Below are 71,677 nucleotides of genomic sequence, written 5' to 3'. Positions count from 1 at the left end.
AGAAACACTTCTCTTTCTCTCCACATAGGGACTAATTGCACTGTCAACATCTGGAAGTTCTGGATAAACTTGTCCACTTCAGAATGAATCTGAGTCCACTTACTCTCTTATAAATCAGAAGAGGTCAATTATAGTGTGTTTAATATCCATGCCAACAGTGTGATATGAGAACTAGGCTCTAGAGGTCATCAATCCCTTTGTTGCCTTGGGCACAGTAAAGTGAAAGCAAAGAGGAAATGTTAACATTGCTTCAAAGTTATGCAGGATGTGCATCCTGGTATCACTGGGACTAATCACCCTGATGAGCCACACCCTGCCCCGTGCATCATACGTGCACACAGCAGACAAGAGCAGAAGTCTCAAACTTCTGAAATCATGTTTTATGGGATACAAATTCAGACCAATTTGCCTTTTGGCAAGCGGCATCCACACAACAAAAAGAAGGGCAGCAAATTACATTTATACTTGGTTTAGAGCACTGTGCCTCTCCTATTTTATTTCACCTAATAAAACATTGAAAAAAAAAAGATCAAGCCTTAATACAATTGTCCTTCTTGGAGGAGCCATTTCAATGTGCTCTGTCAGCTGTCAGGGCAAAGCAAAGCTCTGAGGTCCCACCACAGGTGTCTGCCCAGCCCTCGGTGCAGGAGCTGCAGGGAGCTTTGTCCTTGGGAAATGGGAAAATTATTAAGCAGGTAACATCTGGGACCTGCTTCTCTGAGGTAACATCAGGGAGAGATAACTCTGTTAGTGTAAGTGATGGTCGAGGGTCTCCAGGGCTGGCCACTAGTCTGTACTCAATTTGATTGATTGGCAGGTGCTGGGACAAGGTTAAACTGCTCATTTCTCCCAACCAGAAGCAGTCTCTGCCTTTATCCAGAGCTCCCCATACCAGCCCCTTCCCAGCAGTGGGTCTCTGGTCTTCCACTGGAGCACAGGTGAGCAGGAGACACCCAAGTGACCCTGGGGATCCGCCTGCCCCAGGGCTGAGGCAAGGGCGCAGCGAAGGGCACGGTGTGAGCCAGCTGCTGGGCTGTGGTGAGCTCTGTGCCAGAGCTCTGTGCCAGAAATGAGAGCTATGAAAAAAACACAAGAGTGAAAAGGCTGAGAAATTTTTCACTGGAATCAGTTTACTCAGGAAACACACTACAGCAGCCATTTCTTCTGAGCTTGAGTTTCTTTCCCAGGTCCTGCCTCAGCACCTCAGCACAAGCACCCCAGAAGAGCTCCCTGAACACTGGTTGTGGTGTGCAGATTTCCCAGGACAATGCAGGTCACACACATGTGGCTCAGATCTGGCTTTCAGGCATTACATTGGGTTTAGATGGTTTTATATTGGAAGCTGCAGCAAATTTGCCCTCCAAACCACATCCTTCTCTGCAACCTGGCAGTTTGCAAGTAACTGTTATTTTCCAATTTGCAGAAATACCCATTGGTTTTTTCTGAATTTGCAGGACCTATTTCTACTTTAAGAAAGGTCCCTGATAGTACTGCTGTCTCTGATTTTGTACAGTCAGGCTATCACTCTAAAAGGTGCCAATATATCTATGAATAAGAGGTTTAGTGCATCAGTGAAAAATTACATTCTTAAACACAGGTTATTAAAGATTATGTCACCAATCTGCATGCATGCACATACATATCCATATACTAAAAAAAAAATGCCAGTAATCAATTTAGAATAGCTTATTATTTCTTGTAGAAACAATGATGGTTGTTTAAACAAATTTTTCTGTGTCTGATTCTGATAATGAATTACCAGGCTCACATTTATATACTACTTTTCATTAGAGATGCACTAAAGACTCTGTAATGATTTTTTTCTTAATCAAACCACTGTGCAGAAGAGGTCTACTTAGGCTTTTCTTAAAGCAGCCTGACATCAAAAGATTTCAAAAGGACAAAGGCTGCTTTTAAAAGCTAACATACTATTTATGATTTCAAATGGCAGAGGTATGATTTAGCCTGCTTTATTACAGATGTTATAAGTGATGTTTCACATAAGAATATTATTCTCTTATTGCTTTCCAGGTAGAGTTTCCACTGGGTTCATTAAAGGTCTGAATGTAAAACAGCTGCAGAACCATGAATTGGGTCCTGGCAAGTGAAATTATCCCTATTTTGTTTTTTTTTTTTTTAATCATTTGACGTGGCAACATGGCAGATATTTAATTACACTCATGCAAGAACAATAATTAAAAGTCCTATGACCTTTTGTTTCAATAAAATAAAATCTACTTATTCTTTTTAACTAAAATGTCATTTCCCATTTGTTTTCCCCCAATGTGGTTGCCAGTGTCCAATTTTTAGGCTCAGTGCACAACAGTGATAAGGTCAAAACCTGAGACAGGGTGATGTGATTAGCCCTGTCCTAGGCTACCTCGTAAAAATGTCTGCCACACAGCACATGCTCTGTCATGCAAGAAAAATTGTTTACAAAAGGGTTCAACCAAACAGAGTTGTGTGAACCTGCAGAGGACTTTTTATAGTCTCCTCTCAACTGATTTTTACAAGTGAGATCAGGGAGAGGGGGAGGGGAATTTTAAAATGGGTAAACAGAAGATAAAACTGGACACTGGAAAATCAAAAATTGAGGTGGGTGGTCTGGCAGCTCGAATAACTGTTGCAGATGACCTTATGAAGCCAAGGTGTGATTCATCAATCCCAGAAGTCTTGCAATATGCTATATTTTCCCTGCTTTGGAATAGGCAGTAACCCAAACAAAACCTGACCTGATGAGGTTTGGTTCACAGAGGTCTCATCTCTCCATGAGAATAGGTGGAATTACAAGCATAAGTACCAAGCATTAATATGGCACCATAGACAGAGACTTTATTTATCATGCAGAGAGTGAAAACAAAGCTTTCTTCCAGATTTATTAGTAAAAGGGAACAGAAGAATCTGGTATGGACAAACTGCATGTTCCCCACATCTCAGCTGCCAGGACTTCCTGCCCTCAAGCTTAGATATATTTATCTGGCTATAATTCAGTAAAGTTGTGTGATTTCAAGCCATCCCAAACAAACAAAATATCTAGGATATCATTCAAGGAGTCCTGACAATGCAATATTTCCCCTTTCAGATTAAAATAAAAAATAGAGATGTTAATTAAATGCTCTCACAAAGATGAGTTCTTCTCAGAAATTGGTTTTATTAATTTTATTTTTTAAACAGCTTAAGGACTGTAAAAATTAAAATTATTACAGTTTTATCTGGATGAAATTATTATAACATGTATATCACTAGGAGAGAGAGAAAAGCATATGGAATATATATATATATTCAGAGCTTGATTGTGCTGTTTCTTTGTATTCAAAGGCCTCTTTGACTTCAGTGGAAATTTTACATATGTGACAGTTGCAGAAATGAGTCCTCAAATTGTAGAGAAATCAAATTTCCATGTTAAAGAGACCCTGTTTCTAATTTCACTTGGAAAAATCACAGTTTTTCATATGAACCCCACCTCGTTATTTTTCCAGCCTTTCTAAACATTGATGCTTTTTATAAGTGAGGGGCATTGAGGAATAAAAAAAGAGATAGAAAGAAAAAGAAGACTTTATGTGTACCAGGGGATAAATATGTTACTGGAAAAAGTTTTTGTGGTGAGTGTACTGTCAGGAGTAAAGAGAAACATGGGTAATACTATTAGCGCCCCAGCGCTCAAAATAAAATATTAATGGCAGCATTTCCTGAGAAATTAAATTACTAGAGAAAAAAAGTCTTAAAAATATGCATTCCACTGCCTTGTTGAAAACCCTCACACAAATTATGGTCAAATTAATATCCTTTTTCCTTTAGCACATATACTTTATGACCTTGAGAGATGTTTTCATGTAAATGTCTGAGGTTTTCTTATTCAGAAATGGTCATATTTTGCACATACTCACTGGCCAAGGGAAAGAGCATAACCATTAGCTATGTTTGAATGGATGAAATTGAATTGTTTATTTGCAGGAGTCATAAGACCATCTCGAGTCTGTTTAGCCTCCACTTAAACCTCCAAAATGATTAAACTTTAGTCACTCTTGACTTAAGTTCATTGATGCTGAAGGGTTAAGTCTGACCAGCCCAGTTTGTGCCAGCTATACTGATGGACAGTCAGACTCAGCACATGAAAAGAGTGCTCTTTTTGTTGCAACACTTCACAACTTCTTTAAGGTTCTTATTCAACCATTAGCAGTGACTCACTGGTTGTTAGATAACTGCAGTTCTCACTAAACTGAAAAAAAAAAAATCGAGATCCATTCTCACAGAGGTCCTCCATATGTGATAAATACTGGCTGCTATGCTTCTAAGACTATAATTATCTAAAATATAATTCATTATGTCAAGTCTCCAATGCACACTATATTATCAACATGAGTAAAAAAAATTATTTCTAGATCATGACTATTTCAAAAAGACTATTTCTTGAAGTGAAGGGAAACATTATGACTCATGCCTATCAATTTTCTATTGCCTATATTCATTTTTATTAAAAAAAAAAAAAAAAGAAGAAGAAAAAATTCAATGTCCTGCCAATAAGTTGAAATTTTTAGCATGTTTTATACACATTAAAATCATGTTTCAAGTAGGTTAATAATACCCCACCAGCCTCAGAAGCAGTGAAGAACACAACCTTCCTTTGCCCTGATTGTGATACAGGAAAAGGCTTGCTCCTGCTGAGACTATGAGGGGGCTGAAACTTTCCTTTCTCTAATAAGGTCACCAAGAAACATAGATATTTGGGGCATAAACCTGCATTTAGTTGAATACTGTCAAATGAGAAATATCTGTGTACCTCACACGGTGCTTAGCGTCGTGTCCAACACTGGGGTACTGACTTCAGGTCAGGCCAAGTGTGTGTCTCCTACCCCAGTCTTTGCAAGAAGACTATCCCTAACACTGTTCTTATTAACCTTTTATAATTATTTTCCACAGTCATAAATAATTTTTGCAGCAAGATTTTTCACACTTCTCCCCCATTTTCTGATATAATTCATTCTGCTAAGTTTTTAAGAAGAGTTTTGAAAAATTGAGGCAAACGTGGTTAAACCTAAGATCCCACAGCAGTATAATAAATATTCATCAGTACTACATTTGCCTTTATGTACTTCCCAAGCTTCAAAATATCTAAATGACACAAATTTGTTACAGTGGTAAAAGCAACACAATTATGGTTAGTGGCCTGTCGCTGCTACCATCCAAACTTCAGCTTACAATAATATAAAACTCTTGACAGGCTATTCATGGATCAAACTTAAAATATAAGGAAAAAAGAAATGGTTTTAACAACTGAGAGTTTATGGAACTGCCAGATGACAAGCTCGTATATGGAAGAGAAAATTAGATGTACGGAGGAAAAAACAAAACAAAGACCATGCACATTGCAGATAGGTTTTATACATGCACAAAATATTTACCTTGACGCTTTTTAAAATCAGTACTTTTCTTAAATGAATTGCAAGAAATTAAGACCCTGAGGGGATGTTCTTCTCCACATCAGAGGCCCAGACTAGCTCAGGAGAAACAGAAGTTCATCCTGCAGACAGGAAAGGAGTTATTTCTGCCCAGTTGGGCAGCAGGCAGCAACTGGTGCTGGAGGTGGACATCTCAGAGAGGAACCCAGGAATAAATCCTCCTTGAAGGCTACAGACACCTAGTAGAGAAGCTTCCACTCCCTGATCCATCACTAGATATTACACCAGAAACAAGGGGTAAAACATACAATTTGGTGCTCTTCATGATCTGGGCTTGATGTAAAGAGCAGGAAAGAAAGAGGAAAGAGTGGAATGAAGGAGCAGAAGAGAGAGATTTGCTCCAATGAGTGGCCAAAGGCACTCAAGTCAGGCTCCTGTTCTACCCTGCCCAGTATGAGCTTCTTTATCAGCTCTTTGAAAGCCAAAAGAGGCAAGCAACAAGCCTAGCTGCAGCGACCTTCCCAAGGTGACAGCCAGTCCTCCCCAGAATCTTCACCAGGATGGATCAGGCTGGCCCTGAGGACTCAGGGCCTTCTTGGGGACTATCTCTAAAAAAAGGCTCCCCACTCAAGGAAGAGGTGCTCACCCATCTTCTCACAAAGGATTTTATATCAGAGTGCTATAACTGGGGCTTTGGATACTAAAACATTATTTTTAGAAGAATCACATTCTATAGCTCCATGTTCTAACATCCAGTGAATTGCTAACACAAATAATTAAAACTAATATATGGTTGTAAAAATAAATGAATAAAGTATATTTCATTATGCAGTATCCTTGATTTTTATGGTGTTTGATTACTCAGTAATTTGTAAAATATGGTAATCTGCAGTATGCATCCCAGTCATTAGTGAAATCATACTGTACTTTAGTCAACAGGCTGATGATCTGACATGTCCCAACAGCAGCCCTGTACAGAAGGGTAAAATGAATTAAAGGCCCTGATTCTTGTTTTTATAAAAGCCAGTTCAGAACACTCAGGCAATGAAGAGTAACCATCAAGTTTCTACAGACAGGCTTATGGTGATATAAATGAACACTAAAGTAAGTAATAATGTGGCCAAAGGCACTTATGCCTTTTGGGGTTTCTTTTCACATATTTTGTCTTTTACTATCTATGATTAAATTTGGTGAGAATATGTAGGTGACACCTAGAAGACAAATATAACTTGGTATGGATCAACAGCATTAATTCCAACACCCAATTTTGAGAAACATATGTTCTCTCGAACATATATATGGGTGTTATCATTGGCACAACTATAAATAAATATTAAATCCTCATCAGTCAAAATAAGGAGTACTCTGAGGTTTCACTTTCATCAGATAACAATAACACCTCTGGAAAAACATTAAGTCTAAATGATAGCATATTTATTATTTGACAAAAACTATCCTACAAAATATTTTGGTTTAAATCCCAGATGATTTACATAATAGATTATAGCAGCTGCTATAACAATTCCAAACTTGTTTTTTTTCTCAGTAGTCTTTGAATCCTCTAACACTACAAGTGTTTTTCCAGATCTTATTTTTTAAATTAGCATGCCTTGAGAAAATACCTACATGTATTTTCCTAGAACCACGCTAGCTATTGATCTCAGCTTGACAAAAGTGGAAGAATTCATAGGTCATTTCAAAGTCACCTGTTGAACCAACAGAGAAGAAATATTTCTCCTTCGCCAGCCTAGAATCTTTAAAGAGCAGTGGACAGTGCAAAGGCTTCGCAGGGCATGTCCAGTTGCGGTGCACAGCCGGAGAAGAGTGTCCTGGCAGATTATCAGAGTATTTCAGCATTTTCATTTGAGTCCTGAAACAACTGGCTCTGTCCTGAGTTTTTTCTCAGGCAAAACTCCTGAAGCAGTGGTGGGCCTTTTGTTTAATTCTAGCCACGTGCAAACTTATTTTGGGATGAGCAAATAATTAATCTATTAAAAGGTTCCATGAGACATTCCAAAAGTCGCCATGAAAAATTATTGTCAGTGCACAGCTGAGATTCTGCTTTATAGAATTAGCTCATAAAGTAGTATCGTGTGTAATTGCATTTGTGTTGTCACTGTCTCTTTGTAAATCTCCAGAGATTTACAGCACCACACACTGGAGCAAGACCATCTAATATTTATAATGCTTCATTATTTTCATCTCCTTGGAACAAAACCTGTAGACTTATAGAAAATCCAACAAGATGTGTCAGAAATAGCAGTGTCCACTTGCAGTATCAATAGCAGTACACAGAACACAGGCAGACACAATACCACAGGAATTGCAAGTGACCAAACAGCTGCATGACATTTACTCAAAATACTTTCTGCATTTAACATACTTATTGAGTGGAACTTGAAAATAGGGTCATTGTTTATTTGGGCACGGCAGAGGGGAAACTTTGGGTTTTTACTAGACCTACACAGTATAAACAGATCTGGATTGTAAAGCCCTTTCATTGTACTTCTACAGGTAAAAATAATATTTTAACTAATGACAGCTTTGGCCGGGAAAAAGTTAAAAGGCTGCAGAACTTTTCCTGTAGTTTAGCTCAAAGTCCTGCTTGGGAGAGGATGGACAGGTTGTTCATGTACAGATTCATATCAGAAGTAGTTGTTTACAGCTTTTTGAAACATTTAGGATTTCAACTTAACACTTCCTAGTTTATGACAAGAAAAACTAGGAGCATGCAGCTTTCTGATTGCTGTCATCAGCCAGCAGGAAAATGCTTAAGCAAGAGTAAAACAATTTCTTTATTACTGGTGGGATCTTAAAATATATGTCCAAGCCTCATAAAGGCCATAACACCAGTGGGGAAATTTGCCAGAATAAGAAAACAGGAATTTGGCCCTTTCTCTGCAACTACTGACAACACTCCACAATTTTATGCTGTTAGGATTTTTTAATTAAATGAGCTATTCTTCAGTACACAATAGAACTAAAAAGGAGAGAGTATCTAAGTATGAAGTTAAGTTTGTAAAGGAGTCTCTAAGTCCTTTCCAAATGTGCCCAGAAATTTTAAAATTCCATTGATACTGAGATTTTCTAGATAAGCAAGACCACGTATTTTTAAGGGGTTTTTTAAATAGCTGTGCTTTTTGCTACAGTCAGTAAGTATCACGAGAAACATGATATTAAGCAGGATCTGATCCTAAACTTATGGCTCCAGTGGGAACTGACTAAACACCATTTATAGCATATCCCAACAGAAATACTCCATTTGCTCTAGCAGTGTTTACTGCAACTGAATTCTCCTAGCAGAAAACAGCTTTTTCACAGTCAAGTTCCAATATTAGCAGTGAATTAATTATTATGTTATATTTGTAGGACCATGTTAAGGCTGAGAGAGCAGCGGGGGAGAGGGGGGTCCCACGTTGCTTTTACTCCTTGGCAAAGAAGAATAGAGATATGGTAATCTGGGCAATTTTCAACTTTTAGTCATGTGGCTGGAAAAAATGATTTACTGGAAAGGACCTGACCAAATCTCTTGGATAGTTGCTTCATTCCTACAAAAACACACCTTTGTCTAAAAGAACAATATTTTAAGAAATATCCTGAAAGCAATCATTGCTTGAATAAGGTGACTCGCATGTCATTTCCATCAGCTCTGCAATACCAGTCCAGGTTTCCTATCAGCACTTCTATCCAAACACAGACATTTTTATGCCAGACATGAATCAAAAAAATTTAATCCAGAATGTTACCTGTAAATAATTTTAATCTAGAATGTTACTTGTAAACAACATACTATAAACCAAACCAAAACTGGAAAGAGACGAAAAGTGCCGTACCTGTACAGTGATTTACACTGTGCCTGAAGCCTGTTCCCACTCAGTAAGAGTCTCCCATTGATTCCAGTGTGGTTTGGTTCAGTCCCTTATTTCAGCCCTCATGTGTTTCGCCAGTTTAATGCAGCCACCCTTCCTGGTAGCCTTTGTCCACTACTCCTTATAGGAACATTCAACAATTTGCTGTATGATTAAAAATGTTGGTGGAAGTATGAACCATGTTGTATACTGACCAAGCACACATAGAGGCTACACAACTCCTACAAATATCACAACAGAAAACTAACAGAGCATTAAAAGTATATTTTCATTTTAGTTTCAAAAAAATATCCTGAGTATTTCAAACAAACTATCCAGACAATTATAAATGCTCATATTAGGTATATTTGTCTCAGTGAAAGTCCTGCAGCAAGAAGTAGTGGTAAATAAAAATAAAACAAAATCTAAATGAATCAAAAAACATGACTGACACAAAAATTGCTGTAAGCATATATAACCTGCTTCACTCACCTATGTGAAAGATAATGATTTTGATTCAAACATAGATACTTACATTAGGTATGTAACTGCCTGTATTATAACCCCACTTCCTAAACCTAACATGCCAATGAAACATAAAGATACAACAAGGAAAATCCAAACTTGAATAATTAAACATTTATTTTTTTATAAATAGGAAAGAATATCTTGAGTGCTGTGATGCTGGCACTGTGTTTACAAATTCTTGATTTTTCAATCATACATATTAACAATGTTTATTTGTATTGCAGAGCTAGTGGAAATACATTTCTATTCAGCACTCACATTATCTAGCAGATGAGCACTTTCAGGGTGTTTCCTAGATGGTAATTCTTTTAGATATCAAGCAGAAACTACAGTTGCTCTGTTAGGATTTTTTTTATGCACAATATCCTAAAATCTAAAATTCCACCGCAAACCACCCTTTGTTACAGTGCTTCATGCTGACCTGGGTGTAAACTTTCACCATTCAGAAAAGTCAAAGAGGGGTGACATTTTAAGATTATATTATGCAAAGATATATCTATTTGCATTGGGGGGAAGAAAGGAGGGGAAGAAGGGGGAAGGGGGATGTTTTTTCAGAAATATTACACCTAGCCCAACTTTATGTCTAATGTGAGCTGTTTGAGTGTGCTTGGCCTGTAACCTGCAGAAGTATCCTGTCGGGTTGGCTGTCCATTTTCTTTTCATATGAATTGTTAGTAAAATCTACTTGAAACAAAATGGAGCAAAAGATATACCATAACATCTACAGGAGTTTTTTATCAACTTCTGAGGTGACCATTTTACATTCAGACTGTAAAATGCGCACAGAAAATAGGCCTGAGAAAGAATTCTGAACCTCACAGCATTTGGTTTATATTTTTTTGACTAGAAGTGAAGTGTCTGGCACATCATTCATTTCTTCCTGGAAGGTGCAGATTTGAGGACATGTTCAACCCTGCTCTAAGTTTAGACAGTTTCAGAATAAAAGGGAACTATTCCCAAAGTCCCTGCCCTCTAGGTCTGCCTTTTAGATAATGAAGTTTCTGAAGGCATTGCTCAACACAAACCGACTAAAAAGGAAAGGAAAGAAAAAGGGGGGGGGGGGGGGGGGGGCGGCAGGGGATATGACAGAAAAGCACATGTTTTTGCATTTCTTTTTATTCAGAATTATATCCATCTGGGTGAAACAGCTAGCTCCCCAGCAAATTAATGGTCTGATGATTCAGGGAAATGTAGAGGTAGGTTCTTAGTAGTAAAATGCATGTAGATGAAGAAAGGGGTGCACAGAGTGAATCTAGTTTGGTAGGATAGACTTTTTTGTAGATTAAGGATTAATTTGGAAACAATAGGCTCCTAATAAAATGCCAACGTTACAGCAGTTTTATTAAAACACGTCTTGGAATAAAGGATCAAATTCTCTCGGACTCAGCTGCAGCCCGCTGAGGAACCTGAGTAGAGGCAACATTTATTAGCAGAGGCGACTCATTAGAGAGGGGGAAATTGCTGTCGGCTGGGAACTCGGTCCCGCTTGAGCTGGAAGTTTTGCCTGAGGAGTTCAGGATCGGCCCCTTGCCGTGCCCGGGTCCCTACCGCCCGCTGCAGTGCGGGAGCGGCGCTCACCTCTTCCCGCGGGGAAAGGACATCAGTCTGCGCCACGAGAACGCTCCGCTGTCTCTAAAACAGTGATCCCCTGGCCAGCCAGTCTGAGCAGAGCAGCAATACCCGCAGATACTCAACAAATGATCGCCTAAAATACCAAACGCTGATTCCTTCTCTTTTTACAGGGTTGGGGGTTTTTTGTTGGTTTTTTTTTTTGGTTGGTTGTTTTTTTTTTTTTTTTTTTGTGACAGCAACTTCTGGAGATTAATCCCTCTCTAGAGTTTGCCCGTGCCTTGTCATGTCAGCAACGTCCTGCACAACTTAACGAGATAAACCCTGACAAGCTAATCAGGCCGGGCGGGGGCTGGCACCGCGTCCTGGGGCCGGCGGCCGCTCCGCACCCCCGCCGCCGCCTGCGAGCCCGGCCCGCCGCGGATCGCTGCCCGCGCCGGCGGAGCGGCCGCTGCGCGCCCCCGGCCCCTCACCCGCCGCCACCGGGCCGGCCCCGAGGGCAGCGGCGCGGCCGGGCGGAGCCCGCGGGCGCGGAGCGGGACGGCGGCAGCGCTGAGCCGCAGGGCCCGGGCGCCACCGCGCCACTCGTGCGCTCACGCGGCCTCTGCGCGGCTGCGGAGCGGGGACCCGAGGGAGGGAGCCATTAGCAGGCGGCTACCGGGCTCGTTTCTCAGCGGCGCGCAGGGGACGAGCCCTGAACTTGGCGGTGCCCGCGGCTCCCCGGGCCTCTCCGCCGGGACCGCGCTCCGCCGCCGCCCTGGGGCTCCCGGGCCGCGGGGCAGCCCCTGCCCCGGCTCCTTGAGCTGGAAGCCGGGCGCTGAGTATCGTTTTAGCTGGAGAATTAGAGCGTCTAATTTATCCAGTCCTCATTTGCGACCGGTCTCCTGCTAAATTATGTCAGCCAAAGGTCAGCCGGACTCAGCGGTTCTCTTCATTTTCTTAATTTTTAAAACAAACAAACAAAACTAAACTAAACTAAACAAAAAAAAAAAAAAAAAAAAAAAAAAAGAGGAGGGGGAGTGTGATGGGGGAGGGCGGGGGAGAGAAACCAGCAAGTTATTCAAATTCAACCTCATCTGAATAATCGTGAATTTGATCCAGTCAGAGCTGCAGACTGTACATTAAAAATAAACGTCCAGGAGGCATTTACTGAAGTTGATTTATTAAAAAAAAAAAAAAAAAAAAAAACAGAAGTTTTAAAAATGCAACGTCTGTCCAGCCCTTTTCCCAAAGATGGAGTGAGTTTTCAGGTACTGCACGAATCTTGCAGAGTGGTATCAGTGTGTCTACAACACTTAAGTTGAATGCTTGAACCCCCCAATCATAATTGTATGTTCACAAAGCACATATGGCAGCTGCATTCTTTGTATAGTTTGTTATGATCTGGTGTGTAATGTAAATATATAAGTTCCGACAGAAAACACAGGCTCGCTTTCCCAATAACAACCAAAAAAAAAAAAAAGTTGCTTTGCAAACTTAAAAAGAATGACATTAGTGCCGTGCTACTGTCGGAGCCAGCAGTGATTATTTGGTCTGTTTGCTCCCATTCAGAGTTAATACACGACAATAGTTTTACTCTGTGCTGCTTGACGTGAAACCACTGGGGTTGGGCAATTCTGTTCCAAACAAATACAACTTCTACACCCATCCCTGGGACAGCTAGCCGAGAGCTGAGCGAGTTTTGCAATGGAGAAAAGCATCACTTACCACGACGGGGATCTAGATCTCGGCAAATGCTGCCAGTAGGTCTGAGAAGTGAAAAAACTGGAAGAGAAGCGCAAAAAGCAGAAAGTTGGAAAGGGGGATTTGTGTGTGTGTGTGTGTGTGTGTGTGTGTGCGCGTGTGTAAAAGCCAGAGGGAAATGCGAGCACAGCGCTCCCTGCTCTCCCTGGTCGCCACCAAAACAAAGATCCAGGAGTTAAGGGAGCAAAGCTGTGCCAGATCTACACACACAGCTCCTCACAGCTCCTCAGGGCCAAACCTCAGCTTCTCACTCACTCCAGCTAGCGACAAGGGTTAATGCTCCGGAGGGACAGGCTAGCCGGCCCCTGACACTATTGGCTAGGGAAAAAAAAGCAGGTTTAAGGTAAATTTACAGGCGCTTTGCAAGTTGCAAAAGGATAATTTAAAAATTAATATAATAGTAACAACAAAAACAACAATAACAATAATATTACTAACAGCAACAGCAACAATAACAATAATAATAGAGCCCATTCTTGTCCGAAAAAGCGAGGGCACGTCCCCCTCCTCTGCCCCCGCAGCGAGCGCTGCGCGGTCCCGTCCCGGTGCAGACGCCCGCGCCCTGCTCCTGCCCCAGCCCACCGGGGGGACCTGGTTATCTCTGGAAGCACAACAGAGGGACGAACCCGGAGGGGAGAGGGCTGGGGGGAGGGAGGAAGCGAAGCGGCCATTAGCACCAAATGCAAAGGTTCAGGCTCACACTTAGAGATCAACAGTTTTCTTGGGAACTAAATGATGGGAGCGGATTCCCACGCGAAGGCGTGGGCATGTGACTCAGGTGTGTGGTCGGGTTCCACTGTCCGCTTGAACGACATTCTCGCGCCCCTGCAATTACCGGGGAGCTTTCCCCTTCTGCTAAAGGGGAAAATGGAAGAAAGAAAAAAGGCTGGATGGAAAGCAGGGAAAAAATATGTATGAATACACATCTGTTTAAATGTTGGAGCAAATGGTGACAACAGTGCGTGCCCAAGACAAGCTTCCACTTGGGGAACCGAGGTCAGGATCTGCCCTTTCTGAACTGAACAGGCGACATGATGGACATCGGCTTTATTGCCGCCCCTTGTAGTCGGCTGGGGCGTGCAGGGAGCCTCAGCCGTCCGGGGAGGGGGACACAGGCCCTCCAGGTGTTGGCCCGGAGAGGCTTCCACTACCCAGCCCAGGCGCACACACACCTATGGGCGCGCGTTCGTCTGCAGCGCCGAGCAAGGAGGGGAGAGCGGGCGGTGGAGAGAGGTGGGCTATGGCGGAGGGGGAGAGGGAGAGAGAGGCTACGGAGAGGGAATTGTCGCTGGGCGATTTCCAGCCAGTCTCGCTCCACCCGGAAGGGCCTTTCTGGGAACTTGGGGGGTGCTGGGCCGGGCCGTGTGGACGCGCCTGTGCCCGGGCCAGGGCGAGTGCCCAGGTGTGACCGGGAGCCCGCACGCGTTCCGAGGGCTCCAGCCTCCATCCTGCTCCCTTCCCTACGGGCTCAGGGGAAAGAAAAACCCACCTCACAACCAAGATACAGAAGCACATTTCTGATACCATGGGATGTTATTTTGTCACCGTACAAAAGGCTTTAAAATTACTTTGTGCCGCTGAACAATGAGTACTGGGAATTACTAGTATTTGAAAAAAAAAAAAAAAAACAACAAAAAACAACCTACAACCTACAAAGAAACAAATGCCAAGAGCCTGCATTTCTTCCTCGGATCTATCATGCGATGTCGATATACCAGCAATAAAATATGATGGGCCCTACAATATGATGAGGTTTTCTTAAGAGGAGCGAGACAGAAAGGAATCCATTACAAGAACCTTTCTCCCTTCCCCAGAGACGGTACTCTTCTGGTGACTGTACCCGTCGCGTTTTGACACATAAGCCCACGAAAAGCCTCTCGGCCGGCGACCCCCGGCGCTGAGAACAGCTGTGAGGAGGGGGCCGGGGGTTCCCTAAAGAGCCCCTTAAAGGAGGGAGGTCGCGTTTGCCCAGCGTGCAGGGGGAGGCTGAAAGCCCTGCCCGGGCGCATCGCTGCGCGGCACGGGGACGGCGCGGCGGGGGCAGCCCCGGACGGGCCGGGCCGGGCCGGGCCGGGCGGCTGCGGAGCGCGGCGGGAGCGCGGCGGGAGCGGGGCGGGCGGGCAGCACGTGCGGCGGCGGCGCTGCCGGGCGCGGGCGCGGGGCGGGCGCGGGCACCTTCCGCGGGCGGCGGGGCCGCGGCATAAATATTCAACAGCACGTGGAGCCGCGCCGCGGGCGCGCATGCGCCGCCGGGGCTGCCGCCGGGGCGCACGGCGGGCGCTCACACAGAGACAGACAGACATACAGTCACATACAGACACAGACAGCGCACACACACAGAGCACTCACACACACGTCACACACACAGAACTCATACAGAGCACGTTCACGCATCACTCACACACACATCACACACATGCAGATGCACACACGCATCCACATCACTCACACACAGAACACTCGCGCACACACAGAGCTCACACACAGCATGCACACACAGAGTACTCACACAAATACACACACCGCTGACACTCACTGAATACTCACACACACACACAGAGCACTTACACAGCCCTTACACACAGAGTGCTCACACACAGAGCACTCACACAAATACACACACCCCACTGACACAGACGCACCGCCCCTACGCACAGCCGCGGTTTCTAGGAACCGTCCCCAGCTGGTCAGTCCCGAACCTCCCCGCTGCCCCCGGCTCCAGAAAGGGGCAACATCAAGCACAAAACGCATGGCCCGGCGGGGGGAAGCTTGCTAATGTAGGGGTATTTTCCCGGGCTTATTTTTCCTTCGCTCTTTGGCCATATTTCTTCACGGGATTTTTGGAAGTGAAAGTGTCCTAAAGGATCTTACAGTTCTGTCCCGTGCCAAAACACAACTTTCAATTTTTTGCTGAGCAAAGTCGTGCCCACGTCTCGACAAAGTGGCATACGGGGACTCGGACTTGAGTGTGCCCCACTGATCCTACACCCTGCCTCGTTGCAGTTACCCCAGACATTAAATTCTGTGTTTGGTTCCCCAGATGTAAACACATGCACAATCACAGATGCACACATCGAGTATTTTTTTAATAGCAGTTTCATAGAGAGGTAGTATGATCGTATATATCTAAAAGGTAATTAATTTGATTTATTATACTTGAAAAATCCTGTCTGCAGTACGGGCGTCATCTGGAAACTTCATGCTATTTTATACTATCGTTCTAAAGCTGAAATAAATGTTGCGAATTGATGACAGCTTCCAGCTGCATGATAAAAATAGCCCCTTCGCTTCACAAGATCGTGTTTCATGTTATCGAAGATGAACCAAATCTGACCCGTAGACGTTCACAGCAGGGAAAAAAAAATTGATACAGAATTAAAATCTTGGCCATTTTTAATAAACAATGCACCCTAAAACACAGCATCTTTGTGGTGAAATGGAACCCACCTTCACACGTTCAGCAGGTTCAGGAAATCAGACCTGCCCCTCACTCAAAATAGAATCTCAATTATTAATCTTTCTGGGTGAATTTGGAAATTACACCCATTCTGTTACAAATGTCACCCATTGTGCAGAAGCATTGCATTGAATAATAGAGGTTCTGTGAGCCTTCGAAAATATACTTCCATGTAAACACATGAATGTGTGTCTTTCTAGAAACACCGCTCTTTCTTTACCTACAAATGTAGATAGAGAGGTATATGTACAGATACGGACTTATTTGTAATACAACAGCAACGCGAACGGTGATTTCGGTGAGCTTGTGTGCATCTATGGCAGTGTCCGTGTGTCCCGTGAGTTGTAGCCACAGCACAGGCCATGTCCGTGCCCACCACGGGACCCCCCGCGCCCGCGGAGCCGCGCGGGATGGGGGCGGCGGAGCCGCTCCGCAGGCCGGGCTGCGCGGCCGCGCCGGGCCCCGACCGGGCCCCTCAGCGTTCCCCAGCCTCTCCAAAGCAGCAAAGCCCCGCTCAGCAGGGAATCGCCACCTTTTAAGGAAAATGTGCTGATTTCCCGCGGGAACACCGCGCTGAGCCGCGGGGATCGAGCCCTCATCTCGAGGTGGCCGGCGCGCACGTGTGCGTGGGGCGGCGGGCGCGTCCCAGCCACGGGCAGGCACAGCCGTGTGCGGCTGCGGGTACGAACGGGGTGCGTGTGTGTGCAAATGCAGATGTAAACTTTGCGATGGTGATGCACGGTGCGCCTGGTACCTGTACAGCCTCCTTCGTGGGCGTATCGCTCACGAATTCCTCTCCCTCTGAGCTCCAGCGACAAAACGCACACGGGTTCTTTTAGCGTCAGGTCACTTGAAATACTCTGCCCTTTTCAGAGGGGATCTCCTTCCCCGTTCTGCCTGCTGGAAGTGGGCTTTGCAGCGGGGCTCTGGCTCCGCGCCGGCCGCGCCGGGGCTCCTGCGGCCCCGAGTGTGCAGCGGGGCTCCTGCGCGCCCGCCGCCCGGGCCCGGCCCGCGGCCCGGCTCTCTGCTCGCTCCCTTTAAAAGTTGCTGCGAGAGGAGCAAGGGCTCTGGACACAGGAAAACTTACAAAGTCAGAGTCGTTTTCCAGCGTGGCCAGAAAAACAGTAAATTAAAGTGTCGATGCTCCGTACATCCGTCCAGGGACTGCTGCTTCCTCACGGCTAAAAGAAGGGCGATAACCAGACGAGGCCAGCGCCGAGCGGGTGTCCCCATTTCAGACAGTGTCTGCACTAAAGAAGCTAACTTTGGCTTATGAATGCCGGACTTGCCTTTTAATAAATTCAAGCGATCACTCACAAGCCATTAAAGCGACCTGAAAGGCGAGTCTTTCGCGGGGGAAGGGGAAGCGCCCGATTATTGTTTTGCATTTAACTTTCTGCGTGCAAACGGCTCAAGCACGGCCGGGGGTTGCCACCCGAGAGGGGCCAGCGCACACAGCTCCCCACACACCCACCCCAACAGCCTCCTGCACTCTTCCCTGCCGGCACTGCCTTCCTGCCGTGGGTATTTCAAACACTCTCCCGCGGCGGCGGGAGCCTCCGCGGACGCGGGAGACTGCGGACGGCAGATATCGGACCTAAGCGTTTTGTCTACCCCGGACCAGGCAGCGCGAAGAGGCGCGGGGCTGTCTGCACGGCCTGCCGTGGGCTACGAAATCTACTTTTCCCACACAGGAAAAGTACCGCGACAGCATCTCCAGAGCCAGACATCGGAAAGAAAATTATGGCCCCCGTTGAGGCTGAAGAGCTGGGGTCGGTGTTTCTCCTCGCGAGCCTTCGTGAGTAAATCCGCAAAGGGAGCCTTGCTAGAGGAAAGTTGACTTTAGAGACTAAACCAGCGCAGAAACCGCCGAGAGAAACCTCATAATCTCTCTGCCTGAAAAAGCACCCCTCTGTCTGCCGGGGATTTCAAAGCACTGCTCCCCTCTCCAGAGCCAAGCGAACAGCACAAGCACCAGCATGGCGTGGACTTGAATTCAGCATTAACAATTCCAGCCCCAGTGATCGTTGCTAATTCAGAACATACACGGGATGGAGATCAACCAGTACCGCGCCGTTCCCCTTCACCCCAGATAAAAAACCAACAGCAGCAGCAGCAACAACACTAGAATCATCCTTTCTGCTGTAGGACGCTCAAACAAACCTCAGACTGAAAGTTTAAAAGAATACACATTAACCAAGTGTTCCAATACACACAAGTAACAGATCTGTGTTAAGCGACCACTAGGGACTTTACACCAAGTTCAAAGAAACTTGCAATACGCATCTTTAAAATACCTCACCCTCGCCACGTTTCTCCGGGTTTACTTTACAGATGGGTGGCTCAGACTAGCTCAACGATTCTTTTTTTCTCAGATACGCTCAGGCTACATTTTTTTAAAACCGGTGCCCGGTAATGTCGCCGAGACAGTTACCCTGAAAGATTTGCAACAAGCAACATTTTCGGCGCATGAAACACTTTTCCCCCCGGCTCTTTTGCCCGGTGGCTTACATTTCCTCAAGTCCTAACACTTTCTGCCCAGGTCCCACCGGGCACCAACTTTTCTTATCTCTCCAAACCCTGCAAGGTGGCGCTCTTTTCATTGAAAACTGATATTGGCCTTATAATAATAACATTTTGTAGAAAGTAAAGTTAAAGCGGAGCCTTCCCACGGGTGCTGCAGGGAGCAGGCGGCGATGCCGAACTGGCAGGAGTGGGGCTTCGGATGAGCAAGACAAACTCTCTTTCTTTTTTCTTTTCCTTTTTTTTTTTTTTTTTTTTTTTTTTTTTTTTTTTTGAGGGGGGTGGGGTGTGAGGGGTGTGCTTTGGGGCAGTGAAAAGTCTCCCAGGGACATCATCCCCAAATGTTACGGACAAAGAAAAATACTTGCGAAGGGCTGATGAGAGCCAGCGGGCTGTGCTCTGGGCGGGTTACCGCCGGGTCTGCGGAGTGCCCGCACGAATGTGAGGGGAGAGCGGCTTCCCCCGCACCCCCGCCCCCCGAGCGGTTAATATGGCTATTGACTCGCTGTACACATAATATTTCTTTAAAGAAGCTGTTAAAGTGTCATCTTGGTCTACTGGAAGGTCAGTTTGTGCAATTCACTCTATGACATATCACAAGCCCTCGCAGCTTTAGCCAACCTCATGATTTGTGTTGTCTGTTGATATGTTGTCTGCTTAATGGGGCGATCATGCAAGCTACAACCAGGAACAAAGCCCAACAGTTCCAACAACCGTAGCTAAGTTAGTGGAAGCAGTACAGCTTGCAAATCTATCAAACTAAACTGCAAGGAAGACAATCTGATTTAGAGAAAAGGCGTTCTGCTACAGTCATTAAGCACAAGTAATTTAGATTTTTTATATTGTCTTCTCATTTACAAATTTACTGTATCAACGCCAGCCAATGGAACGAATTTCTTAAGTAAATGAGAAATAAATAAAAGAGATAGAAAGATAATCAAATTACATAAAATAATTCTTATGCCCTAGATTTATTTTTTTAGAAAGCTATTAACACTAGCAAAATTATAGTAATAATAATAACATAACATAAGAAGTAATTGATTTAAATTAACATCACGTTTTAAGGAATATCAGCAAAGAAAAAAAAGAAAATAAGAAAAAAAAGCAAATAAAAATACACACAACAACAACAACGGCCTTCGTGAAACAGTGCTGTACTTCTTGGAGTAAAAGGCCCAAGGAAAGTCATGAATCCACTGCCTAAGAATTAGTTATGGTCATAAATGCCTTAAATTAAAATAGCAACCGAAATCTCCACTGTTTTAAATCTCCTAATATATGTTATCCGAATTAATTTAATTTAGGGACCCCGTCTATGCAGATTCATGGACAGTGTTGGAGTGGAATGCAGCACTTCTCGTGTAACAATTCCCCACATTAATATTTATGTAGCATATGCAATCTATTTCTGTTATTTTTATGGTTGTTATTCTATGTCTGCAAAGGTCATTTAAATTATACTGCGGCCGAAAATTTGTTTCATAAATTTTGATATAAATACTAATTACACACTATAGTAATGCCAGCAGGGATCCTTTCATTTATCACATTTATATCACCTTCGCTGCTTTAGTGATGACATAATGGAAAGCAGTGAAAAACTGGGACAGTTTTATTCTAATATCCTAAACCTAGTAGGAGTTGCAGCAGGTTGACTTAGTGAATAAGAATTCCTACCACAATTCTTGGGATTTAAGAATCTTTAATAAGGTACGAAATGTTACCAAACAGTTCTGTAAACTAAATTTTACATACCAATTCTTCTAGCCATAAATATTGAATATCTTGTAACAGGTATAACCGGACCTTTACATGCGGATAAATATGGAAATTAGGTTTTATATACATTATGTTCTTGTATTTGCCAAAAGCAACGGACAGATATAGTTTATATCTTTTTTTTTTTTTTTTAATATCACTTTACATAAACAAATGTAACAGTTTGACACGCAGATCCAGGCTTTCACTATACGAATTTCTTGACAGGACGTGTAACAACATTTTACTGCACTACTTAGACTGGACTTTGGGACGAAATGTTGCACTTTATACAAAAAAGCACATTAATACCAATAATATTCTGTTAGATCGACGTTTAGACTGTAATAATACAAAGTAATTCACATTTTGGTACACATTTACTAGAACATTCTTGCCATTCAGTACAAATAGTTGAATTTCTACCTCTTCCCTCTGCCCCCCCACCACCTCCGCCCCCCCGCCGCCGCTCCCGCCCGCCCGCCCCTCCCCCCACATATATGCAAAGACCACAAATCCACATATCCCCTTATTCAACTTGCGATATAACTATTTACAAAATCAATCAGTACATTTTTTTGTTGTTTTGTTTTTGAAGCTAGTAATTCTGTATTTACAAGAGGGGATGGGGGGAAGGCCGCTGCCCGAGCAGACATGCAGTTGGCGATCTCTAATCAGTGGTTTCCAGTAAAGCCCTACACAGTTGGCATTTGCCCTGGTAACCTTGTCTTCTTATGCATTCTACTAACCCTTTTGCCTACCAAGCCTTGGAACAGAGTAGAACAGTCAAGAAAAAAAAAAAAAAAAAAAAAAAAAGAGAAAAAGAGAGAAATAATAGAGGACAAAAAAAAAAAAAGGAAAGAAGATTTAAAAAAAATTAAGTCTTCATTTTACTCAGTCCTGGGTCTACTGGCAGCATTTTACTTTTGTTTGCTCATTTAAATTTTGATTTCAGAGTGTTCATTATTTTGGAGTCTTTAAATAGGGTATTTGTTTGCTCGCTTGGGGCTTTTTTGTTTTGTTTCGGTTTGTGTTTTGTTGTTGTTGTTGTTTTGTTTTAGCGTTTTAGACGTACCATTCGTTAAAATTTGATGTAAGCGTGCTGTGGCTGGACGTGTGATGGACTGCAGAGGAGGAAGGGGATAAGGAGCTGGCAGTCTGGTTTTCTGTGGATGGAGACACGATGGTTGGAGGGGTGGAGGACTCGTAGCCTGAGCTGGCGGCGGGAGAAGGCTGGGACCCCTGCGAGGATGATTCATGGACCTGCAAGAGAAAACCCGGGCAGAGATAGAAAGCGGCGGCGGACGGAGGCCTTCGCCTGGGGATGCGCCAGACAACGGGACCCAGCACCGGGCCCCAGGCTCTGGCTCTCCTGCGGGGCTCCCCGGCGGCCCCAGCTCCAGCCCCGGCCCCTGCCCGCCGGGCAAGGCCGGACTGCGCCCCCCGGCTGCGTCCTGGCGCTGCCCCCCTGCCCCTCCCCGGCTGAACCGCACCGACCGAAGGCCCCGCGGTGAGGCCGGGCCCGGGGCTGAGCGCTGCGGGGCGGGGGCGGCGCGGCCCGGCGGGCCCGGAGCCGGAGCCCCGCCGCCGGCCGGCCCCGGGCCGCGCTCCGCCCGCAGGCACGGCCGCTCCGGCCCCGCCGCCCTCCGCCCGGGCAGGCCCGCACGCCAGGCGCCCTCCATTTACCTTCATGTGCTTTCGGAGGGAGCTGGGGTGCGTGTAGGACTTGTCGCACATTTTGCAGAGATAGGGCTTGTCGGAAGTGTGCACATGCATGTGCTTTTTGCGGTCGCTGCTGTTTGCAAAGCGCCTGTCACAGCCCTCGAACTCACACTTAAATGGTTTTTCACCTATTGCAGAGGGAAGGGGGGTGGGAGGGAAAGGGATCTGATTAAGCAGGGCCGGCTGGATCGCTCATTGTCACCGCACCGCCGGACGGAGCCCAGGGCTCCATTTCAAACACTTGCAACTTTCTAACTTCAGCAAGGCTCAAATCCCAAAACCTTTCTTCTACTCTCTTATCCTTTCCGGACCTCCGACTGCTGCCCAGCGCCCGTTTAGGAGAGCGGGGGAGCTAAAAACTTTTTTTTTCCCCTTCCCTTTGGAGAGGCGAGTTTCCTTTGCAACCCCAGTCCCGGGCACCTCTCCCTCCTCACAACGCTCCGAGCGAGAGAGCAGGCGTGGTGGGATATTACACACGATCCTCAGTGTCTGGTTCCCGATTTTATAGCTCATTCTCGTAATATTTTGCTCTTCCACCCACCTCAGCCACCTCCCCCATATTTTCTTGCAATATTGAAAATTATCCGGCCCGGGAAATCAACGAGAGGACAGCTCCACAAACCCTCGGCTAAAGCACTAGGGAAAGCGGCTCTGGCTTTCAGCGCTCGGGGGTGGGAGAGGGGAGAGATTGCTCTCCCGGCCAGAGGCTGCTGCATTCCCACCTCCCACGAAGGAAAAAGTTCTCAGGAAAACCGGCGCCTCCCCTCCGCACAACAATAACACAGTAACGCGCCGAGCTGGGTTTATTTAAAATCGCTCAACGGAATTAAATATTTACCGAGCCCTGAATTGCAGAGAGGAGACGAATGAGCTGCCTGCAACATTTAGCACAATTTCTCATCGTGCCACAGCCAAAACTGCCGAACAATAATTAATTAAAATCTATAAATTTAAACAGGACAGGTTGCTGCGATCCCCCACCCCACCCCCTCCGCCCTAACAATCCCAGCAGCAAACCCTGCCGTCCTCCCCCTCTGCCTCGGCAGGGATCATTTTCTTTTTGTTGCTGCTGCTGGCGTGGCTGTGACCGAGCTCGTTTTGCAGCGGAGCTCCGAGCCGGCCTCTCCCGGAAAAAAGCAGTGGTCCCTGGACCAAACCCCCTCCTCCCCGTGCGAGCCTCAGCCAAGCCGGCCCCCCGACCTCTCCGGCACGGCCCCGCGTCCCGCTGTGGCCCCGGCGCTCGGCGCTTCCACTCGCAGAGAGAAAAGCGACAGAGAATGTTACCGTACCTGTATGAGTTCTTTTGTGTATTTTGAGATTCTCTGATCTGGCAAACACTTTGCCACAGCCTGGGAAAGGGCAGGGGAAAGGTTTTTCACCTGTGTGGACTCTGATGTGATTTACAAGTTTATATTTGGCCTTGAAAGGTTTCCCTTCTCTTGGACACTCTTCCCAGAAACATATGTGATTGGACTGCTCGGGTCCTCCAACGTGCTCCACCGTGACATGAGTCACCAGCTCGTGCATCGTGCTGAAAGTTTTGTTGCAGGACTTTTTGGGGTTTGACAATTGCTCGGGCTCAATCCACTTACAGATGAGTTCCTGTTTGATGGGCTGCCTCATGTAACGAAAGAAGGCCCCTGCCCCGTGGTGGGCTGCCATGTTCATGTTCATGTGGCCGTAGCCGTGCAGCTGGGTCGAGGCGTAATGCTCGGAGCGGGGGCTGGTGACCTGGCCGTACTGGTCGGGTCTGCCGTACATGTCTCCGGAGAAGCCCAGGCGCATCTGCCCGTTCACCACGTTAGGCGAAGCGTGGCTGGTGGCTTGCTCGTGCAGCCCCGGGAAAAGTATATGTCCCGCGGCATCTGTGTGTCCGTGGGGTCCGGCGAAGCTGCCGGCAGCGGAGGCGAAGAGGCTGTGCTGGGCGCTGGCGGCCGCCGCCTCCCCGAAGCCGCGGTTGCGGAACAGAAAGTCCCGGGTGGAGTTGAAGGCGGCGCTGGAATAGGAGCTGACATGGGTCGGGTGGTGGTGGTGCCCCAGGGCCGCCGCCGCGTAGCCGGGCGCCTGCGAGGTGAAGGCGGTCTGGCCGGCCGAGGCCAGCTCGTGGGTGCTGGGGTTGATTTTGAAGGCGCCCATGCCGTCGGCGAAGGGGTTGATCCCCAGCCCCACTTCTCTGTCCGTGACATCGGCCGTGGAGTGGTGGCGAGAGGATCCGAAGGTAGTGACTCCTATGGCGGGATACTGCGGTCCAGCATCCAGAAGCATCTTCCCAGCGTCGATGCAGCAACCAAAAAAAAAGCACGCGCGCACACACACAACGCGGAGAGAAGCAGCAGCAGCAGCAGCGGCAGCGAAAACACCCTCTTTGGAAAGTCAGCGACGATCACCACCAAAGCAACCACATCAAAAACACCCCCTTCGGCATCAGCGCAGGGGGAAGGAAAAAAAAAAGGGGGGGGAAAAAAAAGGCTGGTGCGGAAGGGGGGAAGAGGTCTTCGCAGTTGCAAATAATAATAATAAAAATGTGCCCCAAAAATATTCACTGTCTCTCTGCTTTGACTTTTCAGGGAGGTATAAGTGGGGAGGGGGGGGTTGGGTGAGCTCAAAAATAAACTGCCTGCAAATAACAATAACGGCGAGAGTTCAACACGGTTAGCAAAAAAAAAAAAAAATTAAAAAAAAAAAACAAAAACAAAAAAGAAACTTCCTTCAGTGATTTTTTTGGCTATAGGAATGTAGCAAAGTGGCCGAGAGATTGTTTCTCTCTCCTCTTCGAGCTTCCCCACACTCACCCGATTTTTTTTTTTCGGGGGGCCTTTTTTTTTTTTTTTTCGCTCCGCAAAAAAAAAAGGCGCAAATCATGCACAATATTGTCTTTTGCGGTTTATCTTCCTGGGGAGAAACTTTCACCTCCTCAGCCGGGCGGTGAACGCGAGACTGATAGCGGCAATCATTCCTGCAGATAAATGAATTGAAAAGACGACACCGTCCCCCCCCTTGATGAATGGGAGCCGGGGGCGGAGCGCCGTGCGGGCGGACGTGGGCGCGCATTGGCCGGCGCCGGCTCCCCCTTCCCCGCGTCGCTGCCCCCGGCCCCGCCGGCTGCGGGCGCTGATTGGCCGCGCCGGCTCATCCATCGCAGGTATTGTGGCGCCCTGACACCGCTCTGACAAACGGGGCTGCGGCAGCCCCAACTTTTTTTTTTTTTTTTTTTTTTTAATATATATAAGGCTCTTTTTTTTTTTTTCTTTGCTTTTGCCTTTTTTTTTTTTTTTACCCCCATGAAAATATTTTCAGCGCGTCTTTTTGTGTGTGTGTGTATGCTAAGGGAAAAAAAAAAATCTATTATTATTACTAGGGTTATTTTGTCCCCCGCTCTCCTTCTCTCTGTCCCTCTGTCTCCAGCACTCTGATAATGATGGTTATGATGATTTCGTGGTGATCCTGAATTTTTAAGATCACTGAGCAACTTTTTAGGCTTTGGAAAGAGAAGCCCTATAGGGAGTCGCGTCTTTTGAAGGTGTTTTCTTCTTGTTTAAAACTGAAGGTCTCCGAGAGTAGGTGCTGGGTGCACTTGATTTTATTTTTAACACCAGGCGTGATTTCTCTTTATCCCTCCATCAGGTTTCTGAAATAAATCTTGTTTTCTGCACCCATCAAAACGCAGGTGGGTGAGAACTCTTAACTTTCTAATTTTGTTGTTGTTGTTTTGCCTCCTTTTTTTTTTTTTTTTTTTGTTATTTTCTTTCTCTTTTATCTCTCGCTCTCATTTTCTCTCGCTGTCTCTCACTCTCTCTTTTACGGAGCCTCTCTCATTCAGGTAAAACTGTAAATTTTCTAAACCTACATTATTTCTCCTCCTGCTGCATGTAACTCAAGGTTACTTTTCTCTCTCTGTCTTTTTTTTTTTTTTTTTTTTTGGTAAAAATTCATTTTAAATCCTCGATAGGAGCAATGTAAATTTTCTGACATTCAAACCTTTTCTAGTTCACAAATCAGTCACCCTTGTCACAGTTATTGAAATTCCTCAACTTGCCACACCAGGACGGTGGAAAAAGCAGGCGGTGTCTTTGTTGTTGACCAGGCTTTTGATCGCCAGAGAAAATTTACTTACCTTCAGATGAGTGAGCAGAAAAAGAAATAACACTCCCTTTGATTTAGTTAGAAAAATGCAGACATTTGGATTCAGTGCAAACATACAACACTTGGTTGTTTTCTAGATGCAACCCTCGATTAACCTGTCTTTCCCCAGCTCAAAGTCTATTGAAAAACTGTGGATAGTTCTTTTTTGTTCCCGCTACAAAGAACCATTGACTATATATTAAAATGATTGTTGAAAGGTATAAGTATGGTATTTAAAAGCAGAAAACCTTTGTGGCTTAATCAATTAAGCTAAGCAACATTTGTACAATATTTTAAACGATGCTTCGGCTCCCAAAAAAAAAAAAAAATCAAGAAACTTTAAAGTATAGACATCTTTGTGCGCGTATGTGTAGATACATTTACTTATGTACCCATGTGTGTACATATATAAAACTGGCAAATTATTAATTTACTCTGTCGCCTGCATATTCATTAGCTCTAATTATTTTCTAGTAACGAAAACGCCAAAAGCTCGCTAAGAGTCAGACTCCTCACATTTCGCCTTTGTTCAGCCCTTCACTTGCCTCCTTCGCAGCTCAATCCGAGCCCCTCCAATTCCTAGTACCAAACAAAGAAACTTTAAACTCATCCTCTCTAATTAAAGCCGCTGGTAAGCAATCCACAGCGCAGGTACTGGGGAGTCGGACCAGCAGCGCTGCTGCGCGAACCCTTGTCGGGTGATAACTGCCTCGTTTTAAGAGGTATAAAATGGCCATTGCGCCTAGAAAACAAACAAACAAACAAACATCAACGACAATAAATAAACTTTGATACGCCTTGATTGAATGTTTCGCTGCAGTTTATCTGCAGACGCAGTGTGCTTGTCCTCGGTGCATGGAGATAGCTTTCAAAGCAGATCTATTACGTAATTTTCCTTGGATCTTGGGAGGCTTTATAGGGTTTGGTGGGGTTTGGTGTTTTATTTAGAATAATGGTGAGCTGAATCTACACGTTTGCATTTATTCTACGAAATCTGTTTGATGGAATTGCAGTAGCTTATAGCAACAGGTATACCCGCTCTAGGGAGAGCCTGGATGTGGACACAGTCTTAGGGCGGGTATTGCACTACTTTCTGTATTTGGTGCTAAAATTAAGCGAAGGACAGTGTTGTCAGCGTTATTGTGAAGTGTGCTGGGTGATGGCATTTGGAGAGCTAGAAAGTTAGGTACCTCAGTGCTAGCCTGCCTCCCAGTGCAAGGGGAAACCAGTGATCATTCCAGGTCGGTGCGAAGTATACGAGAAGGCAGACGAGAAGGTATTTTTAGGAAGCGTATCTAAATATACAGTCTAAGAGTGAATGTAAAAAAAAAAAAAATGTTGTGGGTTGTAGAAGTTATCAAGTGGGATTTGCGGTGCGCTCTCTGCAGGAAACGAAAGCTGCTCCAGTTCAAAGCCACATGCACCAACGTGACATATAAGCCATTAAAATATCATCCTGACGGCTCATTTCTGCTTCATCATACATTCCCTAACTGCTTCCAGAAAGCAAGAAAAGAAGAAATGAAGGATGACCGCCTCGATGGAAGCGCCAAAGAGGTGGTGGGTTCCTGGGGGGGGTGGGGGGGGGGGTGGGGTATTGTTTTCTTCTTTCATTCTTTCTTTCTTTTCCATTTCCCTCCACCCCCACTTTTATTTTTGCCAGTTCAGAAATGAGGGGAAACCTTCAACAGGTCGCAGGGGTAAGTGTCTGGGAGTAGGGGGTGCCTGTGCAGTCCGGGCAGCTGGTTAGCCCCCACCGTCTGCCCCAAGGGCTTGAACGAGAGCTCCCTGTCGTCGGGGGGGTCGGCGGGAGGAGGCTTGGCCACCCCGGGAAGAAGGGCTGGAACCCTGCGGTGCGGGGGGGGTGGGGGGGGCGCGGCAGCGTACCCGCGGGACCTCGGCGGGCGGGGGCGGGTGGAGGGCCAAGAGCCCGGGAGCCGCCGAGGGGGGGTCCGGCACCCTCTGTCGGACGCCGGGAGCCGCGCCCGCCCCGCTAAATGAAAGGGAGGGCTTGCCTGGCGGTCCGCGCAATGTAGGGCGGCGGAGGTCCGCGGAACAGGGCAGCGGGGTGCGCAGAGCGGGGCGGAGGCGCTCCCGACCCCGACAGCGGCCGGGCTCGCTACGGGCGGGCAAGCACAGGGACCGGATGGGTCCTGCGGCCGCCCGTGCAGGGTGAGGGGCCCGGGGCGGCTTGCAGAGGGGGACGAGCTCTGACAATGGCGAGCCCCGTGGGGAGGCGTCCCGGGGGACGCGCTCCCCGCCCAGAACCTCGCCCACCGCCGCGCCCGGTGCCACGGGGGCGCTCCGGGGGACCCGGCGCTCCGGCACCGCACGCCCTTCTTTATAGTGCGGGAGGGACGGAGCCCGGGAGCTCGGCCGGCCCCCTCCGGCCTCTCCCCGCCCCCCCGCAGGCAGAGCCGGGGGGCTGCTCAGGGAATTGGGTGCTCCCGCCCCCCCCGCAGGCAGAGCCCGGGGAGGGGCTGCGACCCCGGTCCCGGCCCCGAGGGGCCGTCCCGTGTCTGGAGCCGGCTGGGGAAGGGGTAAAGCTCCCAAATCCCTGCCCTGGGCGATAGATCCGCAGGTGACCTCTGACCCGAGCCCAACTCAGTGGTGTGCCAGCCCCGGGCACCGGCACAGCGCCGACCTATGGGGACTGGCGTGGGCTTCTCGCCGACCTCTTTCCTGTCACTCCTTTGTCACGCACGATCCCTCAGCCCCGGGGAGCCCAGCCCGGTGGTCGGGCTTGTCTCGGGGCTCGCTCCACCCGGAGAAGAGGAACTTTATTTCTACACCGAGCCCTTCCCGGGGAACGCTCCCTCCGCCCCGCGCGGCCGCGGAAAGTACAGGTTGCGTGACCAGCCAGTGGCGGCGGGGCACACGCCGTCGCCGCTGCCGCCCACTCGGTCTGGCTCGCAATCCCGCCCGGGCCGCCGGGATCCCGCGGGGCGGCGGCTGCTCCGGCCCCGCTCGGCCGGCGCACCTTCGGCCCCGTGCGGGAGGGAGCGTTTAGGGAAGGGGGGCGGGGCGGGTCCCATCGCAGCCCCAGCGCGACACCGCGGGGGAACTGGTACCCCGCACTAGCGCCCGACAGCCCAACAGTTTGGGCAAGGAGACATCCTCACCCTCCTGCTCCGCCGACGGCACAGTGCAGACGAGAAAAGCGTACGAGGTCGAGGCAGAGTTTTAGCCAATATTTACTCTGAAATGCAGAACTGTTTTGCCTTCCTTTTTGTCATCTGGCAACCATTTGAAATATTAAATGCAGCGGGGTTTTTTTGTTGTTTTTTTTTTTTTTGTCCAGTTTCAGCAAGTTTTGGCGAATGCTTGGGAACTGAGCTCTCCTCCGGCTTCCCATCCTAACCAATAAAGCGCAGCTCCTGCAAGCCTCTCACTAGCGGGACAAGGTTGGCTGATCTGACTTGAGAAAAGTGTGAGGATGAATGGAAGCTGGCTAGGAATTTTAATTCCTAAAGGATTCCTAAAGTTTTGACAGTAATTTTCATCACAGCAGTGAAAATACTGAGGACATCAAATTATTTTGGAAAGATTATGACTGTGATACGATGATGAAGTCTCGTAATTAATATCATCAAGTGTTTGTCTTAGTACAGGTTTTTGTTTACTAGCTCTGGACTTCCTATAATAATAGTAGCAAGAGTAATAATAATAATAATAGTAATAATATAGTCATTTTAAGTAACTGACTGCAGACTCTAGTGTGCTTTTCTTTATTAAAAAACAAACAAACAAAACCCTGAGAGTTTCAAAGATATCTGCAAAAATTCAGACTCAAACACTGCATCCAGCCCCAGATCTGCTCTCAGAGCTATTGCTGCCGCTCAAAGCAAGCTGTGCAAAGTTCTGCCTGTAGCAGTGGCAGTGCTCTGCCTTACAGAGAGCAAAGAGCAAGCTGAAAATTATAGGCAAGGAGAAGTGCCAGGGTGGTACTATACTAATCCTTGCTGAGACAACAACTTGTGTTGGAGGCTCGCAGAGAGTCCGGAATTTAATTTCGGGACGGAAGGATCTGTAAACAATATAGTCGAGTGGGTAAAAACCTGCCTTACAATAGCCTGCCAGAAGGTGAATGTCAGATCAAAGGAGAACTGAAAAGATGTCCTTTCATTTTTTTTTTCCCCTAAATCAGCCATGGAAACTTCATGACTCCATAAAACATGTGCTTCTTTGCTGGGAAGTCAGCCTCCAGTTTCCCCTCGGAGAAAGCTTCTCTTCCCCTCTCATTGCCTAACTTGTGTTTTGGTTTGGTTTTATGTTTTGTGGTTCTTTTATTTTCTTTTCTTTTTGAATCGATGATGCCCAATACATAGAGCGCCTTACTCATTTCATATCACACACAAATGGTTTTGCTCTTAACTTTCCACCTCTCTCCCCAAACAGGAACAAAGTCAGGAAATGAGACACAAGACTCCCCTTGTAATGAGGAAAAGAAAACGACTTTACAGAAACATCCTGGAAAAGTCAAGTAAGTTAAAATATGTCCTTTTTACAGTTCAAAGGAGACAGTATTTTTTTTCAGCTTAGTGTTTAACGTACTTGCATAAACACAAATCAGCGACAGAACTCCCCACCAGCAGCTGCCTAATCCTGCTCAATGCCTATTCATTTGGAGGTTCTAGAATTAATATTTGACGACTCTCTCATTGAAACAACAACCCCTGACCCCATGTGATTGCACTGTCACATTATTCTATGACATATTCATCTTGAATTCATTTACGGACGATTTGATTGGAATGAGGTTTGACATGTATTGGATCCTATTAAAGAAGAAGACTTTGATCTTGTTGATGGGGTTTACATGATATGTATCATCTTTACCAGGGATACCAGGCTTCCACAATGTGGTGTCTAAGTAGTTAGTGACTGACAGCTTATCTGACAGGAATACCTTAATCTTGAGGTCCTGAATGAAATATTCTATTTAAAATAAGCATATGATTTACTTGTCCTAGGGTAGCTCTAGGTCACAAAATGTGAGAGGCGAACCTAGGCACAAACCGTTGCTTGTCTGGTAGCTGACTTCCTATTGTTCGGGAACCTTGAAATAAAGAAGTCCCCACAAGTGGAAATGGGGAGAGGGAATAAAAACAAAGGCAGAGTGTGCTCTCGAGCTACTCGGTACCCTCTCCTCCCTGAGGTGAAGCTAGAATTGCTGAAAGGCTTTCTTGAACCACCTCTTCCTAACCAGCAGTGCCTTCTGCCGGGGCAGGCAGGGATTCGGGCTCAGGTCCTGCATCTACTTCCCTCATCTCTCCCCACCAAAGCGATTTAAGGGACAAGGAACTGCACAGGGTGACTTTCTCGGTCCTCTCTCTTTCTACTCCTCGCGTTTTTTCCCTTTCTCACAGTAAAGAATAAGGCGTTTTCAGACTGATCCGTTCCCCTCCTCTCATCCGGGATCTGAAGCCCAAAAAAGTAACCCCCCGAAGCCTGCCTGAAGTGTTCAGAGCGGCCCGGCCCGGCCCAACCCTCCGCACCGGCTGGATATTTTGTAGCTGGCTCATCGGGAAGTTTCCGCAGAGGTGGAAGTGGGAGAACACGGGGTGGATGAAGGTCAAATTTTGCTCACTCCAATGCTTCCCGAGGGCAGGAGCTGTGCCTTGAGCTAAGCACGGTTATAAGGGGGGGCTCTGTCTTCGAAGCAATGTTAGAAATAGTGACAAACATCTTGATGTTTAGGTAGATTACTACCGAAAAAGCAAGGCTAAGGTAAAGCTGATGAGCAGCTGGGGCTGTTCCCACCCCGCAAGGGGATGTGCAGACGGCTTCATGCCGCAGGCCTCGGCAGCCCGGCAGGGCTGCGGTGCTTAGGGGCAGAGGTCGGAGGGTTGGGGCCTCCCCCGCCGGCCCCGCACCCCGAGCTGTGGCAGGCGGAGCTCTGGGCCCTGCATGGCGGAGCAGAAAGCAGGAGGGGCTGCTCAGCCCCTTACCCAGGGCACAGCCCCAGCGTTCTTCCATGAGAGCCGGGTCGGGGGCCAGAGAAGTGCTTATGACTCGTCTTTACAACATGTCACCTCTTCAGAACAACCCTCCATCTAGGGCTAACTTTGGGGCCGGGGCTGAGGACGCGGTCGCGGACGCACAGCAGCCACAGGAAAATTCGTACTCAGGATCAAGCTGTCAGTTTGTTGGCCCTGCAGAAGCTGATGTTGACACATTTGAGAGTTTGCCGAGAGCCCGGCGTGTCTGGTCAATCAGGGCTCAGGCCGCTGCCAAGAAGCAGGAGACCTCGGTCACCTCTCGAGTGGCAGCAGCATGGGCTCGAGCTGACAAAGGGCTGCACAAACAGGCGTTCAAGTTTTCAAAATATTGTGGGAGATGCGCGGAGCCCGTCCGGGTCTGGGCCCGCTTCCCTCCTCTTCCCCGTTTCTCCGCCTCCCCGCAGTCATGTGGCAGCCCCCGCCCGCCCCCGCCCCGCTCCCCCCACGCACGCAACCGGGGCTCACAACAACCTCACCTAACAGTGAGGGACACCGAGGGCCAGGCTCTCATGCGCTGCCTGGAAAAGGGTGTGAGAGACAGCCCTGAGTGAGGGGCAAGCTGAGAGCCATGAGTGTCTGGCAAGAAACCATCACAACATTTGAAATGAACTTAGGGCAAACTGGTTATGACATTTTTTTTAATTGACAAACTGTTCCAGATGTTTTCTCCCTTGACTGAGAATTGTCAGAATTGACGGATAACAAGTATGTAGAGATGCAGTGTTTTAAGGAGGTATGAGGAAAGCAGCTTTATTTGGGATTCACAGTCTCAGTGCATTTGTAAGTAACAGATTCATACTTCCTAACGTTTGTCTCTTCTGTGCACTCCTATTGAGATGGTCATGAATAGGACTGTCAAATCCATTTCGTAGAGCAAGTAGACTTGAAAGTTGAGATATTGTGAGGATGGTGTGTGGTTTAAAATGCCTGTGTAAACATGTTATGTAAGGTTGGGGAGCTAATTGCATCATTTGTCACTTTTCATCATCACCACTCAGAAAGATGTGCGCAAGGATGTATCTATAGCTTGCTACCTGAGTGTCAGCCTAGTGTTACAGTGGAAGTGTGGTAAATGCAAGCAGACACAAAATATGTAATCAAAGCCAACCCAGAATATGCAGAGCTGGGACAAAGATGTCCCCTATGCGGGTATGTATGTCCTAAACTTTAATCTTATGGTTTTCAATCATTGGCTCATAGCTTCTGTTATGAAAGTAGCTGGATTGCCATTGCCAAATAGTTTCTTGATTTACTACTTCACATAAAGCCTAATCATTGCCAACACTGCTAAATTCTTATGGAAACACAAAATTCTACGCTGAGAGCTTTACCTGACATGCATCTGGTAAAGAATCCACTGGCAAGTTAACAGCGAGTCAATGTATTAAAATGATGAGAGTTTGACAGGATGGGTAGAGAATGAATCATTGCTGTATTTCATAGGACTGTGAGGTTATTGGTGCAGCCGTTTTTGTGTCAGGATCCAAGTACTGTAGTAATTCGATGGGGAGATATTTAAAGACGTGTTTTTCTTTCTTGAAGCAGAAGAATCTTTTCCCATGTTTCATTTACTCCTTTTAAGTTCACAGTCCCCTTCTTAAAAACTTAAGCAGATACTTCCTCCTGTGCTGAAGCCCTAAACTTTCCTAAACCTGTAAGGCCTCAGTGTATCCAGCCGAAACCCAAAACCACGCTTCCACTACTAGCACGCAAAACCCTGCAGACCATGTTATTTCCTTCAGGTGAGAATCATCAGAACCGAGTCCGTTATGAATGTTTTGCAATGCTTTTCCTTCAAGCCAAGGACGGGGATTTTACGTGCAACTGCCCTGTAAGTGTGCGTGAGAGAAAGTGAGAGAGGGAAAGGGAGAGACTCCCTCTTCTGGGTTAAACATTCAGATTCAGCCTGAACATCACAATTTCTCGCATTGCTTCGGTGGCCAGTAATCAGACAACTGCTGAAACTTGTCAGAGGAGGGGGAAGGGGACGGGGAGTCTCCCAGGGATCCTTTGTCCGGGTTCAGGCACCGGGGAGGAAGCCCGAGCCCCGGGACGAACACGCCTGGCCAGAGAGTGGCCGGTGCGGCTCCGGCCGCGGCTTCTGTCGGGCAAGGACCCTCTCCCAGCGCTGGCAACAAGTGCCGAGGACCCGCCGGCAGGACCGGCACCGGGACCGGGACCGCTCCGACTCCTGCTGCTCTGGCCGGGCGGCGGGCACCGGCGGGGCTGTCAGTGCTCTCCCGGCGGCGAACCCCGCAGCTGCCCCGTGTCTCAGGGCAGGGCAGAGGGAACGGAAAGAGGCGAGGGCGGGAGGCCGCGGCGATGCCCTAGACTCCCGCCGAGGCTTTGTTCCCCGGCCGCAGACGGAAGCCCGGCCGTGCCCAGCCCCGGGCGGACCCCGGGCAGAGGCCCCCGGGCCGGGCCGGGCCGGGCCGGGCCGCGGAGGGGGCGCCGGGGGAAGGGTCTGCGCGGCGGCAGCGGCGCATGCGCAGCGCGTCCCCGCGCGCCCCCCGCCGCACCGGCGATCTCCCTTGCAGGCGGCGGCGGGATCTGTCGCTGTGACGTCATCGCGGCGGCAGCCAATGGGCGCGCGCGGCGATTGTGTGGCCGGCGGGGCAGCGCCGCGGCCGGAGCGCGGCCCGTCCGGTCCCGCCGCGCCGCGAGGGCCCCCTCGGCCCCGGGCAGGACGGGCCGCGCCGCGGGACCGCCCCGGCCGCCGACAAAGCCTCCCGCCGGCCCCCCGAGCCCACCCGCTGGCACAGCCGCCCGTGCGTCCCGCCGCCAGGGCTGCGGGACCGGGAAACTTTTTTATTTTCGGAGAAAGAAGAAGAAAAAAAAAAAAAAGTTGTTTCCCCCGCTCCCCACCCCACCCCCCCACTCCCCCCGCCGCCCTGTGTCTTTCTCCTCCCGCTGTCAGGTGACTTTTTAGCGTTAGAAGCTAATGAGCGTGGATGCTCTGGGGATCCCAGTGATGGACCCTGCTGCTCTCTCCAGGCGGAACACGGCGCTGAGATTAGTAGACTTGGCGGGGGCTCCTCGCCACCATCACCACCCCCCTCAGAGCATGACAGGCTTCCCGGGCTTCGCCGGGCACCCCCACACCACGGCGCCCACGCAGCCGGGGGAACACGCCGCCGAGTCCCGCCTCGGGCCGCAGCAGCTCCGGCCAGAACACATGGGGCACCGCCACCATCCTCCTCCTCATCCTCCTCCTCAGCATCACCCCGCGGCCCTTAAGATCAGCCCTGCCCCTCATCCCCACCACCAGCTCCACCATCACCACCACCATCATCATCATCATCATCATCATCATATGGCAGGCCAAGCCGAGGTGGTCTCTAGTCAAACGGCAGCGTTTGGCCCGGCGCAGTCACCAGCAGCCCCTTACCCCGTCTCTCACCCAGCCCAGGCTCTGGCAGCAGGTAGGGACTTCTTCATATGCAGAGACCTGCCGGTCCCACTCATGACAGGGCTGACCGAGCAGCACCCCGCTGCAAGTTCTCACCACGGACTGTTTGTCTCAACAACAGGTAGCTACCCCGGACACCATGGTCACCAGCACCACCACTCAGAAGCTGGGAATCCCTCTCTGTTCACTGGACTCCATGAGCAGCCTCCCCATGCAGCTCCAGGTGGCCATCTAAACGGACAGCTCAGACTGGGGTTACCTGGAGAAATGTACGCCAGGTCTGAACATTTCACTCAAGTACCAGCCTCCAGGACAGATCATTTTGCTGCTTCTTCGCTTCATAACTACGGTGGTATGAATCTGAACGTGAACCTGGCTCCACACCACGGCCCGGGTGCCTTCTTTCGTTACATGAGGCAGCCCATCAAACAGGAACTCATCTGTAAGTGGATTGAGTTGGACCAGACTCCCAAAAAATTATGCTCGAAAACTTTCAGCACGATGCACGAGCTGGTGACTCATGTCACGGTGGAGCACGTTGGAGGACCCGAGCAGTCCAATCACATATGTTTCTGGGAAGAGTGTCCAAGAGAAGGGAAACCTTTCAAGGCCAAATATAAACTTGTAAATCACATCAGAGTCCACACAGGTGAAAAACCTTTCCCCTGCCCTTTCCCAGGCTGTGGCAAAGTGTTTGCCAGATCAGAGAATCTCAAAATACACAAAAGAACTCATACAGGTCAGTATGTAAAGCTCTCTTTACTCTCTTTCTCTCTGTTTTTCAGCGTACTGTTTTGCTTTTTTTTTTTTTTTTTTTTAATGTATCCTTTGGGTTGTTATTGAATGCACGCCAAGTACTTCTGGAAAATAAATTCTCAGATTTGTTTGTTTCTTTACCGTTTGGAGAAGGGGGAGGAAAGGGTGGGGGGAAGGGGAGAGCAAGAGCAAATCTCAGAATTCTCGTCCATATTTTTTTCTGGTTGTGCTGAGAGCCTGCTGGAGTGTTTATGTGGGTAGGTGTGTGTAAATATCGAGTGATACAGCGACTATTTCTGCTAATTCACACAGGCAAGGATATTTTTTTTCGATTTAAAGTAGTCGGGGGAAAAAAATGAAATCATTGTGCAAGCTCACAAATTAAAAGTGAACAATGGAAGTTACAACTTGTCTAGTCAGTTTTGACTGATGTCGCTGAGATGCTGCTGCTCGAACATTGTGAGAATAACACAGCTGCGACCTTTTCGTTCAACAGTTCTGTTTTGGGCAGAGGGAGTTTCAAATGTTTGATCTGAATAACACTGACATTTTTAATGAGCATTGCCTTCCAACCACTTTCTGCATTCGCAAATATGGGGAGCTGCAAGTTCTGATTCTCGTGAGGGAAAAAAAAAAAAAAAGAATAAGAAAAGAAAGAAAAGAAACCCTTGTATTGTTTCGGCCTGTACATTCTGAAATGTCATTTGCAGATCTGGTAGGCGAAATTGGGACATGTGTCAGAAACATCTGTTAGTTCTAGTTAACAGAAAATAAAGTAACACGATGGACGATCTTGCAAAACTACGTTTGAACTCTTCCGGCCAGGAAAGCATTTATAATTAATGAAATTGCACGTAGAAAGTTTTCACACTTCCAGGAGCAGCTTGTGAAGTTGTATTAATTAGTTTAGCAGCCGGTGTTTGTAGTCTATAGCGCTGGCTTTCGGGGGGTTTTGGTGGTTTTTTTTTGTTTGGGTTTTTTTTTTGTTTGGTTGGTTGGGGTTTTTTTTGGGTTTTTTTTTTTGGTTTTTGTTTTTTTTTTTTTTTTTTGGGGGGGGGGGCGGGGGGTTCTTCTCTAAAGAAGAAGATAAGAAATAAGCCCTTTTTGGAAAATTTAATCTGTTCCAGTGTAAGGTTTTCCACCTCCCACCCCCTTCTGTACAGCCTTATGCACTGCGAGGGAAACTACATAATCCTATTGTAAGATCTGCTTACAGCCAAACGATTTTTTTCGCCTTCCAGTTCATAAAACTCCCCTTCCCCCATGCTCGGTGCAGAGCTTGACCTTCCAGGAGTTGCATTTTTTATGGTAGAGCGCGACGTGATATAATATGCAGAACATACACTAATTTCGTATCGCTATCGTCTAAACATAGCACTGAGATTTTACAGCGACCGTCACTCGTCACCTCATTATTTTTCCATCGCTCTATGAGGAGCAAGTCTGTGTGCGGGGCGGGGGGGTGGGGGGGAGGAGGTGGAAGACAGCATAGTTGTGTTTCTCGGCTGCCTTCTTGGCCCTCTTTTTCCTCGAAAAAGGGGTATCCCCGGGTCACGTAACTTGTATCCCAGCCAGTTCCTTGTTGGATCAGCACAGGTACAGCCATTAACCGGGAGAGCTCATCTCTTAATGACAGTGTTTTTCTTAAGTAAACAAACTTTTACTGCTCTTTAACGGCCTCACTGTTTGAAGTCTCTGAAGCAGAAAATGGTTAAATTCTTGGGAAAACTGACCTACATCGGAGATGCAGGTTCAGGGCAAACCCGAGAGCGGAGATTTGCGTTTATTAAACACCATTCGGCGCGTCTGTACTTTTGGCTTTAACTTTCTCGGTGATTAATTGCTATATTGTGCAAACTCCTGCAGGGCCTTTATGGTTCCACCGTTTCTATTAAACACCCAGAAGTTGTCAAAAACGCAATGTTTCTGAAACCCTAATAGAACTCACTACGAATTATTCATGAAGACAGTTCTAGATTCAACAGGAAAATTATTGCCTCCTTAAATATTAATGACTTCTGATTTCTCCGAGGCTGGGGAGCAGGCAGAGGGATATCTGGCGATGTACGAGTTTTCCAGGTTGGAGGATAAGGCCGTTAAGGCGGCGGCAACGGGACGAGCATGACGGGCTGGGATCACTTCACCGCCTTTCCTGAGGGCCAGGAACAATAGTGCGAGGCGTGGGACGGAGCCCCGCTCCCTCCCTCCGGCCCCCGCCACCCCCGCGCCTCGCCCGCAGCCCGGGAGCCGTCAGCTCCGGCTTCCCCCCACCACCACTCACCCGGAGAAGTTGGCAAATACCTTAATCCACTCCCGGAGACGGGGGATTATGCCACAAATTCCAAGCTGAATTTCACTGAACACTTTTCCCCAGCTACAAGTGTGGGGGTAAAATGGCGGTTGAGTCTCCATCGCCCGCGGAACTTTGTGCGTGGCTGCGGCTCCGTGCCCAGGCTGCGGCAGCCGGGACCGGCGCAGTGTCCTCTCCCTGCCGGGCAGGGATTTCCGCGTAAGAAAACCTGCTCTCGCGAAAGGAATACTTGCAAATGGCTCGGATGGCTCCTCTTTATTGAGGCGTTCATGGAATGCAACCCGGGCAGCTGAGAAAATGCTGCCCTCTTCCCACTTGAAACCCGGCTGCACGGACGGACCTTTCAGTGGCTCTTTCAGGGGGGTTAAGCGAAGTTGAACATTTTTCAACTCGGCAAAGCGCAGTGCGGCGCAGCCTGCTTTTACCTGAATGGAACTCACTTTGCACAAGCAGTGCTTATGAGGATGGCTTTCCCTGGGGTCTCCTAACTTACTGCTTGCTTGTACTACACTAATACCCTTGATTTGTTGTCTCAACTTAGATGCTGAAGGTCAAATTATTTCCTTACGTGGAACTCTAATTAGATTATAGGCGGGCGTGTGTCTATGCATATGCACCTCTGTATGTCGACAGTATTTGGTTACAGAATCCGCATCGTTTTGTGAGAGACCTTATTTTTAACCTCTTCCATCCCTTCCCTCCAAAGCCAGGTATTTACCCATTCTCTGTGCAAATGTTAGCGGTGCAGGATGCCAGTGCTCCGCACTGAGTATTACAGTGAGGAAAGGACATACATTAAACGCGGAGCCATGAGCTTTTTGCACCCACCTTGCATAAAGTGCATTCATGTGAAATATTTGGAATGCCTTCCTTTATTTGCCTCTGCTCGCAGCCGAGCCCAGCGTAGGCTGAGTCTCTCCTAAATTTAATCATGACGAATTGAGAGGGAAAAAAATAAAAACGTCAACCACAAATGCACAACCCAAGAAATTAAAAAACCAAACCAAAACAAACACACAAAACCAAATATTGGAAGTCCTTTCGGGCCACATACGCCATGATGGTGAACGCAGTTGCTTTGTTTGCACTTCACGTTAAGGTTAGGCCATGTAATTTTGTGGAGTCCTCTCAGCCCTGATACTTTTTGACTTTTGATGGATGAGGAGGTTATTTTCATAGTCTGTTGGTGCAGGACTTGGGTACCCCTTGGCAAGCAGGCTTTTGCAGTTTGCTATTGTCAGCAACAATAATGCCGTCCGCATTTCATCCTGAAGCTGGCTGTGGCATGTTTCCTTGAAAACCTCCTGTGTATCGTCTACTATGCCAGGTCCACACGATCCGAGGTTAAACTTTCACACGACTCCCGCAACACGACTGTATTTCTATTATGCGTAACATCACTTATTATATGATCAGACAATTTAATCCCGATTGCAATTCCTTCAATGACTGTGTAGGTTGAAATGAAAAGGGAATCCTACCCTCCCGACAGTGCCGTGCACTGGCCTAGTCATCCTTCTGCTGAATCTTTATCGTTTTGCCCCCACAATCAATGTATTTCTGAAGTATTTCATTCTTTAGCACATGGTATCAGCAAGCTGGGAAGCGGGGAAAGGAAAGGGATGTGGATCTTCCATGGCGTTGTAATCAGTGCAAGTATGATGTGGATAAAATATGATCTGGCCAGGTTATGAGAAACATTTCCACGTGCACCTGGGGGACTGTGAGAAATGTATTTAACATAAAAGCCTTCGAAGGGATAAATCACTGACCGCTCTTTCTGCAGGACTTCGGAGTCTGCGGGGACAGCACAGGTTTGCTCGGAACGAGCAGTTCTCCTCTAAGTTTTCCTTGTTTCGGAGCTTTGTCTTTTGCACAAACCCCCACGATGACACATACACAGGGCAGGGGAAAGAGAAGGAGAAGCTGGCCTGGCCGGGTGCTCCGCGTGCAGAGCCGGCCGCGCATCCGGGTGGGAACGGAGCGACGGCTCCGGGGGATGCTCGGCGGGACCCGCGGGGAAGGGCAGGGCTAGTGAGAGATGCAGCGGGGAGAGGAGTCGTGTCAGGGCCGGAGAGAGGGGTTCGGGGAGGCTGTGGGCTGGAGGGGATGCGGGATGCGCTGCTCCCGGCCCCGCCGCCGCCGCTAATGGCTGTGCTCGCCCATTGCCTCCTGCAGGGGAGAAGCCGTTCAAATGTGAATTCGAGGGCTGTGACAGGCGCTTCGCCAACAGCAGCGACAGGAAGAAGCACTCGCATGTCCACACCAGCGACAAGCCCTACAACTGCAAAGTGAGAGGCTGCGACAAGTCCTACACCCACCCCAGCTCCCTGAGAAAACACATGAAAGTGCACTGCAAATCCCCTCCTCCCAGCTCCGGCTACGAGTCCTCCACGCCCTCCTTGGTGTCCCCCTCCTCGGACTCCGGCCGGGAGCCCCCCGCCTCCTGCTCCCACGCTGAGCCCTCCGCGCCCGCGCAGCCCGCCGCCAACCTGAGCGAATGGTACGTGTGTCAAGGCGCAGGGCCCCGCGGCCCCCCCGGCGCCTCCCCGCCTCCGCGCCTCCCCGCCGAGCCGCGGCCCCGCTGCTAGGGCGCGCCGGGGGCGGTGGCGGCCGGCCCGGCCCGGCCCGGCCGGCGCAGGGAGCGCCGCGCCGGGCACGGGGAAGCCGAGCGAGAGCGGCGGCGAGAGGCGCTTGGCGGAGGGAGAGATGCTGCGGAGCGCGCGGGTGGGCCCTGCCTGCGCCCCCAGCACCGCGCACACGGGAGGGCTGCGCTCGCCTCGGCCGGGGCGCTGCCGCCTCCTCCCGCCGTGCCACACACCCGCACTCTGACCGCCTTGCTCCGGTCTGTTTACACGCCAACTGATTTGCATTCCCTTTCCTTATCCCTGTCCTTTTCCCTTTCCTTCCCTTCCTTTCCCTTCCCCTTCCTCTTCCCCTTTTCCTTTCCCCTTCCCTTCAGTGATTTCATACAGATTTTCTCTGTACAGATTTTCTCTTGTCAACAGTACTGTGTGCTGCACTGTTCTGTTTGCCCACGATTTTCTGTGAGAGTGTGTTTTTTTTAAGAAATATATATATATAAACTATTATTTGTTACCAATTTGTACAAAATGGATCCATTAAATTTTTTGATTAATAACCCGTTCGATGGACGTTTCTGTAAAGAATCTCCTTACTTTTCCCTCTTTCTGTGTATAAATACATATATATATATTTCATCCCCCCACCCAGTAGTCGCTAATAAAGAAAGGCCCAGGGGGGTGCGATGATTGACTGTCCATTTTAGCTCCCACTGGTAATGACTCCTAATACCTAAACATGCCCGTTCCCACCCAGAGTGCGGCTCCTGTTGAACTGTGGGCGCCGAAGCTCCCGGGGGGGCGGTTCTGACCGGGTGGGGGGGAGACCATTCTCTGACGTCACTGCCAGGGCGGGGGCCGGGCAGCCCCGGGCAGTGCCGAGACCTGGGGCCGATGCTCCACGGCTCTGCCCTTCGAACAGCCCCGAGGAGAAATGAACTGCTCCCACAACGCGGCTTTAGCATCCCCATCCTGTCCCAGAGTCTCAAACCTACAGGGTTCACTGCACTGGTTCAGAGAAAGAAGGGAGGGGGGTAAAAAATAAACAAACCCCCAAATAAATAAACAAACCTCTCCACTGGGGTAGCTTGAAACTACCGAATGGTGTCTTTTTAATTACTTTAATGATGTTTAAGAATACCAGATAGTATAGGCAAATAAATAGCATGGGCTGCTGGAAGGGGTTTCAATGGCTTGCGGAGAGCAGACAGAAGGCTGCTGTAACTGCATCCTCTCGTGTCTGACAGATCACCTCCGTACCCAGGTGACTGGGGTACTGTGTGTGTACAACTGAACACACACGCACATACACACGTGTATGTTGATACTTACAAATAAAAAGCTACATGAAAATAAATAGCTGGTCAGTGACTAAAAACACCCCAATGCCCAATGCTTTCCTTACTTATACATCTGTATTTTTCTCCCAAGGCACCAAGTCAGCATTTCTTTATTCATTCGCCCAAGCGCAACAACTTCTGTATTTAAACACCACGGATAGTGACAACAGCATGTCTCTACCGGGAATACACTTAGGGAATCAGCTAGGTGAGAGCAATGTGGGAAAGAGGAGCCTAAACAGGGGAGAGTTGTGCCCCTCTCTAGCCCCCGAAACTTGTGTCATGGAAATCGAGAAGTGCAGAAGCCAGATGCGGATAGGGAAGATGTTTCCATCATGTCCTGAGATCTGTTTATTTCTTTATTTCTCTATTTGCAGAAGTATTTGGATGTGCAGGCTAATCACCTTTAATTTTTCATTTGCTTGTTACAGATGTCTACCCCGTTGCTCTCAAGGTAATCTAGACAGACACAGCTGAAAGCCTGAATCTTATGCCTTAGACATCAAAGCAAGCTCGCACAAAGAAGTATTTCTTCACAACGGTGAATCTTCATGGTAAGTTAGGATTTCTATGGCAATAGGCAAGTCATACTTAAATAGTGAAAGGCGAAGTCTGGAGCCCGTCCAGTCTTTTCATTAAGGACATAATATTTACGTCTAACAGGCCCTTTTTCTTGTGTATACAAGTATATATTTTTGTTTGACGCGAACTAAATCATTTTCATTTAATTTCCGGTAAACAAAACCCACGCGAACAGGGCACTTGTTCCAGACCATAATAAAAATGGATAAGACTGTCAGGAAGAAAAGGCCTGCTTGAACTGTCGCCTCAGCTCACTTTTGTTTCTGCTTTCTGCCAGGATCAGAGAATGCATTTGGGATTTGAGGGCGAGTTTCTAAAGGCAAGGAAATGGTTTTTAAGGGGGGAAAGAAAAGGAGAAAGGTCTAATCAAGCTCGGGTTGTTCAAAGGGCCTGATTTTGGGGTTGAAAGTGTGAGTTTTATGGTGCATCAGCATGCCACGTTAGGATCGCTATGGTAATGAGGAGAGCAATAGCAAGCGGCCTTCAAAGGAGGCACACTCCATTTGAGACAGTCTATTAAGATACATTTGCACTGACCTTTGGTTTCATGCTAGCTTAATACACTCAATCTGCTCCCCGCTAGAGATAGACTTCCTCCACCTAATGCACTTCGGCAGAGCTGGGTTTTGCTGGGCTTCGCCCTCCCCCCGAGGCGGGCTCAGTTCTGAAGCTGTAGCCCCGCTCTCCTTCTCCCCAAAGTAAGGGTCTGCCAGCCCCCAAGCTCGGCGGGAGCTCCCGCCCGCAGTCCCCAGCCTTTCTGACCAGCTTCTAGCAGCAAAACTGTCCACAAAGCCTGAGAATTGCTTCGCTTTCCTCCCCACCAAGTTGGGAGGGGAAGATAGGATGGGGGCTGGAAGATCCCCTTCCTTGGGCTGCCTCTGTCTCAGGGTGCAGGTGTCCCGATGGAAGTCCTCCAGGACCTGGAAAGCAGGGTGAGGTCCGGGGGGAGATGCCCGTACCCCTCTTCCCACTCCGCCCGGTCCTGCTGTCGCTGCGCGGCAGCGAGCGGAGGCTCCGCGGTGCGGGGGAACTTGACACCCGCATGGCCGGGGCCATGGGCGCTGGGCCGTGGGCCCGGGAAAGTTAGAAGTCCATGTTCCAGTAATTGTCTTGTTGTTTATTTTATCCAAGTACCCTAGTGAATAGGGGAAAAATAAACACGGGGGAAAAAAATTCAAACAGTTGAGTCGTCTTTAGTGCCAGCCCTTGTGGTTGAATAAAAAGGATGGTCCAATTTCTATTGAGCTGAGAAATCTTTGAAGTGGGAGTTATTATCTGAGAAATTCCTGGTCGTCGTCCTAACAACGCTGATGAAACGTAAAAGGTTCTTTGTCAGCGATTTGTTCTCCTCTCTGTCAAACTCACCCTGCCCGTTAGCTTTAAACCGTTTCTAAAGAGATAAAATCAAACTTTTAAAGATAACTTTAGGGGCCCAGAGGGTGCAGAAAATACCAAACTATCGAATCTTGTGTATAGACATACATCTGGATATATGTGACTGTGTCTGCGTGAAACCCTGACTGTGTACAGATGTCCATAGATGTCTGTATGACCTTACAGTTCGAAAGTTGAAATTATGTCCATTGTTTTTGCATTTCATCCTCCAAACTTTTCCGTCTAATAAATTATTCCTAAACACACTCTGCGCAGAATGCGATTCTTGGGTGAAGGCAGATATGTTGGGTTTAATTAACACCACTATGTGACCAAAAAATGTTTTCTTTCCAGTAGAGTGAAAGCAAGAGCATAGACATAGAGTAAAATCTTTGATCATTTAACAGTCCGAATACCTATCAAGCATGTATATACTGCAATGTATCGAAGTTGTTAACGCATTCAAAGTGATGGCTTCCATATGCTCTCATGTTTTATTGTCCGTACGTGTAAGGATAGTCGAACTGCATCCCTTTTGTATCTTCATTTTATAAACATAACGGTGTTGTACTGAAACGATTCCCTGATCAAATTTTATTTAGTAGTTTCTCATTGGAGATCATGCAATGCCCTGTTCGGAATATGAATTCCTTGAAGGTGTAACTCACCAGTGTACTTCTGTTTTAGTTGTTATAGAATTATCTAAGCCCAATCCGGCCATTCTAAGACAAACCATTAATTTAATGGGACTTTTTCTGAGTAAAGACAGAGTCAAATTAGAGTGGAGTGGGTATTACTATTATTACTGTTATTATTTTTTGGTCTTGTCATATTTATGGGAAAATCTAATACATTCTTTGTGAACTGTACAGAGAGGAAGCCTCTGAAAAATGTAGCTCGCAGAAAAACACTTAAAATATTGGTATGCTGTATCTCTTTCCAGACTTCTTATAATCCTTATTTTTCTTTATCACATGTTTGGCGATGAAGGAATGTTCTGTTGTGTGCTTGAACATACTATTTATTTTTAATATTTGGATCTTTTTTACAATAAATATTTATAAACATTTCATTTCTATGGTTATTTTTACAAATGTGCACTTTTAAAATATGTGTTTGTACTGATGACACCGAGTCATTCCTAAAACACTGTGTAATCAACCTTCTCTTTCTGTTGGTTTTTATATTAGTTGAAAAAAAATCCCCAAACCTGTGTACTATTAATGTGGTGTACAATCAAGTGTTAATGAGAGTTTTTTCTGTTGGTCTTTAACCTCTTTTAATGTTAATCGTTTTAGGTTGGCATTTCCATTAAAAGAACAAAACAAAACCCTTCTTTGGCTTCATTTCTGAGACAACATTTTTCAGATCGCAGACTTCAAACCAATTATACTTTAAGCATTGACCAAGGCGCAGGGTGCGGAAACAGAGCCCAGTGTCACTCAGGTGGAGCCTTGTCCCTCAGGGGGGTGGGTGTGTGTCCCGGGTACCTCTGCAGTGGCACCCTGGCTCCTCATGGGCACTGTGTGACTCTGGGGACACTAACACTGGGATGCTGGGCACCAACACTCGAGGTATTAGCTTGAGTTTTCACCGGGGCCACCCTGAGAGGCTGCTGCTCCCCTCCGCCTGAAGGGTTGTTGTTTCGAAGGATGTAAGTGTTCTTTTGAAGAATTTCCCTCCCTCCAGAATGGGACCCTGTCACAGCGAAGTATAACCTTTTTATAGGTTCCTAGGAGGATTTAGGGAATTTTATTTCTTTTTTAACAGACGGAATTCTTTCGTCAGCTAAAGTAATCTGAAAGTAAGCCTTCTTTGCCTTGCGTATTCTCCTGACCGCTGTTAATATGTTCCAGGGTTTCTCAGCTCCTGAACCTGCTCAGAGCTCCCTTCGCATGACAAACGCGAGCTTTGCTGTTTGGAGGGATGCAGCAGCCTCGGGCACACCGCGGCCCGAACCCGGCGGGCGCCTTGCGCATGCGCTGCCTTGATTCCTTTTAAAAAAAGGAAACTTGAAAGAAGTTGCCTAACACAGAGAGATGACAAAAAGTTGGCTTTAGCCGCCAGAATATTGTCAATACGGAATACATTTGACTACATGAAGGGGGAGAGAGAGAAAGGAAGAAAATAATTTAAGAAATAATAGAATTCAAGAAAAAGAAATGAAGGGAAACATTTTTGCTGGTCTGTAAAAGACAAAATCTGGCCCATAAAGGAAAGGAAGGCTAACAGTACATGCTAATTAAAGAATACAATTCTATGGTCTATAATGATTGAGCGAAGACATGTACTTATTACACTTGACTGTCAACAAGGGAAGGAATGTCCCCTCAGACAACATGGTGAGAGACGTGTGGGCATTATTAGTGGCCCTTTTATAGACATTGCCTTTTCTTTCTCAATGCTGACAAACCATTTTGGAGGGAACCATCCCCTGTTGCTTCCTATCATCGATCCCCATGCAAGGCCCTGCATTGTGCAAGTGCATTAATTAAAGACCATTCATTTAACAAAAGCACATTGTATGTTCAGGAAAGGAAGATTAGAAATATGAATCAGTAACCGAGACCCGTTTCCGCCACCTTACCGGGAGAAGCGGAGGGGAAGGAGGTGCAGCGTGAGGTTAAACACCCCACACCTCCCGGAGGGAGCGGGGCTCAACCCCGGCTGGGCTTTTTGGGAGAGAAATCCTGAAACTGATTACAATTGAAAACAACAACAACAAAAAAATGTTGTCAAGTGTCTCTGTGGGCGCCAGATTGCTCGACCCTGCTCGGCGCATCGCCAGCCTCCCGCTCCAAGGGGCCGCCCAGCCCGGAACGGCCCGGCTCGGTCCGGCGTCCCTTCCCGGGGCCGGGCCCCCCACCCGAGAGCGACCGTGTCCGGAGCTGTTGTGTGTGTGTACACACATCCTCACACACATTTGTTATGTCAACGGGAGTTTTCCAACTGCACGTAGAGGCGCAAGCACACGGACCTGCGTCCATCTCTCCCCATCCCTGCCCTGCCCAGGTTTTTGCAGTCCGGAGGAAAAACCATCTGGTGTCCCAAAGCCGGTTGCGACACAAACGTGACTTATCGTGAGAAGGTAGAAGGAAAACACAGGGAGAAGGAGGTTATGAGGGAGCGGGGGAAGGACAGAAGACGGATTCCAAGTATCACCCACATGACTTGCTAAGCGGCTCCAGCTCCTCTAAAACCTCTGGGCCATATGTTAGTTTATTTACACCCTTTGTCTTTTCGTGTGTAGCCTAATGAAATAATATTCCTGGGATATAAATGAAAGTAAGCTAGAGTAAACAAACAAGGGCAGCGCCTGCTAAAGCGATATGTAACATTTCTGAGTTTCCAACAGAGTATGTCGTTCCCATGGTTATAATGGGGCCAGGATAGCAATTAAAGCTTTTAGTTAAAGCCCCTAGATTTTTAATGCTGAATGACACATTGACTCCGTTTTCTCATAGATGATTTAGAGTTTTTTGCAGGATTACACTATGGGAGGAAAAGGACAGGGAAGGACAAAAGTCAACACAAAAGCAACCCCGTAACAGTTAAAAAAAAAGGCACAACAGACTATGGTGTTCCTAATGATGGCAACACCTCAGAGAAACCTCTGCAATTTCCCGTGAGGCTGACTTTATTCTCAACTTCTTCTACATTTGGATCCACCCCGCTCCGAGGCCAGGCTGGCTCCTCTGGATCAGGTGCCGAGACCCAGCAGAGCTGCAGAGGGTGCACGCACCAGCTCCCGCGTTTCAAAATTGCGCATCAGCTTCGTCTTCTTCTTCGTCATGAGGCAGCCAACCCCATGGCCGGGCTGGAGCTCCCCGGTCTACAAGGAAACCTTTTTCCTAAAATAAGTAGGACGCTCTAATAGACCGGCAGATTTTTTTTTCCTTTCCCCCCCTAGTCAGTGTTACCTAGAGGATCGGCTCTATACTGCCTCAAAACCCGTGTCCGGGTCATTGCGGGTTGCCTGGACCGGGGAAGCCACCCGGGGGGGGCCGGGCTGAGCCCCCGGCAGCGGGAGCCGGGCTGAGCCCTGCGGGGCTGCGCCGCCCGCCCGGGCTGGGGGAGGCCCCCGGGACGGCGATGCCCGCTGCCAGCAGCTCCCTCTTGCCCCCCTTGCCTCCCTCGCCTCGCTGCTGCCCCTGAGGATACCTGCTACAGCACTCCCTGAACACAGACAAAAGCGAGGACTCCACCACTCACCCATCATCACCCCAACTGTTTCGGGAAGACACACAAAAAAATTAGTCTTCAACTTTTGACTAGTGTCTCCTGGCTTAAATTATCCTCTGCCCTGGGTGGGGGCAACAGTGAAGTACTGTGAGCTCCTTGCTCCACCGCCTGCTCCCGCGAGCAGCCGGGAAACAGGGTGCATCTGAACTTGGGCACAACTCGGCTGCCCGCCCGCAGCCCTCCCCCTTCCCTCGTCACGGGGAGTCCCGGAGTGGGGAGTCAAAGGGAGGTTTCAAGGGGGGAGGTTTTGTTATCCCTACCTGAGGACAGATTAATCCTCGCATATACTTGATAAAGATGAAGATCTTGCTGGCAGGAAGAGGGAAAAAACGGGTAGGAAAAGAAAGGAATTACTGGATTGTTATTGTCTAGAAAACAGGCCACCTTAAAAAACCTGTTGTAGAAATACAGAGAGTCCTTTAAGTGTGAAATATCATTTCATTGTAAATAGTCAAAAAAGAGTCGGTAATCCAACTTCCGGAAACTGTTCTGAATTATTTCAGCAGACTCTTTTAAAAGAGGATTAGCAGGGCTTTAAGGGCAAAATCCTTCTGTTTTATTCAATCTCTGATTTTATGTTATAATTACTAGATGTAAAGACTCGCGAATTAGTATGCAGGCGTCGTTCAGACATTATGCAGGTGCTATTCTAATCATTCAGCTTTTTAATTAAGGAACGAGGTAAGAAAACAGAATCATAAAAACACTTTTGTGAGAGCTGAGAAAATCGTGAGCGACTGCATGAATAAAGCCTTTATACCTTATCCTGACAGGTCAGACACCAATTGCCTGACTTACGACCTTTTCTTGCTGAAACAATGGTTAACAGCTTTCTCACCTTGTTCCCATTATAGCCTTTATTCTTGCAGAGAATTTATGGAAATGGCCCTAAAATGCTTACACTAAAGAGGGAGATGCAAAAAAGTATTGCAATTTTAATTGGTGCGTGTCCCGTACAAAGATACTTTAATTCGGGTCGTTCGAGAATTGAGGGACTAGGCTCGGCACGAGGATTTGGGTAGATCGAAACGGTTTGAAGCATAAAATTCTCCTTTAGGAGAGGAGGGGACACAAACAAACAAAAAAGCCACCCAAAGTTGCAGGAATGGCCGGACAGCCGCCGCGGCTGGGACGGCGCCGGGTCTCCCTTTGTTCAGCGCATCAGAAGGCATCGTGTTCCTTGGTCCCGCGATGCAAACTTGAAGCCTTTGTGGGGCTTTGTTATTATTATTTAATTTCTTTCCCTTGCTTTCCTCCTCTCCCCTCCTCTCCACCCTCCCCACGCCTGGCGCGACTGCATCACGTGTATTAACATATGAATGAAACAACCAGAGCCAATGCACTTAAGGTAATACCTATGCTCCGTTCTCGCCTGATTATCTTTTTATAGAAAGTTACATTAACTAATGACATTTACATAAATATGAATAATTAGTAAGGTAAGTAATTCTGCTCCGACGGGGGAAGGCGGAGTAGGGAAGAGCCTGAGACCTGAGCCCAATTTTCGTCTCCGTAGACCTGGACGCTGCTTCACCCTGGCACTGGACAGGAGGCATGGAGTCCTCTGCGGGGAGGAGGAGAACTGTCACGTTTATATTGTTCTCTCTCTCTCTCTCTCTTTTTTTTTCCCCCTAATGCGAAACTTTTCTCTTGTGCCCCTCTTTTATCTCCCCTCCAGACCTTCAGTTCTGAGCAGAGTTCAGTGGCTGTAAATGATAGGTTCCCAAAAGCATCAATCCGCGCTCCTCTAGTACTTGGCCGAGAACAATGCAAGTATTAGGATATCAGCAGCACTCGAAATGATCACGCGTTAAATTATTTTGCTTTCACGGATGAGGGGGCTTTTTTCCAATGTAAATCAAGCGCTTTAGTTATTAAGTCTGAACACTAATCTCCAACAACCTTTACATAATGTGGCAGAATGTGCCACACCACTTCGCACCTGCACTCTGAATAGAGCCGCCTTTTCAATGTAAGACACGCTTGTTGCCCCTGGGCTCCAAAGGAGTTGTGTGAATAAGTCAAGCTTTTTGAATACCCCTACTCGCTTTCTCTTCCTCCTTTGATCACAGAAAATGTCTTCTAATTTGTCCTTTTTCATTGTAACAACGTTTTCAAGTCTCTTTTTATTTTCCAAACCACATATTTATAAAGAACATAAATCGCCCCAGAAAACAAAAGTTCTCTCCTCGCCAACTGGCCGAGTAGCCTATGACCACTTTGTTATTCACAAGGAGAAGGGGAAAACAAAGTTCTCGCAAAGACTGTTGCTTCTCGAGTTTGTCCTAAACAAATGTTTAACTTTGGGACGGGACGCGGGGGGAGAAACATGTTTGTTTCCTTCAAAGATAAGGGCAGGTCCATTTGCCTTGGGAATCTGCTCGCTGCTCTCTCCAGGCTGGTGGCCAGCCGCATTTCAACCTTCTAGCGGCGGTAAATGGCAGGAGGAGGGCAGAAGGGACCGGTATCTCTCTTTGACCACTGGAATGACTGAAGCCTCCGCCAACTTCCTGAGCCCACCAGACAGCTCAGGGAGAAGCCAGCTGTAGCGAGCGGGTTTGCACGCATTAATTCTTAGCTGAGCTGCCTACTTTAACGACCTTCGAGGATAATGAAATCTAATTTATAAATCCGAGAAAGATGTCAAAGTTAATAGGGAGTGGAACCACTGAAAACAACCTCTGGGCCCCCTTGTCCCCCACCCCGCATCTCCCCGGCACTATTTTTTCCGCCGAGGAGTGGGGCAGCGGCTGCCCCAGCGCCGAGTGCGCGGTGCCCGGCCGGGCGTCTCCAGGCTGCCCTGCCCGCTCCGCAGCCCCGCATCAGCTGCGGGGGCAGAGGCGAGAGCCCAGCAGGGATTCCACCCCCTGCTTCCACCTCAGCCCTTTCTCAGACATCTCCGAGGTGCTTTACCAGAGTGTCTGCTAAGGAGCAGTAGGTTAATGGCATTTTAGTGAAGTTGCTCTCTCTGCAGGCTAAGCCCAACCTAGGAGTTTCTCACTCCTCCTTCTCACAGACGGGTTTCCGGACGACTCTTTAACATCCCTATTCATTAGCACGGTAATCAAGGCTGTAATCCCAGCGAAGAGGTGCATTCCTGCTGCAGCTGAAGCCGCCTCTCGAGCGTGCACCTATGTGCAGCACTGCGCAGCGCCCGCTCCCCCCTCCGACGGGTGCTTCCACCGAGAGGCTGTTTCCCTACATTACCGTAGGCTCTGGGTAAGAAAACTAACAAACCCTTCTAATACAGTTTAAAACACTTTGATGTCTTGCCAAGAAACACACTTCCTTCAAGAGACAAGTCAACATTTGTTTTTCACATTAAATGGCATTTAGTTGCCACTGAAAAAATGATGCGGAAGGACCACTTTTTAATTCGATGTATAACAACCGCGGGGGTCTAAGAGAAAATAACGGCGAAAGCTATAGACACAAATAACTAAATTACCAAAACGTTAGTATATCTCCTAGGTTCATTAATATGTAACAGACTCCCCAGTTAATCTCCAAAAGCCAGTGTTCCCCCTCTAAAATAGCACTCTGGGACGAATTGTACAGGAGATCAATCACTGCTAATGCAGTAAGGTTTACTGCAAGGGGGGAAAAAGCTATTTACACCTTCAAATAGAAGCTTTTGAGATTTAAGAGTAAGGGTCATACATCACCAAGAATAAATGATTATGAATTGGTAAACGCGCCCTCCAGCCATTAGCTATGCGACGCGATTTATCATTTCTGGGTGTTTTTCTTTTTAAAATCATCTGGCTGTTTGAAAAGAAAAGCATGACGGAGAAAAAAAAAACACCGCGGGAAAGTTTGTTTTTGCATATACTATAAGTCATCAAAACATGGCTATTCAGAAATAAACGGGGTCACTTATGAACTGCTTAACGAGAGACAATAAAGCCCTTTCATTGTACGCTTTTATGACTCAGGGATCGGTGGGCTTCTCCCAGCCCAGCCTCCAGCCGTCTCTGCCTTTTTTCCTCCTTTCGTTGTAAGTTACAAACCCGCGAGTGTTGTAAGAAATCATTTACGCCCTGAAAAAAAAAAGGGTTGCCAGTGTCTTTCCGTCGCCTGGCATACACTGAACTAAACTACAGGAGACATTTTGCCAGTTTTGAACAATCTCCAGTCTTTTATCCAAGGTGGTCAGAAGCAGCCGTGTGAGGATTGGACGGGGAGGACCTGCCCTGGAAGTAGATGTGGGATGGTGGGATAGGAGATCTCTTGGTCCTTGTCTCTGTTAGAAGAAAAAACAGAGATGAGGGCTAGTTTGGGTGGAAAACCTCTCAGCCCAGGTCCGTAGAAGCCAGTTCAGCCCTTCTGGGTTTATCTAAATATTCTTGTGTGAGCGTAGTTGACTTTTTTTTTTTTTTTTTTTTTTTTTTGGAACTATTATCATTGAAACTGTTTTGCAACGCCAAGTAAACCTTTTTCCACTTAGACTGCTCAGGGCGGTGGGAATATTGCTCATCAAATGAAATAATTTGTAATAAAACACATATTCCAGAGATGGGAAAGAATGACAGCGTGCTGCCGAAGGGCGGGGAGAGGAGAGCTGGCGGCCCCCCGTCTCGGCTGCTGGGAGGCCGGGGTGGCGCTTCCCAAAGCCGGGCAGCGCGGCCGCCGGCCGTGCCCTACAGCCCCGGGCTTGGGGCAAGCATCGGGATCTGCCGTCGGGGAAGACAGCCGAGACACCCAACGGGGAGGGGGAGCGTAACAAACGAGGTTCTGGGCGGGGAGGAAATCACCTGCCATCTCATTACAACCTCTTTCAGTCCATAAACAACTAAGCACCAGGCCAGGGGAGAGGTGCTGGCTGCGCACAGGGGAGGCCGTCGAGGGTCACCTCTCTGGAACACACTCTGGATGCGGCCCTCTGAAACGCTGGGCAGACCCTGCAGGCCTCTCGGAGAGGTGTGTTCGGACCTCCGCTCGGGAGGGCCTCCGGGGAAAATACAGAGCTCCCTAAACTCTTACATCCCGCTGCCCCAGTACGTCGGGTTTCAATTGTGACAAGTGCCTGTTTTCTTAGGGTAAGAGATTTAATATGTATGGTGAAAGGGTCTGTGTCAGTGAGGCTCACAGCAGGTAACCAGCTCTGCTAGGAGGCTTTTTAGTCCCACTTCTAACACTCCTAACATATTTGCAAGATTTGGGAATAAAGCGACTTGGAATAAAGCGACTTGGTTCTAGTCTCGAGGACGAGCTGAGATTTCTGGTTTGTTTTACAAGCTCGTTACAGGCACATTTGGCCAACGGGAACTGTTTTATGTAAAGACAAAGACACTGAACCCTTTCTGGGAAATGCGAGGCTTTTAGAAAACTCTGCTCTGTGGCTTATTGTCTGCTGGGTGGCTTTGGGAATAAAAACGCTCAAGCGCAAAACCCAAACCCAAGGCAGTTGCACGCGATGGGTTGCTGACCCTCCGATTGCAAATACCTTGTTGGAGGCACATAGAGATATTTATCGGGGGATGCTGTCCCCTCATCTTCTGGGCATCTCCCTGCTCTCCACGGTAAGCACCGAAGCGCACCTGCGCCAGCCGCGGACAGCCGCGGGGGCGGGCGAAGGTGGCCCAGGACCGCATCCGGGCAGGCACCCTGTGCCCCTCGTCCACCAAAGCAGTGGCCACCTCGCCGTGGACTTCACTGGGGCATGAGAAAGTGTACGCTGTGCAGAGAAGCGGGGGGACTGTGGAAACCTTCCCCGGGTTCAGCCGGTGGGATGCGGAGAGGGCAGGCAGCGGCCGGCACTGCTCAGGCCTGCCCGCGCCCCCGGCCCCGTGCAGCCTCCTCTGCCCACGCCGAACAACGCCTGCTGCCCCCCTCTCTCTCTGAGAAGAGAAGTGATAATAAACTCACAATTCGCCTTTGTCACGGGAGAGCAAAGGGAGGCCGTTCTCTGCCTCCCCAGGGTTCCGTTCCCTGCCTACCCGGGGTCCCCCACTGGAACGTCCACTTCTTGGTCCACCAAAGAGGATTGGGGCGCAAGACGCTTTGCTCAGAAATTCTCTTTTCTTTTGAAGCCTATCTCACAGCACAGATGTAGGAAAAAAATAATATTCTGAGATGATCTAGTTCTTTGGAATAGATGAAATTGTTTCCTTGAATATCTAATGTTGCAATTCCACTTCGAAGTACACCCATTTCCTCTTTATTACATCACTCTGCATTTTATTTCTATGATTTTATGTTTTACTGCTGTTCCTGCAAAAGTCTATATTTTCAGTGTTATAGAAAGTCTCTAAAGATCCATAAGATTATTATTTATCTGACTTTCTGTGTCTCCGAGTGCTGTATACATTATATAATTGCCTTACAATGTTTTCATAAATTACATTCAGAAATGTGTCATAGTAAATTACCTTTGTAATAAAATGTAAAAAATGCAAATGGCTGTTGTCTTTATTACGTTTTAAACCATTGGTTTATCTGCACTATTTCACTTGTCAGTTGCACAATATGTTGTATAAAGGGAAAGCACAGTTTGATAACAGATAGATGGAACCTCGTGTGTAATCTAGCAGGCACGTACAGTTTGGGTCATTTCCTTATCTCCCGCAGAAAAGACATTATCCCCCTCATATTTACATACTTTTCAATATTTGTCAAACAATCATAAATTATAAATTAATGAAATGTTCGACAGTCTTCAGAGATCAGGCTAATGAACACATTTACCTTTTTGGTGATTTGGATTCTCATCTTTGTAAGTTTAATGACATTTAGACTCTCACGGTTTATTAGGCTTTATTAGATTTGTCCTTCACTCCTGCTGTCATTCAGATGTCTCTGCATAAACATCACCTGCTTCAGGTACAAGAACAAATCGTCTTCTTCCAGAAAGGCTCTGGAGCAGCAGCGACACCACGCCTGGGTGCGGAGTGGGGCGCGGAGCAGGGGGCCGGGGGCCGGCACAGGCCGCGCGCTGCTGTCCTCGCCCGGCGCCACGGGCTGCTCGCCACTCCTGCAGGGCTGGCAGCCCACTCTCTGGCCAGCCCCGGCGGCTGGGAGTTGCTAAACGCCCTCCCAAGCCAAGGAGCGCATCTGCCTCTGGTTACGCCGGAGCCCGAGTCCAGCCCGCAGACAGGCGCACCCAGCCCGGCCCCTCGAGGCCACCCCTGTCGGGCTCCCGAGCGACGCCTGAGCGTGCCAGTGCCATGCGTCTGCTCTTAGCACGTTGTTTGCTCTCTTCTCGTGTTCCTGACGGGCTGCGCCCGGCGCCGCAGAGCGCTGGGCCGGCGGCGGTGCCCGGCCGGGCGGGCAGCCCGGCCCCGCTCGGCGCCGCGCAGGGAACTCGCTCTGATGGATGGTACCTGCCTCCACAACGCGATTAGGCTGCAGAATTAGGTTGTCCCCAGAAAGGTCGGCACTCGTCCTCCTCCACCTTTGCCTGGAGAGGCACACGCTAAATCCCACCGGCCAGACCCTGGCGCCATCTTCCCGGGAACAAAGGCCCCGGGCTCCCCAGCCCCGCCGCCGCCCTGTAATCGAGTTTCCTAATTGCATTACTCCGCTGGCAAATGTCAGGAGCGTGTGCTGGGGCACGCTGCCCCCCGCCTCTCCGCACGGGTCCGTCCCCGGGGACCTGCCGAGTGCCTCGACGGCCGGCCCGGCCCCGCGCTCCTTCCGGCCACGGGAGCGGGCAGCGAGGTTGGGCGCTGCCTCACAATCTCTGCACTCCATCAAACAGAGATCGGGTCTAAACCTCGCGCCACGAACCTCGAACATTATTTGCAGAGGCTTCCAAATATTTCCAAACAACGCTTTTTAAAAACACAACGGAGAGTTATTAAAGCGCTTGTTGGTAAAGTGAGCATGTGTTCTGCAATCATCAAAAATTGATATGTACCACCAGTAAAGTAATTATGCACCATCCTGAGGATACGAGAACAGTACATTGTTAATCCACTTGCACACCCGTTGACTTGCAGCATCAGGCTGCAAATAGCTTAATTAAGTCATACACGTGGAATATAACCATATTGTTACATTGCATTATGCACACTATATCTCAATTTATTGGGACAATTAATGCCAGTGATAGACCTCGGGCGAAAAATATTAACCACAAAGCACTAAAGTTGCATTCTGGTGACATTTGCAGTACGGGACATAAACACTGAAACAAGGCACCGCCTTCGAGAACTGCGAGGATTGCCGTGGACGCCTCTGCCCCCAAGCCCATCCTTAGCAGGCACTTTGGGCAGCCGGAGGGAACGACTTCCACATTTCTCCTTTCCTTGGCTGAGTCCTGACTTGTGAAAACACTCGGAGGATCAAAACCGAAAAAAAATTTATTTTTCTTCAGGGAAGTTTGGGTTGGTTGGGAGCTCCAGGATCGGTCCTCAGAAGGTGTGAAGTCCAGAGCAAAGGGCCTCAGAGCCAGGGCGAGTTTCCCCGCAGAGCAGAGGAGCTGTAACATGGCGGGGCGGGGACTGAACATCAGCGTTTCACGGGCAGCCTAGAGCTGGGAGGACATGCCAGCCCGTCTACTAACTTGCACACCGTAAATATGACCACATGTCCATATTTCCTACAGTGAAGCGGCGAGGCTGCATCCCGGGACGCGACTCTGGGCTGCCTCCGGGCCCACCGTGCCCAGAGCGGGCCCGGATCCCAATGGAGTCGGGTCACGACGTGTGGGCGTCCAATCAGTTAGTGGCCGTAATGGGGAAGCCCAGCTGGTGACCAAGGTGGGGACGCCCAGTCCAGCCGGCAGTGCTCGGGCCCCCGCCCCGGGACAAGCTGACCCCTCACCCTCTCCAAACTGCGGAGCTCCCCCGCGTCGTCGTCCCTCGAGGGACCCGGGGGTGAAGGAAACGCCAGTAGCGCTCACAGCATCACGTATCCCCGGGGGATCTGCAAGCGCTCTGCACCCGCTTCACAGCCGGGGCTGAGTGGCTCTGGGAGAGGCGGTGGGACCCGTCCCACGCAGAGGGAAGCGCTGGGGAGGAAGAGCCAAGGGGGCAGCTCCGAGGGGCAGCAGGGCTCTGTGGTGCCAGACTTAGTCCAGATCATTTGTGCAAGCAGGGGCAGGTACGCTTCCGACAGCATGGGACTGGGTATTGTATCCCTTTATCGTATCCCTTTATCCTCTGATTTACCCTCTTTTCTGTAAAACCGCTCAGAATCGATATTATTTTATGGGCAAAAAATACTCCTAAACCAAAACCAAAACTTCTTTGCTTGACTGTTTTATCTGCTTCCTCCAAATTTTCTAAACGCCCCTCGATGGTGTGCTGTCATTCCCAGAGTGATGAAGCCTCTTCAAATTTCCCCAGCCTGCGTTCTTTGGGGATGCAAGGGGTGACTTCCGACCTCTCGAGGTCTTTGATTTAACGGATTTCTCAAGCGTTTTGGGGAAAAGGCGTCTAGAAGGTCACCAGGATTCCCCCAGACGTCTCCCTTGCCCACGTCGAGGTGACCCGTTAAGCGCAGCCACGGCTGGAGGCAGGAACACAAGTTAGACCCCCACGCGCTGGGCAGCAGCAGGGGCTGCCGAAGGTCAGGGCTTGCTAAGTGGGACACAGGTGCCCACTCACACCCCGGTGCCCGGGGCTCCTCAGCTCCCCACACACACGAGTGGGGGAGCTGCTTTTTCCAAAGTTTTTCCTGCCAGCAACTTTTTACTCTTATTTCAGCGCTTCTCGCAAGCCACTGCGCCAGCGGGGAAACGACTGCAAACTGGTTTCTGCTCCTGACCACTGTCGGGACTGGTGCCGTGTTCATCCCGGCAGCGCCTGTCAGGGAGCAGTTCCAGGAGGTCGTTAGGCGTTAGGAAACTCCGCACTAAATTTGCTCTTTGAAAGGGTACAGTGTCCAGTGCGTGCCTCGTCCACTCAGATAGACACGCAAAACCATGCTCTTTCCTCCGCTCCGTAGCTGGCTTTTAGAAGAGTTGCGCGTTTTTCTCCTATTTCGTTTAATCGTTTACAAATTAAGCCAAATATTAAGAGTTCAAATCCCCACTGCCCTGGGGAAACAGCTGGCTCCCGGGGATAATCCTGTGCTCCCGGGCACTGTCCGTAGCATTCCCCGCCCGAAGACTGGACCACAGGCAGGACCTTCGGCCCCCCTTGGTGCTCTGGCAGCACCTGCTGCCTCCACGCGTGGAGCCGGCCGCTCCCTCGTGGTGGAGGGACCCGGGGCCGCCCCGCGGGGGCCCGCACTCCGGCGGCCGCGCTACCTGTGCGAGTGTCGGGGGCTCTCCGGCCGTCGGGGCACAGACGGCTGAGGGCACAGGGGTGCGCCGGCCCCGGCCTCTCGCCCGCCGTCTGCGCGGCCCGGCTGGGTCCGGTGCGCCGGGTAGCGGTGCCGCGGCGCAAGGGCAGAGGGGCGGGGGGGGCGTTCGGCTCGGCGTTAGGCACTTGCGGGCGGCTGTAGACCCCCTCCCACGGAGAGGCGAGGACACGTGTTCTCCAGGATGGGAGAATTAGAGAATGGGCAAGAGGCGAGAGGAGCCCGGGCAGGACCGGCAGGGCAGGCAGGGAACTTTTAGTCTGCACTGCTCCTGCAGATTATTGCCACCCCTGCACAGCCAGAACTGTCTCCTTCGGTCCAGCCGCACCAGAAAATCTGTCCTGTTACTAAAGCAGGTGGGCACAACCTCGGACCCAGGCTAAGGTGCCACGTCTCTGCCCTCGCTTACAGCCAGGACAACTTTCTGGAAGCCAATGGCAGACTCCGAGTGCCACTGAAATCACAAGAATTGCAAAGCTGATTACGCCAGAGGAGATTAGAGTTTACTAGTGGTTTTAGGGCTGTTTATGGGTGTTTCTTAACAATAAACAAAGCCCACACCGAACTCAATCCCCTGCCCCACACAGTCGCTAGCCTGTGGTATTTATTTTTGTTATGGTTATTAATCGCAGTTATTATTTAGATCTATTTATTACTCAGAAGAAGGACAGGAGCTGATTCACAGCACAGCCTTCATCTGCAATCCCTGCAGTCCCTTAGACTTGTCCTTTCTGGTTACGGCCCGGAAGCCCTCCCTGGAGACGAGACATGAGGTGCTGGTAAATTAAAAAGTAACACCTTGCCCAGGGGCTATGAATGCTGTGCCCTTTTTTTTTTTTAACTAATTAAAAAAAAAAAAAAAAAGAAAAAGAAAAAGAAAAAAAAAAGAAAAAAAAGAAAAAAAGAAAAAAGAAAGAAAAAACAAACAAACAAACAAGAATAAAAGAGAAAAATCCTGCCCTGAAGAGAAAAGAAAAACTGTTCATGACATATGAATTGTAAAAGCTTACTTTTGTTTATTTGTTTATTGAGACACTTTTAAGGGGGGGGGGGAAGTGGGACAAAGCACGATAAACATAATAAGAAGCTAAAAGTCTGGAAGACTGTAACTGCAGTGGATTGGTTTAAAGCGGGCAAACTCTGTCTACCTTTGGCCATCTGGCTGATCTAAGCTTTTGCCCCCATGCTGTATGATTTTAGCTTAAAATCTCTTCCGTTGCAGTGCCGCTTTTATTGAATTCATCAAAAGCAAACTTTCCCCGAGTTTTTTTTTTTTTTTTTTTTTTTTTTTAAAGAAGGGCTAAAATAATAAGTCGACCACTGTGACATTCTCTGGGCTTAGGCCATTTTTCATAACGCAGCTGATACGCTTTTGTGCAGCTAAGGCGACCAAACAGATGAATAACGAGAAAAGTCTCCAGAAAACTAAAGCCTCCAGCTTTTCCCATCTTTAAAAAGTTAAGTAAAATGAGAGGTGCATGTAAAAAAACCCCTTCCAAATCCAAAAACCAAATCCCATCACGCCAAAGATCAGGGCAATACTTTTATACCTTTGAATGGTAACGATGCCTTTTAAACAACTTGCTGCACACACGCGCACACACACACACACACACACACACACACTCGCACAAAACTTTAAAGCTTGTGAAACTGCCCAGGTGGTGTTTATAGGACCGTAGCCAGTGGGTTGTAAAGAAATCTGAGACAGTTGAAGATTAGACTATTTAAAAATACATGACAAAACAAATTTTTTCCTTAATTTTATTCCTGTTTCACTGTATCCACCGTGTTTAATGCAGGGCTTGAAGGGTCAAGTTGTCTGCAGCACTAAAGAAGAGTCCCACAAATTGTGATGGCTTGGCAGACGGGGGTAAGTATATTATTATTTTTAACGTGTTTTCTCATGAGTGTATGCTTGTGTTTAAAGTTTGCGTTGCAAAGAAAATATGCCCTCGTGATTTTAATGTCATTTTAGCCATAAACCGGTTTTGCGCCCAGAACCATGCCTCTAATGTTGTGGATGTTCTTCCTGGAGTTTTGTCAAAAAAGAAAAAACCCTCCTGCTTCTCCCAGCAGCAGAGCCAGGCAGAGCCAGACCCCACGGTGCGGGACTGGGAGGCGAGTGCCTCTATGCCACAAGGCAACAAGTAAGAATTTCATGAGCTTTCGCCTGGGTTCAGAATAATCGTTTCTATCTGGCGATTTGTTGGGGTTTTCTTTTTTAGTTGATTTCTTTTTCATCCCACTGTCATGTCATGTCATGTCATGTCATGTTATTTATTTATTTATTTTGCACGTGCATCCCCTAGACCTGAGTGCCTTAAGACCACAACTGTGAACTCCCTGTTTATTATGAAAACTACTGTACGTACAGCCTGGGTGGAAGCACAGCCATTGGTTCAAATAAAATGACTATTGATTCAAAGTGTGAGCCTCCAGGCTGAACCGAGAAGGAAGGAATGGGTCATCATTTTTTTTTTCTTTTTTTTTTTTTTCCTTAAAAAGAGAGAGACAGAGCAAGAGAGAGAGACTTCTAAACTGCGAGTGTGACAACCACCACCCAGTCCTTTGATTCTTCTCTACTTTTTTGATAGATAGTAGAAAAAAAATCCTATGAGAAATAATAAGCTTTGCTTGGAAAAATCTGCAGGCAGATCACCCTCAGAAATAAATTCCAGCCTTTTCTATTCAAAACATGGCGCTTTTTTTTAATTTTTTTTTTTTTATTGCGACTACGTGGGGAGGAATGAGGATAATAAAGTAACTCGGTTCCTCCTCCTCCCTCCTCCCCACGCACTTTCAATGAGGAGCCAAACTGCACTTCCCTGCCACCGGTCTCTGCTCGCCCAATTTCTCCGGAGTTGCTCAGTGCATCGAGCCGGCAGGCGATGGACCGCCCATCTTCGTTTGTCCGGGGTATGGGGAGGGAGAGAAAGCAAATACCAGGAAAGAAATAAATAGCAAGGAAAAGAGGAAAGAAAAAAGAAAAAAAGAAAAGAAAAAAAAGAAGGATGAGGTCAGAACAGTACAAAAAACACCAGCTTATTGGAAGGCTCTTGTTAGCAACGGGAGGTGACGGTGCAGTAGCTGCACCCCGGACACCCTCCGAGCTTCCAACCCTTCCACCCGGGAGCTGTCTGGAAGCAATCACAGCCGGCTCACAGCTAATAATGCCCTTCGCAGAGGTTTGGTCTGCGGTGCTCGAAGAAAATGCAACTTTTGCCCCATTGGTTAGCTAGGTGAATTAGCACACACTGCAACTGAACAGTACTTGACCTTTGCCTTTATGTTTGCTCAAATGTTTGCCTAAAACACAATCACCCTTGACAAGAGAGCATGCTACCGTGTGACACTGCCTATTCAATAGATAGATGTTCCCTGCCACACACAACCCAGTTCAGCATTTTAAATAGCTTAGGTATTTGTAAAAGCCGTATAAATTAATGTCTGATGATTGCTAGTTGCTGGTTAAAGAGCCGACTATTTAACACGTAAAATAAGAGTCGGCTTAAAAAAGCCCAAACCAGACCAAACCAAAGGACCGGCTGTACAGGGATATAAGGACAGAAAAGAGAATTTGTGGCCAAGGCGATCAACAGATTCTTAATCTGCCCAATCCACAGCGTGGCTTTGTCGAGCTGCACTGGCAGCCGGGGTTTGGGACCGGCTGTGGCAAACGTACTCTGGTACACATCTTCTCAGCCCAGGTACTGTCCCGACACCGTTGATGGCAGAGATGTGAGGGTGGAGGTGCTACCGCGCACCTGAGAAATTCATAGGTGACACAGGCAAAAGGATGGAGGCAGGCAGGCAGGTTACCCTGATGTAAATCTGACCTATCCTTCTTCTCACAAGCCTCTCTTGCTGAAATTGGGCAATCATCACAAAACTTTAGGACAAAAACCCAAAACTTGCCATTTGGCGGGAGTGTTTTGTACATGAATTTGATCGCTGAAGCCTGGAGTCCAAGGCATCGCCCTGAAGCCTGCTCGGAAGACACGGTTGAGCCGGTTGCCGGGCTGGAGCCGGGCGGCTCTGGGTGGCTGCCGGACGGGCAGGGCGGCGGCCGGGACTCCGCGCTCCGCGTCAGAGGCTGCAGCAGGACGGGACAGGACGGGACGGGACGGGAGGCGAAGGGGGGCATGGAGCAGAAAACAGTAATCTTTCATAAAAACAGTCACCCTTCATTTTTATGAGGCAGCGCATCATTCATTAATAGAATGACACCTGATGTGCGGCTTTTGTTTCAAAGGATACTTTATTATTTGGAAATGTGATAAAGCGGTACTCTGGAAAAGAATATTTATACCAAATGCAGTTTCTGATGTAAGCGGATACCTGCACATCTTGCTAGTACTTCCAGTCGGTAAAATACTGCGCAGCCCAACAGGAAAAGTACAAGTGATATTGCAAACAGTTGCTCTGCTTTGATTTACCTTTACTGTCTTCATCTGGAGACTTTTTTTTTTGATGATCAATTTTTTACTGTCTTTCAATTTTGGGAAACAGCACTTCCCCTCCTTCTCTCTCTGTGTTTTATTTTCACGTCATGATTTAGTCAGGGGCATTTTGAAAAAATTAATTCATGTTTATACGGACATCTTGCTTCAGATCTAACATTAACTTGGCATTAAACCCAAACAGATAGGCTGAAACCAGCAACCTAGCTTAGCCGGAACAGTTGTTGCAGAAGCGGGATCGAATGGCACCGAGTGAGACATTTAGCTATTACTCGTTGCCAGTTAGACAGAGAATTTATTTCTAGAAATCGTTTGAATTTTTTAAATCAACAATTATATTATCTCGTTTACAACTATGCGGAAAATGATGTTTACAATAATAGCAATTGGACTTTACGAATAAGCTATTTGCAATTGAAAGGAATCCAAATCTAATTTCTTTCGAGGCTGGTTGCTCCCTGATGAGTGTATTTCCGATCCCACGGACACGCGTGGGGGGCGTGCCCGGCCCTGCGCCCCCCGGGTCGCTCCGGAGCCGAACTGACGGCAAAGGTCAGCGCCCGCCGAGCGCCGTCCCCCGCGCCGCTCCTGGGGGTGCGCAGCCCCTGCTTGGCACTCCTCGGCTCTCTCCGCTCTGCCTCCTGACAGAGCCAAACCTGACCCGGTGGAAACAACCTTCCCCACAGGCTGAAATGATACCTTGGATTATTTGCCTCTGTGTGGCTGGGTTTTGATGTGGACACATGTTTACTTAAGCTTGTAAGTCACGAGTGACCTAGAATAACACAGCCCGTACCCCTAGAGGCAAAACAACCGAAGTGAACTTTAAGGCCAGATGATATTCAAAGAGAAGTTGTGTGGGAGACCGCCGGGGCTCGTTTCAGCCAGAGAGAACAGGGATCAGACCCGCGGGGACGGGCGGTGCGTGGCTTCAACCACGCGCAACTGCACATGCCAGGCACCGCCTCGGCTTGTAGCCAAGGAACTCGTTGGAAAACTTCACCTGAAAGAAACGGGAATTGAGGAAGCACTCGAGTGAAATGAATATAGACACCGGGAGAGTTTTTAGGAGTGTTTAGGAGTATTCTCCGTGATTTTGCTGGGTTTTAGAGTCCTTTGGAGGGAGAAACCATTGGTTAAAGGAGATACAGATCATTCTGCGCAGGGACTGTCAAAAATTATTTCAAAACAAAACTATATTTTAAAAAGGGAACAATCTCTATATCAGAATTAAATATTTATATTCCCTTAGGTATGGAAAAGGAAGCTTTTTTTTTTTTTTCCCAGTGTCAAGAAAAAATAATTTCTAATGTTATAATCTCTATTTTAAGTAAGTGCTCGATATGGTCCCGAAGAGATTGTTGTTTTCATCTAATTTTGGTCGGGCGCTCTTTTATATTTATTAGCTTTTTCTGTGGAAAAGGTAATTCTCCAGGCACCTCGAGAAAAGTTTGTGGGGTTTTTTTGTTTGCTTGTTTTTGGTGTTTTGTTTTTGTTTGTTGTTGCTGTTGTTGTTCTTGTTCCGGTTTTTTTGGGTTTTTTTTTTTGGGTTTTTTTGCCAGTAGTCCAATTTCGGTCAGAAATTCTGCTCGTTTTGTGCACTAAAGCGCTCTTCCAGAGCAGAGGGCACAGCTCAGCATCATTGCCTGTTTCAGGAATACCCACATGGCTTGCTTTGCCTTTATATCTTTAATTTCTAAAGGATGAGTTTTGCTGGCAGGAAGATCAAGGAAGTGTCTCTCTTCTATATTTGCTATGCTGTGCAGGTATCTGTAATTAGAATAAGACACCCAGCACAACGAGCAGCTATTGTATGAGAGTTTGAAGCACGACAGTTCCTCTTCTGGTTCAGAATCGCTGCCTACAGTTATTCTCCGATTTCCGATGCCTATTATGTATACAATCGAGCCTATAATTACCTGCTGATTTCTTTGTAGTTGTTAAAGAGAGTTTGTACTGCTCGGGCAATATTGTCCAGTCGTTATGTCTCCAGAAGCTGTCATGAAAGCTTGAATATACTCTGTACAGTCTGCAAGTAATCAATGAAATTTACGATCTCCACCCCCCCTCTCCACACACATTTCCTGTCCAAAGAAGAAAAATTGAGATATGAAGGTGTCTAGGGTCTCCTTTCCAGCACCCCTTACAGGGCGGCTTTGGAAGGAAAATGAGTGTCAGGCTCTGTAGTTTCACACGGTAGCGAGAACTGGGTGGGAATTTCCCTCGGGACAGACCCCCGTGAGCGGCGGGGCTGGGAAGAGCCCGACGGGCGGCGGGGACGGGACGCCCCGAGGCGCTCTCCCCGCTCCGCTGTCGGCGGCACCCCGGACGTGGCTGCCGGGGGGCCCCGCTGCGCGAGTGCGGTGGCGGGCGAAGGGGCAGGTGCGAGGGCGGCGGGGGGCTGGAGGCGCGCACGCAGCCGTGCCCCGCTCCCTCCCGGGCTGCGCGGCTCTGCCGGCTGCGGGGGGCGACGCCTTCGGCCGCAGCCGAGTCCCCTGATCCCATCCACTGCGCTGAAGTCAGCGCGGAGACACCGCCTTCCCGCGCCCTCGACTCTCCTCGGGGCCGTGCGTGGCTCTCCGTGGATCCCAGCTCCACGGTCAGGCTGCTGCTTCCTCATGCCTGTATTCCCTCCACCCGGCGCCTTCCAGGGGCGCTGCAGTCCAGAGGGACCCGGGGCTTCCCGCGGAGACGGTGTCACCCATCTCGGGGTGGGTGCACTTTCACCGTTGCCCCGCAAAGCCATCCCAGGCGTGTGTGTGTGTTTGAGGAGGAGAGCGAGCTGCTCCAGGCATCTCGCTGCTTTCCTAAACACCGACCCGCTGCGGCTTTTTTTCCAAACTCTGTTATTAAAGCAACATTTAGGGAGTGTGCATGATTGTACAGTTAAAAGGCATGGCTGATGCATCTCAGCCCAGAAGGTCGGATCAGAGTAGCAGCCCCCCGCCCTAAAAGATGGGGAGGAGGGAAAAGAGGGGGGCCTGAAGTTTGACTAACGCGCACTTAAAAAAAAAAAAAAAAAGAAAGAGATAAAGGAGAAAGGCACTTGCAGGCTGACACAATGGTGAATCTGCCCTGACCCAACAATTAATCTTGGGAAGAGAATGTGACCAGATAGGGTGGGAAGTCGATTCCCCGGGGTGGGTGTGCGGGACAGGAGGAGGAGGGAAGGGGAATTGCTTGAGCCCCAGGCCTGCCACATCTTCTTCCAGTGGTTATCTTTCAGAGAGGTGAAACACAGCCCTATCCCATCCCTTCCCTTTCTCTCTAAGGCCCAGGTACTGCCTGCAAGGGGATGGTGTGGATGTGGAAGGTGTGGATGTGTCCCCAAGTCCTCCCAGTGCCATGCAAACCCACCACCTTGGTGACCATTTTTATGACAGACTCACTTCTGCAGTTTCTGGGCACTGAGTGTGAGGAATGGGGACGCTCCAGGTGGTAAAGGATCAATTCTTGGGCAATGAGGGGACGACTTTTGTCGGCATGGCATGTGATCTGGGTTCAAATATGCAATGCAGGTCATAGACAATAGCTAGGAGACACTTGTAAACGTTATGTGATGCCAGAGAGATGTAGCAGTGGAGACTTGTCTCCATGTGCTGGATGGTGCATCCAGAACATTCCAGTTGTGGTGTACAGCCAGACTTGAAAATGCCACAGTGCATTGCTGGGACATCCAATGCTGTACCACCCATGTGCTCACCCATGACTCTCTCATGCTGGAAAAAGGCTGTGTCACCCCTGTTTCATGTGTGTCTGACATAAATGCTGGAGCAAGGTCCCTGAGCCTCAGGAAGCCATCCAAGTCCCAGTCCCTGCTTACAGCCCTCCAGTGAGGGGTGTATCTGCCTCCATTTGCAGTCCACAGCAAATGTTTTCAGCAGCAAAAACCCAGACAAGGGGTCTGATGTCCTTGTCTAAATTAATTGACTTCAACTAGGCATTTTGAAGCTGATGATTTACTTTCAAAAATAACTAAGAAAAGGCAGCCAGAGAGAGAACAAGATCTCACCAAGGATGTCTGGGTTTCATAGCGAACCTTTCTCTAACTTCCACTCTCTTGTCAACCTGCCATATTGTCTTGCCCAGAAACCGACTCCTTCAAAGCAGGAAACCAGGCTGTGATGCAGTTAATCAGTGAATCGTGCAGGAACACGTTTTAGCCAGGGCACCAAAGCCAGTGAAACCGATACAGCACAGACCAGTCCTTTCTGTTATTTCCTCTGCTGGCATTTTAATGAAAAGGAAGTAGCTGTAATGCAATCCTTTTGGAGAAATCAACATTTCCTGCTGTTCGAAGCAAGGCAGGGAATTGAGCTGAGTTCAAATCATGAGAGTTAGTTCCAGGAGGGTTACATGCACAGAGTCACATGTGAACTCAACCAGCCACTTGTCCTCCTGGAAAGAACCAAAAGTAGCCCCAGTTTTTCATCTAGGATTATTTATAGTCTGTCCTACACATATGACAATGCCTGTTGCCACTTACAAACAAAGAAGTCAAATGCACACTGGCATATTTGCATGGACACTCCAGTTCCTTTCCCAACATTTCAGCATCTTACGGCCTCACACGATCCAGAATTGTCTGATTTCTTAGAAAAGGGTGTTAGTCTCACATTCATGCCTCTAACATTTACACAAAACCATGCCTTGGAAAACAGCATCATTTTGCATCATTTGTTAAAATGTAGTGTGATGGGCATGCTGTTCATTGCACACATCTGTTATTAACATCAGCATTAATTAGTAGGCTTGGGTGATCTTCTCTGGGCCCTAAGCAAGGGTCATTGCCACTCCAGTGGTGTCCTGGGCCCAGCAGGTGGGAAGGCCCCAGCCTGCAGGAGAGTCTCAGGGCCAAGGCTGGGGAGTGGGGGACACCCAGGCTGGGCAGTACCCGTACTTACTCCTGGCTGCTTTGGGGAGGAGGAGGGGACATGGAGGGGGGCCTTTGGCACACGCCATGCCCAGGGTCGTCAGGACTGGAGAGAGCCCAACACACTAATAAACTACCCTCCTTCCCTGCCCCTGAAATCCTCAGGCACAAAAGTAGACCCAAATTATAAAAGCCTGTTCTGTGCATCAGCAACAACAACAACAAAAAAAAGCCCCCTATTCTCCCCTGACTTTGTTCTTTTGATTTTTTATAGATCAAAGGCAGGATAGAGAAAAAAAAATTGGCAGGCAAAGATAGACATTGTTCTAGTGACAAGATGAGGGTCCCGAAAGGAGAATGCTTGCTCCATCGGAAGTGGCTGCGTGGCAAAGGGAGAAACCTCACTTTTCAAGCCCCTTTGCGAGGCATTGTCTTTGGGGCTGGCGCTGCTGCCATACAGTAGGGTCCCCATGGCAACGCAACCTGCTGCTGCTGCTGCTGCTGCCCCTCTTCCAGAGTTGAAGGCACTGAAAGGCAGCTGAAGTGACTGGGCTTAAAGAGCAACAGAATAAACAATATTTTGATTCATTGGGAGAAGAGAGAGAGGCTCCCGCCCCCCCACCCCCGCCCCCCGACCCATGAATGCTGGCATTGTCCATGCTTTTCTGAATCTGATTTACCATATCATAACCCCTAGGAAGAAGAAAACATCAATATCCCGAAGGAATGGAGATGTTTCTATGGAAAACCTAGGAATTTTAGTCCATAACAGATCTGGTGTAAAAATCAAAGAGATCAAAGGCAGCGCTCCCAGGAGTATAGATGCGTCTCTGAATTAAAGATGGACGATGCAGACTACAAAGTACTTTTTTTCCACCCTTCTTTATTCAGGCCTCTGTTTCCATTTCAAGGGAGGCGCTGTCCCGACATCATATCTGAGCCCAGACAGTCACCGCGAACAATGCTCGTGAAGGGGGAGAAACGCTAAAGAAAGCAAATCATAACAACCATCCGGCCCGGCAGGATTGTTTCCATTACAAACCCGAGTGCAACAATTAATTACGAAATTGAGAAAAAAAAAAAAAAAAAAAAAGAAAGAAAGAAAAAAAGAAAAAAATGAAGGAGGGCGAGGCTCAAGCGCAGCGATTAATATAGATGGCAAAGGCTGCGGGGAGTGGTGTTCGGGGCTCTGTGGTTTGGGGGGCAGGTTGACTGCTCTCCGCCACTCCCTGCATCCCAGCATCCCAGGCCGGCGGATCCCGGCTCCCGGCGCTTCCCCACCGGCTGCCCTGGCCGCGGCGCTCCGGTGCGGGCTGGAGGAGCGGGGCGGCCCCGACCCTCGCGGCTCTACCTGCGCGGGTGAGAGCTCTGCCCGCGGAGCGGGTGCGCGGCCGGGCTGTGCTCGTGATCGATGGGCAGCTCCCAGGGTGGCTCCGGGTCTTCTCAGGTTGGCACCAGTCCACCGAGTGCCACAAACAAAGCAAAACCACATTTAAAACGTGACGGGGAGAGTCAGCTCGCCTATCTACCAGCAGACACTTCATCACACGCGGCCCGGATCCTCTGTGCCAGCCGGAGCGATGCCGGCGACACGGCTGTCCCCTTGGGGTGCGGGTTACCTCGCGTACTCATCTCCCTGCACAGCCATGCCTTCTGAAAGGTGAAGCTTTTTTCCATGCAGACACCCCTGGCCCTTTTTCCCAGAGGCTGGGAAGCGTGGGGGGAGAAACGCGTTGTTTAGAGCCCAAGAAGATGAATATTAGAGAAGTCAATTAAGTTGTTTGGAAACACATGCAGGAAAAAAAAAAGCGCTGGGACTACTGTTATGAAGAAAGCCAATTAAAATGGTTTGATAAGCATATGTATTAGCAACAAGTGTAGCACAGAGGTCAGAAACAACACTAAGTAAACAGAGTTGACAGAAGAGTGAATCTTTTGTGGCGGGTGCGCAGCTGTCCGGCCTCCCTTTGTCCGGGAGGAGGCTGGGTGCACGCTCCCTGCTGCCCTCTCCCCAACTCAATGCACAAAAACAGATTGGGATGTTCTGCATGCATAGGCAACATTGCAGCTCCAGTACTCCCTTTTCTGTTCCTTCTTTAGGAGACAGGGCTCTCCAGACTTTTTTCCTGAGAGTAACAAAGCGGAGCTGTAAAACAGTTCAGAATAGGAGGGGAGAAAGAAGAGAAAGGAGTCCCCGAGGGGGAAAAAAGCACCATGTCACGGGACAAAAGAATAGGAAGTTGAAAATAGAAATAAAACTGAAAGCAAGAATTATCTTGTTAAACAGAGGTGCTTTTTTTTTTTTTTTTTTTTTTTTTGTTCAGAGTCGTCTTTGTGAAAGTTTTAAAAGTATCACTACGTGGAACAAGTGTGTAAGTCCTCACACATACTTCAGTCAAAGATTCATGAGCTTCCGAGAGCCTTGATGGCTTATTTATGTGTCAGCAAATTCTGCAGCTTTAAATACGTTTGAAAAAACAGATCTGGGGTTAGTTGGAGTCCCGCAGACATGGCTTTAAACGTGCGGGGCGGGCAGGGGATTCCGCACGGGCCAGAGAAAGGAAATGAAAAGATCAAGAAGCAACGAGCCGGTTTCTTTTTATTCCGAGTCCTGAGAATAAACGCAGGCCAGGTTGTTTTCTGCCGAGCCCTGCTCACACAGGGACTGATGTGAACGCGTGAGGGTGGTGTCGGGAACACCCCGTTCAGTAACAGAATACACTTCTCTCGGCGGGCGAGCTGAGGTGCCAGGGCTGAGCTGTCCCAGCCGTGGGAGCCGGGCTGTGTCTCGGGGCTGTCATCCAGGTAATTTTCTCCCTTGGG

General features: G+C 48.3%; 2 protein-coding genes across 2 annotated transcripts; one reads left to right on the top strand and one right to left on the bottom strand.

Annotated features, from left to right (window-relative positions):
* Nucleotides 1–21,893: 21,893 nt before the first annotated feature.
* LOC309576784 (zinc finger protein ZIC 1) lies at nucleotides 21,894–24,815 on the bottom strand (the record flags this gene model as incomplete). Its single annotated transcript, XM_082288314.1, has 3 exons — nucleotides 21,894–22,091; nucleotides 22,515–22,678; nucleotides 23,840–24,815. 3 exons carry the CDS (start codon nucleotides 24,813–24,815, stop codon nucleotides 21,894–21,896), a joined length of 1,338 nt encoding a protein of 445 aa, XP_082144440.1.
* Nucleotides 24,816–35,615: 10,800 nt separating this feature from the next.
* Nucleotides 35,616–41,741, top strand: ZIC4 (Zic family member 4; the record flags this gene model as incomplete). The annotated part of the gene is made up of 2 exons (XM_082288339.1): nucleotides 35,616–36,822; nucleotides 41,329–41,741. 2 exons carry the CDS (start codon nucleotides 35,616–35,618, stop codon nucleotides 41,739–41,741), a joined length of 1,620 nt encoding a protein of 539 aa, XP_082144465.1.
* Nucleotides 41,742–71,677: the final 29,936 nt, after the last annotated feature.

Source organism: Coloeus monedula, assembly GCF_965178545.1.
Source record: "Coloeus monedula genome assembly, chromosome: 10".
Classification (NCBI taxonomy): domain Eukaryota; kingdom Metazoa; phylum Chordata; class Aves; order Passeriformes; family Corvidae; genus Coloeus; species Coloeus monedula.
Note: the sequence above shows the minus strand (reverse complement) of the source record. Positions and strands in the feature narration are given on the sequence as shown.